Raw genomic sequence first — 72,089 nt, 5'->3', positions numbered from 1 at the left:
AAAGGACGAGGCCTACCTGCATTATTTCACTTACACAGCGCAGCGGCAGAAGCAACGACGCAAGGGGTGTGGCCACAATCCTACATTCTGCAGGTCGTCGCCAGGCTAATGGAGATTCTACACCTAGTGGATCAAGAAAGCCGCAAGAACGACCACGATCGGCCCCTATAGATAGCGGCGCGCACAACGTCAGCAAGCATCGGAGAAAAGGACGAGGCCTACCTGCGTTATTTCCACTTGCTCAGCGCAGCGGCGGAAGCAACAACGCAAGGGGTGTGGCCACAATCCTACCTTCTGCAGGTCTTCGCCAGGCTAATGGAGACTCTACACCTAGTGGACCAAGAAAACAGCAAGAAAAACCACGATCGGCCCGTCCAGAGAGCGGCGCGCACAACGACAGCCAGCATCGGAGAAAAGGACGAGGCCTACCTGCGTTATTTGCACTTGCTCAGAGCAGCGGCGGAAGCAACAACGCAAGGGGTGTGGCCACAATCCTACCTTCTGCAGGTCTTCGCCAGGCTAATGGCGACTCTACACCTAGTGGACCAAGAAAGCAGCAAGAAAGACCACGATCGGCCCCTCCTGAGAGCGGCGCGCTCAACGACAGCCAGCATCGGAGAAAAGGTCGAGGCCTACCTGTGTTATTTGCACTTGCTCAGCGCCGCGGCGGAAGCAGCAACGCAAGGGCTGTAGCGACAATCCTACCTTCTGCAGGTCTTCGCCAGGCTAATGGAGACTTCACACCTAGTGGAGCAAGAAATCAGCAAGAAAGACCACGATCGGCCCCTCCAGAGAGTGGCGCGCACAACGACAGCCAGCATCGGAGAAACGGACGATGCCTACCTGCGTTATGTGCACTCTCTCAGCGCAGCGGCAGAAGCAACAACGCGAGGGGTGTGGCCACAATCCTACCTTCTGCAGGTCGTCCCAAGGCTAATGGAGATTCTACACCTAGTGGATCAAGAAACCCGCAAGAACGACCACGATCGGCCCCTATAGATAGCGGCGCACACAACGTCAGCCAGCATCGGAGAAAAGGTCGAGGCCTACCTGTGTCATTTGCACTTGCTCAGCGCAGCGGCGGAAGCAACAACGCAAGGGGTTTTGCCACAATCCTAGCTTCTGCAGGTCTTCGCCCGGCTAATGGAGACTCTGCACCTAGTGGATAAAGAAAGCAGCAAGAAAGACCAGGATCGGCCCCTCCAGAGAGCGGCGCGCACGACAGCCAGCATCGGAGAAAAGGTCGAGGCCTACTTGTGTTATTTGCACTTGCTCAGCGCAGCGGCGGAAGCAACAACGCAAGCGGTGTGGCCACAATCCTAGCTTCTGCAGGTCATCGCCAGGCTAATGGAGACTCTACACCTAGTGGACCAAGAAAGCAGCATAAAGACCACGATCGGCCCCTCCAGAGAGCGGCGCGCACAACGACAGCCAGCATCGGAGAAAAGGTCGAGGCCTACTTGTGTTATTTGTACTTGCTCAGCGCAGCGGCGGAAGCAACAACGCAAGGGGTGTGGCCACAATCCTACCTTCTGCAGGTCTTCGCCAGGCTAATGGAGACTCTACCCCTAGTGGACCAAGAAAGCAGCATAAAGACCACGAACGGCCCCTCCAGAGAGCGGCGCGCACAACGACAGCCAGCATCGGAGAAAAGGACGAGGCCTACCTGCATTATTTCACTTACACAGCGCAGCGGCAGAAGCAACGACGCAAGGGGTGTGGCCACAATCCTACATTCTGCAGGTCGTCGCCAGGCTAATGGAGATTCTACACCTAGTGGATCAAGAAAGCCCCAAGAACGACCACGATCGGCCCCTATAGATAGCGGCGCGCACAACGTCAGCCAGCATCGGAGAAAAGGACGAGGCCTACCTGCGTTATTTCCACTTGCTCAGCGCAGCGGCGGAAGCAACAACGCAAGGGGTGTGGCCACAATCCTACCTTCTGCAGGTCTTCGCCAGGCTAATGGAGACTCTACACCTAGTGGTCCATGAAAGCAGCAAGAAAGACCACGATCGGCACTTCCAGAGAGCGGCGCGCACAACGTCAGCCAGCATCGAAGAAAAGGACGAGGCCTACCTGCGTTATTTGCACTTTCTCAGCGCAGCGGCGGAAGCAACAACGCAAGGGGTGTGGCCACAATCCTACTTTCTGCAGGTCTTCGCCAGGCTAATGGAGATTCTACACCTAGTGGACCAAGAAATCAGCAAGAAAGACCACGATCGGCCCATCCAGAGAGCGGCGCGCACAACGACAGCCAGCATCGGAGGAAAGGACGAGGCCTACCTGCGTTATTTGCACTTGCTCAGCGCAGCGGCGGAACAAACAACGCAAGGGGTGTGGCAACAAATCTACCTTCTGCAGGTCGTCGCCAGGCTAATGGAGACTCTACACCTAGTGGACCAAGAAAACAGCAAGAAAGACCACGATCGGCCCCTATAGATTGCGGCGCGCACAACGAAAGCCAGCATCGGAGAAAAGGTCCAGGCCTACCTGTGTTATTTGCACTCAGCGCCGCGGCGGAAGCAACAACGCAAGGGGTGTAGCCACAATCCTACCTTCTGCAGGTCTTCACCAGGCTAATGGAGACTTCACACCTAGTGGACCAAGAAATCAGCAAGAAAGACCACGATCGGCCCCTCCAGAGAGTGGCGCGCACAACGACAGCCAGCATCGGAGAAAAGGACGAGGCCTACCTGCATTATTTCTCTTGCTCAGCGCAGCGGCAGAAGCAACAACGCAAGGGTTGTGGCCACAATCCTACCTTCTGCAGGTCGTCACCAGACTAATGGAGATTCTACACCTAGTGGATCAAGAAAGCAGCAAGAACGACCATGATCGGCCTCTTAGATAGCGGCGCGCTCGTCAGCCAGCATCGGAGAAAAGGTCGAGGCCTACCTGTGTTATTTGCACTTGCTCAGCGCAGCGGCTGAAGCAACAACGCAAGGGGTGTTGCCATAATCCTACCTTCTGCAGGTTTTCGCCAGGATAATGGAGATTCTACACCTAGTGGACCAAGAAAGCAGCAAGAAAGACCACGATCGGCCCCTCCAGAAAGCGGCGCGCACAACGTCAGCCAGCATTGGAGAAAAGGCCGAGGCCTACCTGCGTTATTTGCACTTGCTCAGCGCAGCGGCAGAAGCAGCAACGCAAGGGGTGTGGCCACAATCCTACCTTCTGCAGGTCTTCGCCAGGCTAATGGAGATTCTACACCTAGTGGACCAAGAAAGCACCAAGAAAGACCACGATCGGCCCGTCCAGAGAGCGGCGCGCACAACGACAGCCAGCATCGGAGAAAAGGACGAGCCCTACCTGCGTTATTTGCACTTGTTCAGCGCAGCGGCGGAAGCAACAACGCAAGGGGTATGGCCACAATCCTACCTTCTGCAGGTCTTCGCCAGGTTAATGGAGACTCTACACCTAGTGGACCAAGAAAGCAGCAAGAAAGACCACGATCGGCCCACCCAGAGAGCGGCGCGCAAAACGACAGACAGCATCGGAGAAAAGGACGAGGCCTACCTGCGTTATTTGCACTTGCTCAGCGCAGCGGCGGAACCAACAACGCAAGGGGTGTGGCTACAAATCTACCTTCTGCAGGTCGTCGCCAGACTAATGGAGACTCTACACCTAGTGGACCAAGAAAGCAGCAAGAAAGACCACGATCGGCCCCTATAGATAGCGGCGCGCACAACGACAGCCAGCATCAGAGAAAAGGACGAGGCCTACCTGCGTTATTTTCACTTGCTCAGCGCAGTGGCGGAAGAAACAATGCAAGGGGTGTGGCCACAATCCTACCTTCTGCAGGTCGTCGCCAGGCTAATGGAGACTCTACACCTAGTGGATCAAGAAAGCAGCAAGAACGACCATGATCGGCCCCTATAGATAGCGGCGCGCACAACGTCAGCCAGCATCGGAGAAAATGTCTAGGCCTACCTGTGTTATTTGCACTTGCTCAGCGCAGCGGCGGAAGCAACAACGCAAGGGGTGTGGCCACAATCCTAGTTCCTGGAGGTCTTCGCCCGGCTAATGGAGACTCTGCACCTAGTGGATCAAGAAAGCAGCAAGAAAGACCACGATCGGCCCCTCCAGAGAGCGGCGCGAACAACGACAGCCAGCATCGGATAAAAGGTCGAGGCCTACTTGTGTTATTTGTACTTGCTCAGCGCAGCGGCGGAAGCAACAACGCAAGGGGTGTGGCCACAATCCTACCTTCTGCAGGTCTTCGCCAGGCTAATGGAGACTCTACCCCTAGTGGACCAAGAAAGCAGCATAAAGACCACGAACGGCCCCTCCAGAGAGCGGCGCGCACAACGACAGCCAGCATCGGAGAAAAGGACGAGGCCTACCTGCATTATTTCACTTACACAGCGCAGCGGCAGAAGCAACGACGCAAGGGGTGTGGCCACAATCCTACATTCTGCAGGTCGTCGCCAGGCTAATGGAGATTCTACACCTAGTGGATCAAGAAAGCCGCAAGAACGACCACGATCGGCCCCTATAGATAGCGGCGCGCACAACGTCAGCAAGCATCGGAGAAAAGGACGAGGCCTACCTGCGTTATTTCCACTTGCTCAGCGCAGCGGCGGAAGCAACAACGCAAGGGGTGTGGCCACAATCCTACCTTCTGCAGGTCTTCGCCAGGCTAATGGAGACTCTACACCTAGTGGACCAAGAAAACAGCAAGAAAAACCACGATCGGCCCGTCCAGAGAGCGGCGCGCACAACGACAGCCAGCATCGGAGAAAAGGACGAGGCCTACCTGCGTTATTTGCACTTGCTCAGAGCAGCGGCGGAAGCAACAACGCAAGGGGTGTGGCCACAATCCTACCTTCTGCAGGTCTTCGCCAGGCTAATGGCGACTCTACACCTAGTGGACCAAGAAAGCAGCAAGAAAGACCACGATCGGCCCCTCCTGAGAGCGGCGCGCTCAACGACAGCCAGCATCGGAGAAAAGGTCGAGGCCTACCTGTGTTATTTGCACTTGCTCAGCGCCGCGGCGGAAGCAGCAACGCAAGGGCTGTAGCGACAATCCTACCTTCTGCAGGTCTTCGCCAGGCTAATGGAGACTTCACACCTAGTGGAGCAAGAAATCAGCAAGAAAGACCACGATCGGCCCCTCCAGAGAGTGGCGCGCACAACGACAGCCAGCATCGGAGAAACGGACGATGCCTACCTGCGTTATGTGCACTCTCTCAGCGCAGCGGCAGAAGCAACAACGCGAGGGGTGTGGCCACAATCCTACCTTCTGCAGGTCGTCCCAAGGCTAATGGAGATTCTACACCTAGTGGATCAAGAAACCCGCAAGAACGACCACGATCGGCCCCTATAGATAGCGGCGCACACAACGTCAGCCAGCATCGGAGAAAAGGTCGAGGCCTACCTGTGTCATTTGCACTTGCTCAGCGCAGCGGCGGAAGCAACAACGCAAGGGGTTTTGCCACAATCCTAGCTTCTGCAGGTCTTCGCCCGGCTAATGGAGACTCTGCACCTAGTGGATAAAGAAAGCAGCAAGAAAGACCAGGATCGGCCCCTCCAGAGAGCGGCGCGCACGACAGCCAGCATCGGAGAAAAGGTCGAGGCCTACTTGTGTTATTTGCACTTGCTCAGCGCAGCGGCGGAAGCAACAACGCAAGCGGTGTGGCCACAATCCTAGCTTCTGCAGGTCATCGCCAGGCTAATGGAGACTCTACACCTAGTGGACCAAGAAAGCAGCATAAAGACCACGATCGGCCCCTCCAGAGAGCGGCGCGCACAACGACAGCCAGCATCGGAGAAAAGGTCGAGGCCTACTTGTGTTATTTGTACTTGCTCAGCGCAGCGGCGGAAGCAACAACGCAAGGGGTGTGGCCACAATCCTACCTTCTGCAGGTCTTCGCCAGGCTAATGGAGACTCTACCCCTAGTGGACCAAGAAAGCAGCATAAAGACCACGAACGGCCCCTCCAGAGAGCGGCGCGCACAACGACAGCCAGCATCGGAGAAAAGGACGAGGCCTACCTGCATTATTTCACTTACACAGCGCAGCGGCAGAAGCAACGACGCAAGGGGTGTGGCCACAATCCTACATTCTGCAGGTCGTCGCCAGGCTAATGGAGATTCTACACCTAGTGGATCAAGAAAGCCCCAAGAACGACCACGATCGGCCCCTATAGATAGCGGCGCGCACAACGTCAGCCAGCATCGGAGAAAAGGACGAGGCCTACCTGCGTTATTTCCACTTGCTCAGCGCAGCGGCGGAAGCAACAACGCAAGGGGTGTGGCCACAATCCTACCTTCTGCAGGTCTTCGCCAGGCTATTGGAGACTCTACACCTAGTGGACCAAGAAAGCAGCAAGAAAAACCACGATCGGCCCGTCCAGAGAGCGGCGCGCACAACGACAGCCAGCATCGGAGAAAAGGACGAGGCCTACCTGCGTTATTTGCACTTGCTCAGCGCAGCGGCGGAAGCAACAACGCAAGGGGTGTGGCCACAATCCTACCTTCTGCAGGTCTTCGCCAGGCTAATGGAGACTCTACACCTAGTGGACCAAGAAAGCAGCAAGAAAGACCACGATCGGACCCTCCTGAGAGCGGCGCGCTCAACGACAGCCAGCATCGGAGAAAAGGTCGAGGCCTACCTGTGTTATTTGCACTTGCTCAGCGCCGCGGCGGAAGCAGCAACGCAAGGGCTGTAGCCACAATCCTACCTTCTGCAGGTCTTCGCCAGGCTAATGGAGACTCTACACCTAGTGGACCAAGAAAGCAGCATAAAGACCACGATCGGCCCCTCCAGAGAGCGGCGCGCACAACGACAGCCAGCATCGGAGAAAAGGACGAGGCCTACCTGCATTATTTCACTTGCACAGCGCAGCGGCAGAAGCAACAACGCAAGGGGTGTGGCCACAATCCTACCTTCTGCAGGTCGTCGCCAGGCTAATGGAGATTCTACACCTAGTGGATCAAGAAAGCCGCAAGAACGACCACGATCGGCCCCTATAGATAGCGGCGCGCACAACGTCAGCCAGCATCGGAGAAAAGGTCGAGGCCTACCTGTGTTATTTGCACTTGCTCAGCGCAGCGGCGGAAGCAACAACGCAAGGGGTGTGGCCACAATCCTAGCTTCTGCAGGTCTTCGCCCGGCTAATGGAGACTCTGCACCTAGTGGATCAAGAAAGCAGCAAGAAAGACCAGGATCGGCCCCTCCAGAGAGGGCGCGCACGACAGCCAGCATCGGAGAAAAGGTCGAGGCCTACTTGTGTTATTTGCACTTGCTCAGCGCAGCGGCGGAAGCAACAACGCAAGCGGTGTGGCCACAATCCTACCTTCTGCAGGTCATCGCCAGGCTAATGGAGACTCTACACCTAGTGGACCAAGAAAGCAGCATAAAGACCACGATCGGCCCCTCCAGAGAGCGGCGCGCACAACGACAGCCAGCATCGGAGAAAAGGACGAGGCCTACCTGCATTATTTCACTTGCACAGCGCAGCGGCAGAAGCAACAACGCAAGGGGTGTGGCCACAATCCTACCTTCTGCAGGTCGTCGCCAGGCTAATGGAGATTCTACACCTAGTGGATCAAGAAAGCAGCAAGAACGACACGATCGCCCCAATAGATAGCGGCGCGCACAACGTCAGCCAGCATCGGAGAAAAGGACGAGGCCTACCTGCGTTATTTGCACTTGCTCAGCGCAGCGGCGGAAGCAACAACGCAAGGGGTGTGGCCAGAATCCTACCTTCTGCAGGTCTTCGCCAAGCTAATGGAGACTCTACACCTAGTGGACCAAGAAAGCAGCAAGAAAGACCACGATCGGCCCGTCCAGAGAGCGGCGCGCACAACGACAGCCAGCATCGGATAAAAGGACGAGGCCTACCTGCGTTATTTGCACTTGCTCAGCGCAGCGACGGAAGCAACAACGCAAGGGGTGTGGCCACAATCCTACCTTCTGCAGGTCGTCGTCAGGCTAATGGAGATTCTACACCTAGTGGATCAAGAAAGCAGCAAAAACGACCACGATCGGCCCCTATAGATAGCGGCGAGCACAACGTCAGCCAGCATCGGAGAAAAGGACGAGGCCTACCTGCGTTATTTGCACTTGCTCAGCGCAGCGGCGGAAGCAACAACGCAAGGGGTGTGGCCACAATCCTACCTTCTGCAGGTCGTCGCCAGGCTAATGGAGATTCTACACCTAGTGGATCAAGAAAGCAGCAAGAACGACCACGATCGGCCCCTATAGATAGCGGCGCTCACAACGTCAGCCAGCATCGGAGAAAAGGACGAGGCCTACCTGCGTTATTTGCACTTGCTCAGCGCAGTGGTGGAAGAAACAACGCAAGGGGTGTGGCCACAATCCTACCTTCTGCAGGTCTTTGCCAGGCTAATGGAGACTCTACACCTAGTGGTCCATGAAAGCAGCAAGAAAGACCACGATCGGCACTTCCAGAGAGCGGCGCGCACAACGTCAGCCAGCATCGAAGAAAAGGACGAGGCCTACCTGCGTTATTTGCACTTTCTCAGCGCAGCGGCGGAAGCAACAACGCAAGGGGTGTGGCCACAATCCTACTTTCTGCAGGTCTTCGCCAGGCTAATGGAGATTCTACACCTAGTGGACCAAGAAGTCAGCAAGAAAGACCACGATCGGCCCATCCAGAGAGCGGCGCGCACAACGACAGCCAGCATCGGAGGAAAGGACGAGGCCTATCTGCGTTATTTGCTCTTGCTCAGCGCAGCGGCGGAACCAACAACGCAAGGGGTGTGGCTACAAATCTACCTTCTGCAGGTCGTCGCCAGGCTAATGGAGACTCTACACCTAGTGGACCAAGAAAGCAGCAAGAAAGACCACGATCGGCCCCTATAGATAGCGGCGCGCACAACGACAGCCAGCATCGGAGAAAAGGACGAGGCCTACCTGCGTTATTTTCACTTGCTCAGCGCAGTGGCGGAAGAAACAACGCAAGGGGTGTGGCCACAATCCTACCTTCTGCAGGTCTTCCCCTAGCTAATGGAGACTCTACACCTAGTGGTCCAAGAAAGCAGCAAGAAAGACCACGATCGGCCCCTCCAGAGAGCGGCGCGCACAACGTCAGCCAGCATCGAAGAAAAGGACGAGGCCTACCTGCGTTATTTGCACTTTCTCAGCGCAGCGGCGGAAGCAACAACGCAAGGGGTGTGGCCACAATCCTACTTTCTGCAGGTCTTCGCCAGGCTAATGGAGATTCTTCACCTAGTGGACCAAGAAATCAGCAAGAAAGACCACGATCGGCCCCTCCAGAGAGCGGCGCGCACAACGTCAGCCAGAATCGAAGAAAAGGACGATGCCTACCTGCGTTATTTGCACTTGCTCAGCGCAACGGCGGAAGCAACAACGCAAGGGGTGTGGCCACAAATCTACCTCCTGCAGGTCGTCGCCAGGCTAATGGAGACTCTACACCTAGTGGTCCAAGAAAGCATCAAAAAAGACCACGATCGGCCCCTCCAGAGAGCGGCGCGCACAACGTCAGCCAGCTTCGAAGAAAAGGACGAGGCCTACCTGCGTTATTTGCCCTTGCTCAGCGAAGCGGCGGAAGCAACAACGCAAGGGGTGTGGCCACAATCCTACTTTCTGCAGGTCTTCGCCAGGCTAATGGAGACTCTACACCTAGTGGACCAAGAAAGCAGCAAGAAAGACCACGATCGGCCCCTCCAGTGAGCGGCGCGCACAACGACAGCCAGCATCGGAGAAAAGGACGAGGCCTACCTGCGGTATTTGCACTTGATCAGCGCAGCGGCGGAAGCAACAACGCAAGGGGTGTGGCCACAATCCTACCTTCTGCAGGTCTTCGCCAGGCTAATGGAGAATCTACACCTAGTGGACCAAGAAAGCAGCAAGAACGACCACGATCGGCCCCTCTAGAGAGCGGCGCGCACAACGACAGCCAGCATCGGAGAAAAGGACGAGGCCTACCTGCGTTATTTGCACTTGCTCAGCGCAGCGGCGGAAGCAACAACGCAACGGTTGCGGCCACAATCCTATCTTCTGCAGGTCTTCGCCAGGCTAATGGGGATTCTATACCTAGTGGACCAAGAAAGCAGCAAGCAAGACCACGATCGGCCCCTCCAGTAAGCGGCGCGCACAACGACAGCCAGCATCGGAGAAAAGGACGAGGCCTACCTGCGTAATCTGCACTTGCTCAGCGCAGCGGCGGAGGCAACAACGCAAGGGGTGTGGCCACAATCCTGCCTTCTGCAGGTCGTCGCCAGGCTAATGGAGATTCTACACCTAGTGGATCAAGAAAGCAGAAAGAACGACCACGATCGGCCCCTATAGATAGCGGCGCGCACAACGACAGCCAGCATCGGAGAAAAGGACGAGGCCTACCTGCGTTATTTGCACTTGCTCAGCACAGCGGCGGAAGCAACAACGCAAGGGGTGTGGCCACAATCCTACCTTCTGCAGGTCTTCGCCAGGCTAATGGAGACTCTACACCTAGAGGACCAAGAAAGCAGCAAGAAAGACCACGATCGGCCCATCCAGAGAGCGGCGCGCACAACGACAGCCAGCATTGGAGAAAAGGACGAGGCCTACCTGCGTTATTTGCACTTGCTCAGCGCAGCGGCGGAAGCAACAACGCAAGGGGTGTGGCCACAATCCTACCTTCTGCAGGTCCTCGCCAGCCTAATGGAGACTCTACACCTAGTGGTCCAAGAAAGCAGCAAAAAAGACCACGATCGGCCCCTCCAGAGAGCGGCGCGCACAACGTCAGCCAGCTTCGAAGAAAAGGACGAGGCCTACCTGCGTTATTTGCACTTGCTCAGCGAAGCGGCGGAAGCAACAACGCAAGGGGTGTGGCCACAATCCTACTTTCTGCAGGTCTTCGCCAGGCTAATGGAGATTCTACACCTAGTGGACCTAGAAATTAGCAAGAAAGACCACAATCGGCCCCTCCAGAGAGCGGCGCGCACAACGACAGCCAGCATCGGAGAAAAGGACGAGGCCAACCTGCGTTATTTGTACTTGCTCAGCGCAGCGGCGGAAGCAACAACGCAAGAGGTGTGGCCACAATCCTACCTTCTGCAGGTCTTCGCCAGGCTAATGGAGAATCTACGTCTAGTGGACCAAGAAAGCAGCAAGAACGACCACGATCGGCCCCTATAGATAGCGGCGCGCACGTCAGCCAGCATCGGAGAAAAGGTCGAGGCGTACCTGTGTTATTCGCACGTGCTCAGCGCAGCGGCGGAAGCAACAACGCAAGGGATGTGGCCACAATCCTACCTTCTGCAGGTCTTCGCCAGGCTAATGGAGACTCTACACCTAGTGGACCAAGAAAGCAGCAAGAAAGACCACGATCGGCCCCTCTAGAGAGCGGCGCGCACAACGACAGCCAGCATCGGAGAAAAGGACGAGGCCTACCTGCGTTATTTGCACTTGCTCAGCGCAGCGGCGGAAGCAACAACGCAACGGTTGCGGCCACAATCCTATCTTCTGCAGGTCTTCGCCAGGCTAATGGGGATTCTATACCTAGTGGACCAAGAAAGCAGCAAGCAAGACCACGATCGGCCCCTCCAGTAAGCGGCGCGCACAACGACAGCCAGCATCGGAGAAAAGGACGAGGCCTACCTGCGTAATCTGCACTTGCTCAGCGCAGCGGCGGAGGCAACAACGCAAGGGGTGTGGCCACAATCCTGCCTTCTGCAGGTCGTCGCCAGGCTAATGGAGATTCTACACCTAGTGGATCAAGAAAGCAGAAAGAACGACCACGATCGGCCCCTATAGATAGCGGCGCGCACAACGACAGCCAGCATCGGAGAAAAGGACGAGGCCTACCTGCGTTATTTGCACTTGCTCAGCACAGCGGCGGAAGCAACAACGCAAGGGGTGTGGCCACAATCCTAACTTCTGCAGGTCTTCGCCAGGATAATGGAGATTCTACACCTAGTGGACCAAGAAAGCAGCAAGAAAGACCACGATCGGCCCGTCCAGAGAGCGGCGCGCACAACGACAGCCAGCATCGGAGAAAAGTACGAGGCCTACTTGCGTTATTTGCACTTGCTCAGCGCAGCGGCTTAAGCAACAACGCAAGGGGTGTGGCCACAATCCTACCTTCTGCAGGTCTTCGCCAGGCCAATGGAGACTCTACACCTAGTGGACCAAGAAAGCTGTCGAAAGCTTTCGGGAAATCTAAAACTATACCTAAGACTAGTTTCTTTTCCTCAAAATTATCTAAAATGCATTCTTTTTGAGTGTGATGGGCGAGCTCCGAAAATCTGTTTTTCCTGAACCCGAATCGAGCGGAATTTGAAATATTGTGTTGGTCGATGAAGCATGTAAGACGCGTTAAAATTTATTTTTCAAATTCTTTTGAGAAGGCAGTTAAGATAGAAATTGCGCGATAGTCTGAAAGGTCATTTTTATCATCTTTTTAAAATAACACTGTGACCTTTGCAGACTGCATGTGGCGGGGAAATAGGTCTTCTAATGAACACAAGTCAAAAATATGGGTCAGAATATAGAATATATCATAAATAACATATTTCATTGGCCTTATCTGAACTCCCGGCTGTGCACAGAGCTGCTATTATTAAGGTTTTTGAAAGCAGCAACCACCTCGTCTTCGGTAACAGGATTTAAAAAAAATTGTAGAGCTATTACGAGAAAAACTGAGTGGAAAGTCCTCGCAAGAAGACGAAGATCCAGCTATAGAAATAAAAAAGTAAAATAATACGTTAGCTAGTTCAGGTCCCTCAAGTCTTATTCCATCAAGATTAATTTTGCTGATTGGTTCCGGCATACGTCCTATGACTGAGTTTAGTTTCTTTCAGGTTTTTTCAGAACTATCGCTGGAGGAGACAAAAAGATTCTGTAAGTAAAACTTTTTGGCCGCGCGAAGCTTCTTTGTGACTGTTTCTGAACAATTTGAACGCTTTCAATGCTTTCGGACTTCTGGTTTGCAAAAAGAGGTTAAATATGTGGTCACGCTTTTTATGCAACCAAGTAATTGGCTATTTAGCCACGGTTTGCGAGCTTGCCGTGGACGGCTGTGTACTATGTAAGGAAAGCACGTAAAATAAATTTGCCTAAATTTTGCAATAAATTTATCATAGGCTGCTTCAGGGTTTGCTTTTACTTAAAACTTCACTCCAATCCGCGCTTACTAAGTGCCCACGAAAGTTAAAGAGGGTATCATAATTAAGGTCCCTATAAGAAGATTGTTTTGGCCGCCTTTTAAGATTAATCATATATTTCACTGATAGAAAAATAGGTAGCTGATCGCTAATCTGCAGCGAGATTACACAGGATGTTAGATGGTCTGGATCATGATTTGTAATAAAAACATCTAATAATGTTTCTGATTCTTCTGTTACTCTCGTTGGCGCAATTACAGCATTCAAACAGGAGTGTAGATTAAGCATTGTGTCTAGTTCTCGCTTCGCAATTCTGTTTGATAAGATATTAATATTTAGGTCCCCACCGACTACAATATTGTACTTATATTGGTTCACAAATTCAAGAAGAGAATCTAGGAAAGAAATGAACACCCTCGTATCGCTAAAGGGAGGACGAAAGCACACAGTAAAAACATAGGAGCGGAATTTGAGCGTAAGTGCCTCGTAAGGGGCGTTAACACAACAAAAGTCGTCCAGCAGTTCACATTCCATATCTCGTAAGACCAACAGCGATACGCCACCCCCTCGTTTACCCTGACAGTTCAGGCAGTAACTCTTATATGTTGGATTGTTCAATCCATTGTCATCTGTGCAAAACGAGGTTTCTGAGAACATCACAACATGAATTGGCTGCTTCACTTCAGCAAGAAAACACTCTATATCATCCTGCTTCCTTCTGCCTGAGCGCAGATTAAAATGAACAAATTTTAAGCATTGCGGCGAATTGTTACAGAGAAAAGAAAGCTCGGAAGTGCAGACCGGGCTTTGCTGGAAATTAGACATTGAAGAAATAACAGATCAGAAAAATAACTGGACAAAATTCAAACAGGCGTTTGCATCACGAGTTCGCCAGTTTAGTGAGATCCTCTGGGCAACAAATGAAAACTGCACTCTCCCCCTGCGCTTTTCTAACAAACAGACGGCCACCGGCATGCCACGCGAACCGACAGCCGTTTTCTTCTGCCCACTCCCGGCTGAACTGCAGAAGGATTCTGTTGTACTTTGTCAGGTTTTCGGATATCGAAAAAGAAGAGTTCGCAGTTCTCAAGGCTTTGCGCCTCTCAACCCACTTGTCGCGAAGCGCCTGTCGCGATAAACGCACTATAATTGTGGGAACTTTCCCAGTTTTGGCAGGGAGTCGGTGAACAGTATCGATGTCAGTCGATTGCAGCTCTGGAAATTTGAGTGTCTCAGCCATTTTGTTCAAATTAGTTAACAAGTCCTCATCAGGGGAAACGAGAATACCATGCACTTCAATGTTGTGCTTCCTGCTGTATAGCTCCAGTCCATTTACCGACATTTTCAGCTGCCCGACGGCGTTGCTATAGCAAATTTGCCCTTCTAGCTGGTGGACGCGCTTTTTAAGGCTGCCTATTTCCTTGTCATGTTGTTCCTGCTTCTCCAAAACAGCATCATGTTTTGCTGACATCATTTTTATAGATGCCTTGACCTCGGCGACCTGAGATGGCAAGGCCGCAAGTGCGTCACACTTCTGAACAATAACTGCGAGAATTTCAGTGAAGTCTGCATCGACTGACACTTTACTTCCAAATTTTGCCTTCAAGTTGCGGCAAAGCACGCATCTCCACGATTTGCGACCAGCTTAGTCTTTAGATTTTAAGGTCGTCTCTGACCATCCCGTGCAAGTACCAAGATGATAGCTGCACTTACATTCGGCGCACCGAAGGAACTGGTCGTCAGCAGGTACGGCTTCGTCGCAGGATGGGCATATCTCAGACATATTGGACACAGTACACGAATGGGCGCAGGAAACAAACAAGCAGTTTGGCAGCAGCGGCGAAAGTGTAGAAGATAAAAGAAATAAACAGAGAAACGAGAAAACACCAACCTGGAAAACGAAGTAAGAGCAGATTAGGTGGTCGTCTTCGCTCTACCGCTGCTGCCGCAAAAGTGCCCCGCTTGCAATTACAGCCGCCAGGAGCACAGCACAAGCACGCAGATAAAGTGACGTCAATCTTCGGTCCGCATGAGGTTCTCACATTTTTTGGTTCAAAAGACATGATTTCTGGCCTGGGAGGGCGAAAGACAGAAACTCTGTTGGGTGGAAATGGCCCCGCAACGTCGATGTAACGGATACCCCAAGAAAATCAGCAGGGTTTGGGCACTGACCTGGAAAACAAAGTAAGAGCAGATTAGGTGGGCGTCCTCGCTCTACCGCCACTGCCGCCAAAATGCCCCGCTTGCGATTACAGCCACCAGGAGCACAGCACAAGCACGCAGATAAAGTGACGTCAATCTTCGGTCCGCATGAGGCTGGCGCAGTTCTTCGTTCAAAAGGCTTGATTTCTGGCCTGGAAAACGAAGTTAGAGCAGATTAGGTGGCCGTCCTTGCTCTACCGCCACTGCCGCCAAAAAGGACGAGGCCTGCCTGTGTTCTTCGCACTTGCTCAGCGGCGGCTGTGGAAGTAACAACGCAAGGTGTCCGGCCAAAATCCTACATTCTGCAGGTCTTCGGAAGGCTTATGGCTATTCTACAAATTGTGGACCAAGCAAGCGGCAAGAACGACCACGATCGGCCCCTCCAGACAGCTGCGAGTACAACGCCAGCAAGCATCGAATAAAAGGAGGTGACCAAACCTCTGTTCTTCGCACTTGCTCAGCGGCGGCGCCGGAAGCAACAACGCAAGAGGTGTGGCCAGAATGCTACATTCTGCAGGTCTTCGACAGGTATACCGCGAATCTACACCTGGTGGACCAAGCAAGCAGCAAAAACGACAACGATCGGCCCTTCCAGAGAGCGGCGCGCACAGCGCTATCCAGCATAAGCTAAAAGGACGAGGCCCAAACTATGTTCTTCGCACTCGCCCAGCGGCGGCGGAGGCAGCAACAAAACAAGGTTTGTGGCCACAATCCTACATTCTGCACGTCTTCGCCAGACTTATGGCCACAGTACAAGTTGTGGACCAAGCAAGCAGCAAGAACGAGCACTAAAGGCCCCCTCCAGGTAGCGGCGCACACAACGCCAGCCACCATTGAATAAAAGGACGAGGACCAACTTAATGTTCTTTGCACTTGCTCAGAGGCGGCGGTGGAACAAACAACGCAAGAGGAGTGGCAGCAATCCTACAATCTCCAGGTCTTCGAAAGGCTTACCGCGATCTTGCACCTTGTAGACCAAGCAAGCAAAAAAAACGACAGCGCTCGGCACCTCCAGATAGCGGCGCGCACAAAGGCAGCTAGCATCGAATAAAAGGACGAGGCGGAACCTGTGTTTTTCGCAATTGCTCAGCGGCGGCGGCGGAAGCAACAACGCAAGAGGTGTAGTCACAATCCCGCATTCGGCAGCTCTTCGCCAGGCTTAGCGCGATTCTACACCTGGTGACCCAAGCAAGCAGGAAGAACGACAACCTTCAGCCCCTCCAGATAGCGGCGCGCACTACGCCAGCCAGCATCGGATAAAAGGACGAGGCCCACCTGTGTTCTTCGCACTTGCTCACCGACGGCGGCGCAAGCAACGACGCAAGAGGTGTGGTCACAATCCCACATTCTGCAGGTCTTCGCCATGCTTAGCGCGATTCTGCACCTGGTGGACCAAGCAAGCAAAAAAAACGACAACGATCGGCCCCACCAGATAGCGGCGCGCACAACGCCAGCTAGCATCGAATAAAAGGACGAGGCCCAACCTGTGTTCTTCGCACTTGCTCAGCGGCGGCGGCGGAAGCAACAACGCAAGAGGTGTAGTCACAATCCCGCATTCGGCAGCTCTTCGCCAGGCGTAGCGCGATTCTACACCTGGTGAACCAAGCAAGCAGGAAGCACGACCACCTTCGGCCCCTCCAGATAGCGGCGCGCACTACGCCAGCCAGCATCGAATAAAAGGACAAGCCCACCTGTGTTCTTCGCACTTGCTCACCGACGGCGGCGGAAGCAACGACGCACATGCTCAGAGTCGGCGATGGAATCAACAACGCAAGGGCGGCGGCCACAAAACTACATTCTGCAGGTCTTCGACAGGCTTACAGCGATTCCACACATCGTGGACCAAGCAAACAGCAAGACCGACAACGATCGGCCTCTCCAGATAGCGGCGCGCACAACGCCAGCCAGCATCGGATAAAAAGACGAGGCCCACGTGTGCTCTTCGCACTTGCTCAGCGGCGTCGGCGGAAGCAACAACACAAGAGGTGTGGCCACAATCCTGCATTCTTCATATCTTCGCCAGGTTTACCGCGATTCTACTCGTGGTGGACCAAGCAAGCAGCAAGAACGACAACGACAACGATCAGGCCCTTCAGATAGCGGCGCGCACTATGCCAGCCAGCATCGGATAAAAGAACAAGGCGCAGCCTGTGTTTTTCGCACTTGCTCATCGGCGGCGGTGGAAGCAACAACCAAGATGTGTGGCCGCAATCCTACTTTCTGCAGGTCTTCGCAAGATTTATGGCTATTCTACACCTTGTAGAAGAAGCAAGCAGCAGAAATGACAACGATCGACCCCTCCAGATACCTCCGCGCACAACGCCAGCTAGCATCGAACAAAAGGACAAGGCCCAGCTTGTGTCCTTCGCGCATGCTCAGCGGCGGTGGTGGAAGAAGCAACGCAAGGGGTGTGGCCGCAATCCTACCTTCTGCAGGTCTTCGCCAGGCTTACCGCGATATTATACCTGGTGGACCAAGCAAGCAGCAAGAACGACAAGGATGGAACCCTCCAGATAGCGGCGCGAACTACGCCAGCTAGCATCAAATAAAAGGGCGAGGCCCAACCTATGTTCTTCGGACTTGCTCAGCGGCGGCGGCGGAAGCAACAGCGCAAGAGGTGTGGCCACATTGATTAATTCTGCAGGTCTTCGCCAGGCTTCCCTCGATTCTGCACCTAGTTGACCAAGCAATTAGCAAGAACGACCACGATCGGCCCCTCGAGATAGCGGCGCGCACAATGCCAGCCAGCATCGGATGAAAGGACGAGGCCTACCTGTGTTTTCGCACTTGCTCAGCGGTGGCGGCGGAAGCAACAACGCAAGAGGTGTGGCCGCAATCCTACTTTCTGCAGGTCTTCGCAAGATTTATGGCTATTCTACACATTGTGGACCAAGCAAGCAGCAGAAACGACAACGATCGGCCCCTCCAGATACCTCCGCGCACAACGCCAGCTAGCATCGAAGAAAAGGACGAGACCCAACCTGTGTTCTTCGCTCTTGCTCATCGGCGGCGCCGGAAGCAACCACGCAAGAGGTGCGGCCGCAATCCTACATTCTGCAGGACTTCGCCAGGCTTACCATGATTCTACACCTAGTGGACCAAGCAAGCAGCAAGAACGATAACGATCGGCCCCTCCAGATAGCGGTGCGCACAGCGCGAGCCAGCATCGGATAAAAGGACGAGGCCCAGCCTGTGTTCTTCGCACATGCTCAGCGGCGGTGGTGAAAGAAGCAACGCAAGGGGTGCGGCCGCAATCCTACTTTCTGCAGGTCTTCACCAGGCTTACCGAAATTTTACAACTGCTTCACCAAGCCAGTAGCAGAACGACCACGATCGGCCCCTCGAGATAGCTGCGCGCACAACGCCAGCCAGCATTGGATAAAAGGACGAGGCCCACCTGTGTTCTTCGCACTTCCTCAGCTGCAGCTGCGGAAGCAACAACGCAAGGGGTGCAGCCACAATCCTGAATTCTTCATATCTTCGCCGTGCTTATGGAGATACGGCACCTGGTGGAGCAATCATGCAGCAAGAATGACAACAATCGGCCCCTCCAGATAGCGGCGCGCACAACGCCAGCCAGCATCGAATAAAATGACGATGCCCAACCTGTGTTCTTCGCACTTGCTCAGCGGCGGCGGAGGAAGCAAGGAAGCAACAACACAAGAGGTGTGGCCACAATCCCAAATTCTGCAGGTCTTCGCCAGGCTTACCGCGATTCTACACATAGTGGACAACGCAAGCAGCAAGATCGACCACGATCGGCACCTCCAGATAGCGGCGCGCACAACGCCAGCCAGCATCGGATAAAAAGACGAGGCACACCTGAGTTCTTCGCACTCGCTCAGCGGCGTCGGCGGAAGCAAGAACGCAAGAGCTCTGCACTTACTCCTACACTCTGCTGGTCTTCGCCAGGCTTACCGCAATTCTACACATGGTGGACCAAGCAAACAGCAAGAACGACAACGATCAGCGCCTCCAGAAAGCGGCGCGCACAACGCCAGCTAGCACTGAATAAAAGGGCGAGGCCCAAATTGTGTTCTTCGCTCTCGCTTAGCGGCGGCAGCGGAAGCAACAACTCAAGAGGTGTGGCCACAATCCTACATTCTGCAGGTCTTCGTCAGGCTTACCGCGATTTTACACATGGTGGACCAAGCAAACAGCAGAAAGGGCAACGATCAACACCTCCGGATACCTGCGCGCACAACGCCAGCTAACATCGAATAAAAGGGCGAGGCCCAACCTGTGTTCGCACTTGCTCAGCGGCGGCGGCGGAAGCAACAGCGCAAGAGGTGTGGCCACCTTCATTCATTCTGCAGGTCTTCGCCAGGCTTACCTCGATCCAGCGCCTGGTGGACCATGCAAGCAGCAAGAACGACAACGATCGACGCCTCGAGACAGCGGCGCACACAACGCCAGCCAGCGTCGGATAAAACGACGAGGCCCAGCCTTTGTTCTCTGCACTTGCACAGTGGCGGCGATGGAACAAACAAAGCAAGGTGTGTGGCAGCAATCCTACTTTGTGCAGGTTTTTGCCAGGCTTAAGGCGATTTTACACATGGTGGACCAAGCAAGCAGAAAGAATGAAAACGATCGGAAACTCCATAATAGCGGCGCGCACAACGCCCGCCAACATCAGATAAACGGACGAGGCCCAACCTGTGTTCTTAGAACTTGCACAGTGGCGGCGCCGGCAGCAACAGCACATGGGATGTGGCCGAAACCGTATATTCTGCAGGTTTTTGCCAGGCTTATGGCTATTCAACAAATTGTGAACCAACCAAGCAGCAAAAATGGCCACAACCGGCCCCTCCAGTTAGCGGTGCGAACAACGCCAGCAAGCATCGAATAAAAGGACAAGCCCCAACCAATGTTCTTCGCACTTGCTCTGCGGTGGCGGCGGAAGAGACAACGCTAGAGGTGTGGCCAACTTATTTTATTCTGCAGGTTTTCGCCAGACTTACTGCGATTCTGCACCTGGTGGACCAAGCAAGCAGCAAGAACGACAATGACCGGCCCCTCCAGATAGCGGCGCGCACTATGCCAGCCAGCAACGGATAAAAGAACAAGACCCAGCCTGTGTTCTTCACACTTGCTCAGCGACGGCGACGGAAGCAACAACCCAAGGGGTGTGGCCACAATCCTTGATTCTTCATATCTTCGCCATGCTTATCGCGATTCGACACCTCGTGGGTCAAGCAAGCAGAAAAGACGACACTGATCAGCCCATCCAGATAGCGGCGCGCACAACCCCAGCCAGCATTGAATAAAACGACGAGACCCAACCTCTGTTCTTCGCAACTGCTCAGTGACTACGGCGGAAGCAACAGCGCAAGAGGTGTGGCCACAATCCTATATTCTGCAGGTCTTCGCCAGGCTTACCGTCATTCTACACGTAGTGTACCAAGCAAGCAGCAAGAACAATAACGATCGGCCCCTCCAGACCGGGCCGCGCACAACGCGAGCTAACTTCGGATAAAAGGACGAGGCCCAGCCTGTGTTCTTCGCAATTGCTGTGCAGCGGCTGTGGAAGAGACAACGCTAAGGGTGTGGCGTCAATTCTACCTTCTGTAGACCGTCGCCAGGCTTACCGCGATTTTACACCTGGTGGATCAAGCATGCAGCAAGTACGACAACGATCGGCACTTCAGATAGCAGCACACACAGCTCCAGCTAGCATCGAATAAAAGGACGAGGCCCAAACTGCGTTCTTCGCTCTTGCTCAGCGGCGGCGGCGGAAGCAGCAACGCAAGAGGTGTGGCCACCATCCTACACTCTGCAGGTTTTCGCCAGGCTTACCGCAATTCTACACATGGTGGACCAACAAACAGCAAGAACGACAACGATCAGGCCCTCCAGATAGCGGCGCGCACTATGCCAGCCAGCATCGGATAAAAGTACAAGGCGCAGCCTGTGTTTTTCGCACTTGCTCATCGGCAGCGGTGGGAGCAACAACGCAAGGTGTGTGGCCACAGTCCCACATTCTGCAGGACTTCGCCAGGCTTACCGCGATTCTACACCTGGTGGACCAAGCAAGCAGCAAGCTCCACCATGATCGCCGCCTCCTGAGAGCGGCGCGCACTATGCCAGACAGCATCGGATAAAAGGACGAGACCCAGCCTGTGTTCTCTGCACTCGCTCAGTGGCGGCGGTGGAACAAACAACGCAAGGGGAGTGGCAGCAATCCTACTTTCTGCAGCTCTTTGCCAGGCTTACCGCGATTTCACACCTAGCGGACCAAGCAAGCAGGAAGAATGACAACGATCGGAAACTCCAGATAGCGGCACGCACAACGCAAGCCAGCATCAGATAAACGAACGAGGCCCAACCTTTGTTCTTAGCACTTGCACAGCGGCGGCGCCGGCAGCAAGAACACAAGGGGTGTGGCCGAAATCCTACATTCTTATCATCCCCATGCTTATGGCTATTCGACACCTGGGCTGCGTTCCAATATTCTATACAAGACGTCTAGTGTGACGTCTAGGAAGCAGTCTACATGTCCATGTATTGGAACTTGTCTACTGCTCACGCCGCCTCGCGGCATAATAATGTAACTAAAGCTATTTTTCACAAACTGAGCAATAACGATAATTAAAACCGTGTTTTCAACAAGTTTACACATTTCTTCTGCAACGACTTTGCGCGTAAACCGGACTGGTAGATGTGCCTATCGGTCAGTCTACTTGTAGCAGACGGGACCGCTCCCCGAAGACGACGCTAAAGAGATATGAGATTATTCTTTTATTATTGATGCTAAGCTGTACATGCTCCTCGAACGTGCTCGAACAGACGGTCCTGTAAACATAAGAAAGAATACGAAAGACTGTAATCAATTTGCGCGAAATGCGATACGGCTAATATACACTGCAACAGGAAAACACATACGTGACATTAAACCTGCTGTCTGCCGCACGTGGCACTCGGAGACAGCGAGAGACCTAAATACAGCAGCGATCTTTAATCCTGCAAAGACTAAAATCAATTCGCAACATGCCGGTGTATTTGTTCTGAGAGTGTAGAGATAAAAAAGAATGCACGCGAAAGAGTTGATGCAACGAATACAGCAACAGAAGAACACATTTGTTAACCGTCACGCCAGCCGTCTTAACGCCCGTCGAGGAAACCAACGACAGCGACGAGTATTCTCTAAAATCAGTGCTAATTAAGATCCGGCATAGTCAGATGCCGGATCACGTATACAGACCTACAGCGTCCGCTGCTGTAGCAAAGCTCTCAACTGCACGATTTTCTCCTGCGTGATTCACTGCTAGGAATCACACGTCCACGAAGATTAATTAGCCACTAGTTTGCGTTCCAAATAACATAATGAAATGACTCACATTTTTACTTTCGTATACTTCGTGTGCACTCCGACGCCCGCAAGAGTACGACTCGCTCATCCGCGTACATCAGCTCCGCCATCTTTAGACAGCAAGTTAGCCTGCATCGATGTGGACTTCGGCGAAGCAGTCTCATGAGACTGCTTCGCCGAGAAATGGAACGCGTCCCAAGAAGGCGGCTGTCCGGCTAGACGTCTAAGTAGCCGTCTACTTGGGACTATTGGAACGCAGCCGTGGTGTGTTAAGCAAGCACAAAAAACTTCAACGATCGGCCCCTACATATAGCGGCGCGCACAACGCCAGCCAGCATCGAATGAAAGGACGAGACCCAACCTGTGTTCTCCGCACTTGCCCAGTGACGGCGGCGGAAGCAACAACGCAAGAGGTGCGGCCACAATCCTACACTGTGCAGGTCTTCGCCAGGCTTACCGTGATTCTACACCTAGTGGACCAAGCAACCATCAAGAACGATAACGATCGGCCCCTCCAGATAGCGGGGCGCACAGCGCCAGCCAGCATCGGATAAAAGGACGAGGCCCAGCCTGTGTTCTCTGCACTTGCTCAGTGGCGGCGGTGGAACAAACAACGCAAGGGGTGTGGCAGCAATCCCACTTTCGGCAGGTCTTTGCCAGGCTTACCGCGATTTTATACCTGGCGGACCAAGCAAGCAGCAAGAACAACAAGGATCGGACCCTCTAGATAAAGGCGCGCACAACGCCAGCCAGCATCTTATAAACTAACGAGGCCCAACCTGTGTTCTTCGCTCTTGCTCAGTGGCGGGGGCGGAAGCAACAGCGCAAGACGTGTGGCCACATTCATTCATTCTGCAGGTTTTCGCTAGGCTTACCTCGATCCAGCGCCTTGTGGACCAAGCAAGTAGCAGAACGACCACAATCGACCCCTCGAGATAGCGGCGCACACAACGCCAGCCAGTGTCCGATACAACGACGAGGCACAGCCTGTGTTCTCTGCACTTGCTCAGTGGCGGTGGTGGAAGAAGCAACGAAAGGGGTGTGGCCGCAATCCTACTTTCTGCAGGTCTCCACCAGGCTGACCGCGATTTTACACCTGGCGGGCCAAGCAAGCAGGAAAGATAACAACGATCGGAAACTCAAGATAGCGGCGTGCACAACGCCAGCTAACTTCAAATAAAAGGACGAGGCCCAGCCTGTGTTCATCGCACTTGCTGTGCGGCGGCTGTGGAAGCAATAACGCAAGAGGTGTGGCCACAATCCAACATTCTGCAGGACTTCGCCAGGCTTACCACGATTATACCCCTGGTGGACCAAGCAACCATCAAGAACGAAAACGATCGGCCCCTCCTGATAGCGGAGCGCACAACGCCAGCAAGCATCGGATAAAAGGACGAGGGTCATCTGTATTCTTCGCACTTGCTCAGTGGCAGCTGCGGATGCAACAACGCAAGAGCTTTGCCCTTATTCCTACACTCTGCAGGTTTTCGCCAGGCTTACCGCAATTCTACACATGGTGGACCAAGGAAGCAGCAAGAACGACAACGATCAGCGCCTAGAGATAACGGCGCTCACAACGCCAGCTAGCATTGAATAAAAGGACGAGGCCAAACTTGAGTTTTCGCTCGTTCTCAGTGGCGGCAGCGGAAGCAACAACGCAAGAGATGTGGCCACAATCCTACATTCTGAAGGTCTTCGCCAGGCTTACCGCTGTTCTACACATGGTGGACCAAGCAAGCAGCAAGAACGACACCGATCGGCCCCTCCAGGTAAGCGGTTCGCACTATGCCAGCCAGCATCGGATAAAGAACAAGGCCCAGCCTGCGCTCTTCGCACTTGCTCAGCGGCGGCGGTGGAAGCAACAACGCAAGAGGTGTGGCCACAATCCTGCATTCTGCAGGTCTTCGGCAGGCTTACCGCGATTTTACACCTGGCGTAACAAGCAAGCATCAAGAATGACAACGATCGGCCCCTTTAGATAGCGGCGCGCACAACGGCCGCCAGCATCGGATAGAAGGACGAGGCCCAATCCGTGTTCTTCGCACTTGCTCAGGGGTGCGGCGGCTGCAACAACGGGATGTATGTGGCCGCAATCCTACATTCTGCAGTTTTTCCCAAGGCTAATGGCGATTCTACACATTGTGGACAAAGCAAGGTGCAAGAACGATCACGATGGGCCCCTCCAGATAGCGGCGCGTACAACGCCAGCCAGCATCGGATAAAAGGACGAGACCCAACCTGTGTTTTTCACACTTGCTCAGCGGGGGCAACGGTGGAAGCAACCACGCAAGAAGTGTGGCCACAATCCGACATTCTGCAGGTCTTCGCCACGCTTATTGCTATTCTACACCTGGCGTACCAAGCAAGCAACAAGCATAACGATCGGCCCCTCCAGATAGCGGCGCCCGCAACGCCAGCCAGCATCGGATAAAAGGACGAGGGTCACCTGTATTCTTCGCACTTGCTCAGCGGCGGTGGCGGAAGCAACAACGCAAGGGCTGTGCCCTCAATCCCACATTCTGCAGGCCTTCGCCAGGCTTACCGCGATTCTACACCTGGTGGACCATGCAACCAGCAAGAGCGACATGGATCGGCTTCACCAGATAGCTGCGCGCACAACGCCAGCGAGCACCAAATAAAAGGACGAGGCCCAACCTGCGTTCTAAGCTCTTGCTCAGCGGCGGCGCCGGAAGCAACAACGCAAGAGGTGTGGCCACAATCCTACATTCTGCAGGTCTTGGCCAGGCTTAGCGCAATTCTACACCTGGTGGACCAAGCAACCAGCAAGAACGAAAACGATCGGCCCCTCCAGATAGCGGCGCGCACAACGCCTGCCAGCGTCGGATAAAAGGTCGATGGTCACTGTACTCTTCTCACTTGCTCAGCGGCGGCGGTGGAAGCGACAACGCAAGAGGTGTGGCCGCAGTCTTTTTAATTCCGCGATCTTTTAATGGCCGCGATCTTTTAATTCTCCTTTTTACCTTGGTATTCTCTTTACAAAATGCTATGCTTTTTGTTATCGTTCCCATGTTTTATCCTTGCCATGTACTGTGTTTCAATGCCCTTTCGACTTTGTTAGTCTTGTAGCAAATTGCTGGTGCTTTGTCTTATCGTTCCCATGTTTCATCCTCCGCCCTGTATTGCTTTGTTGCTCTGTTCCTAGCAGTTTCCTTTGTGCGCCGGTGCAGACTTTTCTTGTCGTCATTTTATCTTATCCCGCGTAGCAATTTCAGCAGTGGCGTCACTATGCTTTCTCGCCCAATTTAGGTATAAATGGCGCCCTTTTCTGCAATAAAAAACCAGTTGAAGTCAGCGCTGTGGTGTCTTGTCTTTCTTCGTCCTTGTCTCTGTTAGCGCTGTATCGCATAATGAATTACCAGCCAGCCCGATCTGCCACTCTTGCATGTGATTTATACTCAAACCGATAAAACTCCCCACCCTTCAAAATTGGCTCCCAACTCCTTAACGAACTAGGTCGGCAAGCTCTTCAAGCATTTCATTCTCATCCGCCTGCAATCGTTCCAACAAACAAACAGGCTTTCTCCACAACGTTATGTTTGGCTTCCGTCCAAACATTTCGGCACAAGACGTACTATTCGCCCTTAAACAGTCTCGCTTTTACACTTAGCACTGTACAGCCGCGGCGCGAACCATACGTGTCCTGGATATTCGTAAGGCTTTCTACACAATTCACCGTGACCATATCCTGATGACATTAGCCACCACGGGCTGCGGCACCCGCATATGGCGACATTTCGCCGGAAAAAGTACAGCGCAGAAAGACGGGACTAAAGGAGTGGACAGACACAGGCGCTGATTACGACTGATTATTTTATTGCTGTGATAGCGCAATAAATATGAGCCGCTAGGCACAATCAACGTGTGGCATTGCAACACTGAGTACTTCAACAAAACAGAAGGACAGGAATAAAGAGGTAAAACAAGCACTAGTCACTCAGCTGCTGAGATTATATATTTCTTTTTGAGTGATAGCTAGAGATGGCTTTCTCACCCACTTTTCTTGTTTTCATGAATCAGGAACGCTTCAACTATTTCCCGCGTGCGCTAGTCTCTATGCCTGTACAGAATTGTTACCGTACTGAAAGCTGGGATGTATTTGCACTCAAGCCAATGTAAGGCAAGATTAGTTTTCGGGGGTGGTGCAAGGAGCGTTTATATTCTGTTAAGCGTTCATTCACGCATCTTCCGGTTTATACGATGTACCATAGTCCACAAGGTAGATCAATTCTATACACTACATTTTTTCGGCACGGCACATAACGGTTTTTATCGCCTTCTCCCAACCGGCAGGTGGCCGTCTTTCACAGTTGACTTCCTTGCAAAGACGCAGCAATTTGTAAGGACCAGAAAAACGACGCGCACACCGGCTTACCTGGCTATCTTTTTCAAGTTATGCGATACCTTATGTACATAAGGTATTATCGCAAAGACACGGCTGTGCACATCTTTACGGGGGGCACTTTTTCTTCTTGGTTGGAAGTCGGCAGGCATCTTTTCCGCCAATGTCAAATGATGTATTCCGGAAAACCAGCGATTCCCAGCCTCATTATATGGCTTTTCTTGCTGGCTTGCATTTGATGGCAGCATTATCTAGATATATCTTTTTTAAAGGCGTCTGTCACAATGCAACGTTTAACTAGATTTGAGTGCGAGGATTAGTAGGGTAAAGATCCTTTTGTGTTCCCATGTCTCTCCAATTAACCCTGTCCTTTGCCGGCTGCATCCACCCTTTGCCTGCAAACTTCTTAATCTCATCCGTCCACCTAACTTTCTGCCGCCCCCTGCTACGCCTATTTTCTCTTGGAATCCACTCCGTCACCCTTTACGACCAGCGGTTATCTTGCCTTCCCATTACAAGCCCTGCCCAAGCTCATTTCTTCCTCTTGATTTCGACTAGGATGTCCTTAACCCGCGTTATTTCACTCAACCACTCTGCCCGCTTCCGGTTTCTTAACGTTACACCTATCATTTTTCTTTCCATTGGTCACTGCGTTGTTCTTAACTTAAGCTGAACTCTTTTCCTTAGCCTCCACGTTTCTGCCCCGTAGGTGAGTACCGGTAATATGCAGCTGTTGTAGACTTTTCTCTTGAGGGAAATTGGTAAACTTCCACTCATGATCTGAGAGAACCTGTCATATGCGCTCCACCCCATTCTTATCCTTCTAGTTATTCCCTCTCATGATCTGGATCAGCTGCCACTACCTGCCCAAGTAGACGTATTCCTTCTCAACTTCCAGGCTCTCGCTGCCAATTGTGAACTGCTGTTCTCTTGCTAGACTGGTGAACATTACCTTGGTTTTCTCCGTGTTTATTTTAGACCCAGCGTTCTGCTCTGCCTGTCTAACTCATTTATCATGATTTGCAGTTCACCACCTGAGTGACTCAGCAAGGCAATGTCATCAGGGAATCGCAGATTATTTAAGTATTCTCCATTTTTCTTATTCCCAGCTATTCCAATTCATGCCTTGGAATACCTCCTGTAAACAGGCGGTGAATAGCATTAGCGAGATCGTGTCTCCTTACCTGACGCCCTTCCTTATTGAAATTTTATTGCTGGCTTTATGGAGGGCTAAAATAGCTGTGCAGTTGCGATATGTACCTTCTAGTATTTTGACATAAGGCTCTTCTACCACCTAATTACGCAATGCCTGTATGACTGCTGAGGTTTCCACTGAGTCGAACGCTTTCTGATAATCAATGAAGGCTATACAGAGAGGTTGGTTATACACCGCGCATTTCTCTGTCACCTGACTGATAGTGCGAATATGATCTATGATCTATTGTGGAATATCCTTTACGAAAGCCTCACTGATCATTTGGTTGATTAAAGTCTAAGGTTACCCTGACTCTATTAGGGATTACCTTTGTAAATGCTTTGTAGGCAACGGTTAGTAAGCTGATCGGTCTCTAATTTTTCAAGTCCTTGGCGTCTCCCTTCTTATGAATTAAGATAATGTTTGCATTCTTCCAAGCTTCTGGTACAGTCGAGATCATAAGGCATTGCGTATACAGGGTGGCTGGTTTTTCTAGCACGAAGTCCCCTTCATCCTTCAACAAATCAGCTGTTACCTGACCCTCCCCAGCTGCTTTTCCCCTTTCCATTGCTCCTAAGGCTTTCTTTACTTCCTCTTTCGTTACTGGCGGGATGACGCATTGCTCTGCACTACTGCCTTTCTCATTAACTCTCTGACTACATTGGCTACTATACAGATTTTTGTAGAACTCTTCGGCTACGTTAACTCTCTTATCCATATTGCTAATGACATTGCCCTCCTTGTCTCTAAACGCATACAGCTGGTGTTTGCCTATGCCTAGTTTCCTCTTCGCCGCTTTTAGGCTACCTTCGTTCTTTAGAGCGTGCTCGATTCTCTCCATATTAAACTCCTTATGTCGGCTACCTTGCACTTATTCATTATCTTCGATAGCTCTGTCAGATCTATTCCGTCGGCAGGGTTAGACGCTCTCATGCTTTGGCGTTTCTTAATGAGATCTTTCGTCACCTGAGATAGCTTTCCGGGATCCTGTCGAACTGTTCTACCGCCTACTTCTGCTGCGCACTCCGTAATGATGGCTGTCCGATTATCGTTCATTGCATGAACATCAAGATCGTCTTCCTCCGTTAAACCCGAGCATCTGTTCTGCAACGCTATCTTAAAGTCCTGCACTTTCCCTCTTACGGCTAACTCGTTAATGGACTTCCTCTTCACTAGCTTCTTCCGTTCTCTCTTCAAGTCTACGCTAATTCGAGACCTTGCCATTCTGTGGCCCAATCATTTCGCAGAAATTGGAGTGCGTTTTTTTTCAGCCATCATCATCATCATCAGCCTCCCTACGCCCACCGCAGGGCAAAGGCCTCTCCCATGTCTCTCCAATCAACCCTGTCCTTTGCCAGCTGCGGCCACCGTATCCCTACAAACTTCTTATTCTCATCCGGTCAGATAACCTTCTACAGTTTCCTGCTACGCTAGTATTCTGTTGTAATCCGCTCCGTTACCCTTAAAGACAAGCGGCTTTCTTGACTTCGCAACACATGCATCCGATAGTTTCAGGGATAATGCTCAGTCACTCCTTCAAATTGATCGCGATGAGGTTTACGCACATCCATTTTTCGTATACTTGCTTCAGGTTGCCGCTGAACTTCATGACGGCCTAGTGGCAGTGTCAACAACAGGTGAAATCAAGAGGGCGTTAGACTCCATGAAACGAGGCTCAGCGCCTGGGCTACATGGCCTTCCTGTCCAGCTCCATTCACAATTCTGGCATAATGCATTACGCATTTTCTCGGATGTGTTCTTTTTAATGTGCTTCACTCAGTGTGTGTTTTCCTGAATCTCTCAAAAGACGCTGCATTGCCCTTACTCCTAAAAAGTCTGACTCCTCGACAAGTCCGGCAGATTGGCGCCCTTTCACCCTTTTAAATTCTGGTTACAAAGTATAAGCTAAATTACTCTCGTCGTAATTCGGCTCTCTTCCCGTCTATCATTTCCTGCCACCAGGCCTGCTTCATCCCAGGTCGCGAATACATGATTTATCTCCCGTAACGCGAGATATCCTAGAGTATATCCGGCGGTGCGCTCAGGTCTTGTTTGCTACGATAAAGGGAACATGCTCGCCTATTTTAGAGCAAGCGTATATTTACGGTACTCTCGATGCTTTCGGCTTCCCACCTCCTTTTGTCCTTCTCGTTTAAAGAATGTACAGGGATATTTCAAGCACTCTGTTCCTCGATGGCCGAGATGTACCGCATTTGGTGTTTCCGCGGCGTCCGTCAAGGATGTTCGATTACCCCACTTATTGATACGTAAGCACCGGAAGTCTATGTTGATGCCGGCAGTTGGTCCACTGTGACGTCACTTGGGTTTGCGTTCCCCAATTTTAATGGCGGCAGTGATATTTGGTAACAGCGATGATGATAATGATACCGATGATGGTGAAAGCAATAGGGATAGTCGGTCAGAGCGTGGTCGGGGTTAATGGTGATGATAGTAATGATGACGATAGCGATCGCAGAAAAGGCCCTGCATTGAAACCCCGTAAAGGTCCTGACTTCGAAAATGGCGAAAGTCGTGGGTTCGAGTCCCGCAAAAGTAAGACATGTGAAGTCACGAGTGTGTGATGTGATAAGTGGATGGCGTCATAAGGTGTGACGTTATAAGCATGTGACTTCATAGGTCGATGGCGATACAACACAAGACATCATGAGCATGTGAGGCCATAAGTCGACGCCACAAGGTAGATGACGTCACGTGTGATGTCATGAGAGCCGATGTGGTCACACGGTATGGACGTCATGACTATATTGTCACGAATCTATGATTCACAAGGTAAGATAGGAACGGAAAAGGCTTTCGGATTTCCACTGTTAGCAGACTGAAGTGCAATCCTGCAATTTTTTGTCCTAGCATTGGAGCATTTCCCCTCGGCAGACAGGCGCCACATCCAGGTGGTACGCGTTACCACTTACGCAGATGATATCACTCGCTACTTTGCTGGCAAATGCGGCCTCCTTGAAGCTTCAAATGTTTTTGGAGAATACGCCTCCATGTCTGGGGCTGCTCTTAAATACTCAAAGTGTGACTACATTTTGGTGGGGTCTCACCAAATTCGTATCACATATTCGCCACCTTTGTAGTGGTGCGCGCAGGTGCACATTTCAAGCGTGACCTACGACTATGCTAGAACATTGTATGGTGCGTTCTCTTCAGTTGTAGAGGGAAATAAAGCTCGTGTGCGAAGGGCGCTGAGATTTGACCGGCCTCTGCTTCATAGGCACTATCTCGTTCACTCCGCCATGCAGGGGGCGTTCTGCTACCTACGTCATTGTTAAACCGCCCCTCCTTGTCATAAGCCGTGTGAAAAGCAAAAAAAATTAAAACATATTTTTTGAGGAAAGGAAGTGGCACTGTAACTGTCTCACATATTTCGCTCGACATCCAAACCGCGCCGTAAATGAAACGATAAAGAAGGGAATCATAAAAAGAAAGAAAGAGGTGCCGTAGTGGAGGGCTCCGGAATAATTTCGACCACCTAGGGAGAGAGAGATAAAGCTGTCATTTAGCCCAGGCCAAGCACGGCCTTACTGCACTAGATGCCCGACAGTCCATGTCACTCCAGCACATCCGAGGCCTGCGTGGTGGCGCTCTTCTGCCGGTGCGGTTGCGTCGCGCGCAGGGGCCTCCCTTTTCTCACAGGTGGAGACCTCCCAGCCCGGCAGGGAAGAATCAGCCGAACACTCCATGAGTACGTATATGTGTTAGGGTACCAATGGGATGGGAGCCCAAGGTACAGAATGGTGTGAAGGCACCCGGGTGCATGCGGGGTAGTAGAGAGGGGTTGGGGAGAGTTCGGATCTGCAGACTCGGGATGTTCAACGTGCACTGACCGTGCTGGCACACGGACGCATTTTGCATTTCGCCTCCATCGAAACGCGGCCGCCGTGATAAGGTTCGAAGCCGGGCACTCCGGCTCACTAGACGAACGCCTTAACCACTGAGCCAGTAGTTTTTTTCTTTTCATTGTCAGGCGCATCCCACATTTTTATACAACCACTAGAACGAGGAGCATTTGCCTTCAAAAATTTTTTTGTCGCGCCCTCGCTGTTAGCTTTGAAGGGTATTTTGCGTATCTTGCTGGGGGAATCCTCACCGGAGCGTAACCTGAAGCTGTATTTTTGAGCCCATTGCGATTTTGATCTCGCGGCACCATCTTGATAATGGAACTCAAACAGAGCAGCCTACAGCTTTCTATTTATTTATTTATTTATTTATTTACCCTAAAGACCCAGAAGAGGGCATTACATAGGGGGGAATGATGAAAAGAAAGCACACATAACAAATCAACTCATAACAAATGATGGTAAATATACAGGGGGCAGAGTTGGGGTAACGTTTGGTTAAGCGCAGTATAACATAATGAAACCACAAAATTCAACACGTTCAAACAAGTGAGTAATAATTAGGGCAAAATAAGTAACTAAAAATACAATAGCACATAAAAGAGGCTCCGGAGCTGTTCAGCACACAAGAAATGGCAAAGCAAAAAAGGACCGCCAAAAAGTCACGGACACGGTAAATCATTCAGCACTCATGACGCATTTTCCGTGTTCAGAAATGTTAGTAAAGCTGTTTGAAAAGATGATAATTCAGTATGGCCGGCAATGCTGGGAGGCAATGAGTTCCATTCATTTATTGACAAAACCAGCGGTGACCTGATATTTTAGTGTGCGAGCGAAAATCGGACGTACCTTATGCGCATGATCCAGGCGAGCTGAACAATGAGGTGCAGGAACGATATGATTTCGGGAGAATGGCGTTTCGCTATAGTATAAGGTGTGAAATAATGACAACCGGGCGAACTTTCTACGTGTAGCAAGAGGTTGAAGATTCATGGCTCGCTTCATTGCTGATACGCTTTGATGACGTGAGTAGGATGACAGTATGAATCTGACGGCTTTATATTGTACTGCTTCTAGAGCATTTGTAAGAATCGCGTGGGAGGGGCTCCATATAACAGAAGCGTATTCAACAGATGATCTCATAAGCGTTGTATAAGCGCTGTGCCGTGTTTCAGCGTTCGCAAAGGGTAAACGGCGTTTCAAGAGACCAATTTTTAAAGGCTTTATTAGTTATGTATTCAATGTGAGCATCCCAGGTTAAGTTCTGACTGAAAAACACTCCCAGATATTTTATACACGACACGGAGTCAATTCCACTATTATTTAACCGATAATTATTCTGTGATGTTTCTGCTACGCTAGAGAATCTTACATGCTTAGTTTCACTGACATTAATATCCATCTGCCACGTTGAACACCATTCAGTTAGTTCTGTTAGATCTGATTGGAGAGCTAGTGCATCAGTCGGGGGGGTTATCTGCCTGTATATTACGCAGTCGTCTGCGAAAAGCCGTATTGATGAAGTAATATAAGAGGCTATGTCGTTTATATAAATTAGAAAAAGTAATGGCCCTAATACTGAGCCCTGTGGGACACCGGATAATACGCGAGTGGGTTTAGAAATGAGGTTCTCAATTTTGACCGACTGGTAACGATCGGTTAGGAATTGCTCGATCCATGTAGTTGTTTTGTCGTCGAGCTGTAAATTTCGGGTCTTTAGCAGTAAGCGTTTGTGGGCAACATGGTCAAAAGCTTTTGTAAAGTCAATGAAAATGGCGTTTGTGAGATGAGGCATGTGTAGGGATTGGTGAAGGTCAGTCACAAGCTCAAAGAATTGCGACTGGCATGATCGGTTTTGCCGGAATCCGTGCTGGTTCTCGAGAAGTAAGTTATTTAGGTTCAGATGGTTCATGATGTGGGAAAAGAAGATATGCTCTAGTAGTTTGCAGCAGATACAAGTAAGTGAGATAGGCCTGAAGTTGTTTGGATCGGTGTTACTTCCTGATTTGTGTACGGGAATGATGTGTGCTTGTTTCCAGTCGTCCGGGAGCTGTCCTGTATCCAGAGATTGTTGAAATATCAGCGCCAGCAAACCAGATGATTCGTGACATGTTAGTTCCAGAATCTTTGTACTGATCCCATCGGGTCCTGGGGCCTTTTTTAGTTCTAGCTTGTAGATTGCGCGGGCGACGCCATTTGTTGTGATAGTAATAGGTGCAAATTGAAACCGTATGTACGTTGGAGAAATGGGCGGTAAATTATCTGTGGGGAGTTCATTTGTGAACATGTCACTAAAAGATTTGTTGAAGATTTCGGCGCACTCATCTAACGGTAAGGGCGAGCCCTCTCCTGTAGTTAGTGCTGGTAAAATGTTGCTGCTTTTAGGATTTACAGTGCGCCAAAACTTTTTGGGATTACTTTTTAATAGTTTCGGAAGTGTGTCGTTATAGTATTTTTGTTTCTTTTCTTCGAGTTTTCTTTCAGTAAGCGCAGCAATTTCCTTATATTTCATCCAGTCGAGTGGTGCATTGGTTCTTGAAGCTCTTCTGTATACCCTCTTTTTTCTGTTTAAGTACCTCTTGCATTCGTTAGTGAACCAGGGATCATTTATTCGGTTTGAGATTGTGAATTTGGGAACGCATATCTTCTCAAGTTCTTTTATTTATCACAAAATAAGCACCAGTTTTCATTCGTAGTACGTTTAGTGAAGTCGTGGCGGAAATCAGCTGCTAAGCTTGTTAGAATGCTATTCATTTTAGGTATATCTGCCCGTGCGTAATCCAGTATCTCTTTGCTGATCCTTGCGTTATCAGGGCGAGGCAAGCTGAAGCGGCAATGAATAATCTTGTGGTCGCTGATTTCCTCCAGCACAGAAGCAGACGCATGGTCAGGATGGTTGGTGAAAACTAGATCTAAGGTATCATCGCCGCGTGTGGGTTCACGAACCAGCTGAGTTAGTTTGATAAAGTTGCAACAGATTGAGAAAGCAAATACATTCGGCTCGGTTATTATGATGGCTGACAGAATAATCCAACCAGTTGATAGAAGGATAGTTGAAATCTCCGCACAGGACAAGAATAGATTTGGGATGTTTAAGTGTTATCTGCTCTAAGGCTTCATTCAGGGAATCAGTAAAATCAGATGCCGAGTCAGGAGGTCTGTAAAGAACTCCTAAGATAATTTTTCTAGTTCCAACATGTGCCGAGACCCAAATCATTTCCAGTCCTGTGTCAAGATGTACAACGGTCGGGCGGAATTCCTTTTTTATTGTTATGATTACTCCTCCCCCTCGAGAACCGATCCTATCTTTACGAAAAATTTGAAACGAAGGCGGAAATGACAATTCAGAGTCGGGGATGTCGTCCGAAAGCCAGGTTTCACTGCCGACAATGACATCCGCGGAACATGTGTAGATGAATGAATTGAGAGCATGAAGCTTCGGTAGTATACTGCGGAAGTTTGCCAAGAGAACCTTCAGTGGCCCTTTTCCGGCATGTAAGAGCGGTATATAGCCTCTGACGTCAACGTCGTCGCAGACCATGTGGTGGGCATTATTTATTTATTTATTTATTTATTTATTTATTTATTTATTTATTTATTTATTTATTTATTTATTTATTTATTTATTTATTACTGCGGAGTAGCTGGACTCCAAGCAGGGGTGAGCACAGACGGAAGTAAAAAATAAACCAGATATCGACGAGCGTAATGCAAATGCAAATCGACGATGCAAAAAAAGGAAGCAAAATCAAGAGTTTCACATACAAAGGGCTCTGAAATTATAAACAAACGTTTGTACATTCAGGCTATTCACTACTGATATGCTTGGGTATCGGGACCAAGGTCTTCACCGCATGACGATGAACTCTGCAGACGATGGAGAGAAGCCTTCAGGAGGGTTGGTAAACTTGAAGGTTTATTTACATATTTACAAGAGAAGCAGGGAGACCAAAAGTCAGAGATGAAGCTACATATTTACAACAGAACCAGGGAGACCCAAAAGTCAGAGAGGGAGTGCCGCGAAACCAGCCAAATCGCGGCTTAAATACAGTGGATATTCCCTAGGCACCTAGCTAGGGAAACCGGTGGCTGATCAAGCGTCCAATGGGCAGACACACTCTTCATAGTCTCTTCCCTAACCCCCTGACCGCTCCGCCCCCACAAACACGTGCACAGGCGATAAGGAATCCTGGCGCCTTGAGTTCCTGGAATCCTGTTTCCGCCCGGTTAAGCAGGTGCACAAGGTCGTTGGCTTAGCAGGCGGTGATCCTCTCCGTGTAAAGATGCGTCCTGACGCCCCCGGGCATTCCAGAGGGTAAGATGAATCAGCCGTGTCCGCCTCCGCTTTGTCTGGCCGCACGTGCAAGCGAGCGAGGCGGGTTCGGCGCCTTTGTTCGCGTCTTTCTGCCGGTCCACGTGAGGGCGCAGTTTGGGAGCAATGCCGCATTCCATACTCCGGACGACCGGATGAGAGGCCTTTCGTCACAGCTCACAGTCGCCAGGAGCCGTTCCTAATCCTCTTCTCAGTACGACAGCACTTTTGGGTCAAATATAGTTCGATGGCGCCTGCCGGGCTCGTCTGTTCCCGCTGTCGGGGCCTCCGATCACAACAATCCGTCCGCCGCCAAGAAGACGCCACGAAGTGGTTGCAGCTGGTCGGTGCACCACGAATGGGCGTCAGAGTCCCAGTCGGCCTCGTAGTAATCAGTCCACTTGACCTGCACAGCTGGCAAGGGTCCTCAACGGAGCATTAGCGATCCGATCTGAGCTCAGCCCCTACCTCCGGCTAGGCAGCACGCGGCCAGCCTCAGAACATTGCCAGGTCTTTAATACAGAGCCATATGGCTGCAAATTTTGGATGACTTAACCCTCGCCAACAGCTCACGCCCGGAAGTCTGCTGAACCAGAACTAGTTCCGCTTTGTCTTTCCTTTTTTCGCAAGAGACATGCGTCTGAAATTTGGTAAGAAACTTTTTTTCGGCAATGAGGTAGGTACGGAGAAGCAAGAAAAAAAAACAAAAACCAAAATTGATACGGTAGCTTTTCTCGAGCATTAGGGCATTTTACGCCAGATTATGCAGGAAAGCTACGACTGAGACCGTCGGCATTCCCGTTTTCCCGCCCTTTTCGGTAGCGGTAGCCCGACTGAGTCACTGGTAGAGGACCGACTACGTCCCCCACCAAACGACAGAAGGGTTCTCTAATCACGGGCACTAGCTTCATCGGAGCCTTCCTTAAATCCCCTGGCTTTCCGACACGCTGACAGGTGTCGCAGGACTTTACAAACTGCTTGACATCCCTGACGCAGCCAGGCCCATAAAACTCCTGTAGAAGCCTAGCTTTAATTTTCTTAACTCCAAGGTGGCAAGACCAACCCCCACCATGCCACAAATTAAGGATGCCTGCGCGGTATTTCTGCGGCACCACGAGCTGATCGAACTGGACCCCCTTTGAGTCCTTGTACTCGGCGTCGCATCTGTTCCTGCCGCGAGCCTCTCCGCTCGTCTCAGAAGCATCGCCTCCTGGGTTTGTCCCTGCCCGACCCGTCGTGGGAGAGCCTTCGTTCTTCCTACGATTTACTTCAGCTGCAATCTCGAGAGCCTTCGCGCGAGTGAGCGCTTGGACGGTTCGATCGCCGAAACTACGACCCTCTTCTTGAAGCATCTGCTCCGACCGATTTGAAAAAAGGTACGGAAATTTTTCCGGTAGATTCGGTGATACCGCTGCCTCCGTTTCCAGAACGCCAAACGGGCCCTCTATTCTAACTCGTGCGATCGGCAAGCAGGAGCTATTCTCTTCGGCCACCTGCCTAATCCCTGCACATTCCCCAGTAAAATCAGCTGCGTTCACGTACGTGGGGTGGATAAGGTCCATGGTGGCCGCGGAGTCCCTCAGAACCCGGCACGGTTTTCCATTAACCTGCATGTCTTTCAGGTAGGGCTCTAGCAGGCGCATGTTCTCATCGCCCGCCTCCACTAAGGAGAGAACGATTTCCTGCTTCCTGCAAGCGTGGGCGAAGTGACCGGGCTCGTGACAACGGAAACACACTGGTTTCTTTCTGGCTTCAAAAGCCTTATCCCTCTCTTTTTCTGTCGCCCCCTTTGGGGGGTTAGATATATTGATTCTGCTTTTTGGCCCTCGTTCCGCTCCCAGTTGCGGCTTGCTGCCCCTCCTGTCTGGATCCGTGCAAATTTCTTTTCTACTTTGGGGCTTACGGGGGCACGCGCACCCTCTGCTACGCTCTTGGCATAGAACTCTTCGGCCAGCTCTGCTGCACTTTCTAGGGTTTTATTTCCCGGCCTGTCCTGCACCCACACGCGCATTTCTTCCCTCAAAGAGCCAAAAAACTGCTCCAGGCAGATCACCTCTATTACTTTATCGTGAGTTCCGTAAGCCTGTTCTCCCTTTAGCCATTCCTTCAGGTCTGCCTTAAGGTTATACGCAAAATCCGGGAATGACTGGTTAGGCTGTGTTCTGGCTTCCCTGAAGCGGCGCCGAAAGGCCTCTGCGGACAGGCGATACTTTTTTAGGAGTGCTGCCTTTACTTTACCAGAGTCTGCCGCCTCTTCTTTTGCCAGACGAGCGAGTACTTGGGCCGCCTCACATGGAAGAATGGTCAGAAGTTTCTGCGGCCAAGACTCGGTCGGGAACTCGCAACTTTCACATGCCCGCTCAAAGTTCACGAGAAAGCGCCTATGTCCTCTCCAAGTTTGTACGCTTGCAAGAGGTCCTTTATTTTTATTTTTGATGCTGCCTGGCTTGCCTCTGTGTTCGGCACCTCTAGCCTAGTGCGTTCTGCCTGTGCAGCCTGACCTATCTGTAGATCGAGCCGTTTTTTCTCAATCTCTCTTTCATGCTCTCTTTCCCGCTCTTCGCGCTTCCTTTCGTGCTCTTCGCGCTTCCTTTTTTCTTCATCATCTCGCTTGTTTTGTTCCCTTTCCTTCTCCAACTCCTCCTTAATTAGCTCCCAACATTCTACTATCTCCTCCTCGTCCGCACCGGAATCCTCAATTGCCCTAATCAATTCAGGTTTTCTACGGATCGACCCACAATCAATGCCCAATTCCCCGCATACGAGAACAAGGTCTGGTTTGCGCAGCTTCTTCCAGTCCATGACTATTTAAGCAACGGCAAGTCTCTACTCACGTGGTCAGAGGACCCCCGGCTGCCTCTTATACCAACCTTCGATTACCTAGGCTAACAATCTTCCAAAGTTGTAAAACCAGGCAATGCTCCAAGAGAAAGACCGCGCACTTTCCATACCAGAGTCAGGACCAGGCGCAGACCATCCCCCGCTGCCAACCAGTTGATATGCTTGGGGTATCGGGACCGAGGTCTTCACCGCATGACGATCAACTCTGCAGACGACGGAGGGAAGCCTTCAGGAGGGTTGGTAAACTTGAAGGTTTATTTACATATTTACAAGAGAAGCAAGGAGACCAAAAGTCAGAGATGAAGCTACATATTTACAACAGAACCAGGGAGACCCAAAAGTCAGAGAGGGAGTGCCGCGAAACCAGCCAAATCGCGGCTTAAATACAGTGGATATTCCCTAGGCACCTAGCTAGGGAAACCGGTGGCTGATCAAGCGTCCAATGGGCAGACACACTCTTCATAGTCTCTTCCCTAACCCCGTGACCGCTCCGCCCCCACAAACACGTGCACAGGCGATAAGCAATCCTGGCGCCTTGAGTTCCTGGAATCCTGTTTCCGACCGGTTGAGCAGGTGCACAAGGTCGTTGGCTTAGCAGGCGGTGATCCTCTCCGTGTAAAGATGCGTCCTGACGCCCCCGGGCATTCCAGAGGGTAAGATGAATCAGCCGTGTCCGCCTCCGCTTTGTCTGGCCGCACGTGCAAGCGAGCGAGGCGGGTTCGGCGCCTTTGTTCGCGTCTTTCTGCCGGTCCACGTGAGGGCGCAGTTTGGGAGCAATGCCGCATTCCATACTCCGGACGACCGGATGAGAGGCCTTTCGTCACAGCTCACAGTCGCCAGGAGCCGTTCCTAATCCTCTTCTCAGTACGACATCACCTTTGGGTCAAATATAGTTCGATGGCGCCTGCCGGGCTCGTCTGTTCCCGCTGTCGGGGCCTCCGATCACAACACTACACACTTCGGCAATTTATTCCACTCTCTAATCGATTTTGCAAAAAATGAGTGTTTAATTATATTTTAATATGCACGAAATTCTTTTACCTTTTTTCTATGGTTATAACGCGTCCTTGCTCCCGAAACAGGAGTAATATACTCATTAGTGTTTATTTTAATCAGATTATTATACATTAGGTACAGAAATTTCAACTTAGCTTCAGTCCGCCTTGTCTACACAGATTCTAGGCAAATAGAATTGATCATTGCTCTTGCACTACCTGTTGGTTTGTATCTGTTGCAAATGAACCGGGATGCGATCCCTTGCACTCTCTCTTGTTTGGAAATATTTTTGGCTGTAAATGGGTCTCATAAACAACAGGCATATTCTAGACGAGGCCGCACCAAACCCTTACACGCTGCCAGTGCCGCGTGTTTTGGGGCCTTTGGCAGTTTACGCCTCAAACACCATACACTCTTCAGAGCTTTCCCGAAAGTAATATTGATGTGGCCATCCGAGTTGAGGCGATTAGTTATCTGAACTCCAAGGTATTTTACAGACGAGGATTCTGGAAATGGTACTCCAGCTATACAATATGAATGAGCCAAAACAGTTTTCTTCTTACAAATTCTAAGTACCAAACATTTATTAACGTTAAGAATAATACCCCATTGGTATGTGGTATTATGACCTCACTATGTTACCTTTCGTGCTGGCGGATCAGCGCTCGACTATGCTCCGCGTTCAGTAGGCTCGCTTTGCATCGACAACTCTCCCAGGCCATCTAAAGCGACATTGTAAACTGGGTTGGGCAGCGCCGCCTACTTTTTGAAGCTTAGATTGATGCGATGTGTTACGTTCCACTACCTGTCCGAACTGCCCACTCTCGGAATCTAATCGTCACGCTGCCGTCACCCGCGTCATAGCGCGTGTCTTGCGGTCCATGCGGTTCATGTGGGAGAATACCGTGGGCAGAGCATTTCGTGCTTCGGCTTCCGCGGCCACTTACCTAGTGACCCTTTTGCATACCTGCTAATTGCTGCAGATCTTATTAGTTTATGGCGCAGTCGATGCGCCGCAGTCGCTGGTGGCTTCCGACGCCGGGCGTTGTGGCCAAACTCAGCCATCTTAGAAAGGAGCCGATGAGTTTTTTGTCGGAGGAACCCCTTTGCTTGGGGAAGAAAAGTTTTTCCGAGAATGATCCTGTTCGTTTATCTCTGCACGCATTACTAATAATAATTTGTTTTCGGGAAAAGAAAGGGTGTGCTATCCGTCTCTTATATCGTCGGACAGCTGAAGCGCGCCGTAAGGGAAGGGATAACGGAGGGAGTGAAAGAGGAAAGCAAGAAAGAGGTGCCGTACTGGAGGGCTCCGGAATAATTTCGACCACCTAGGGATCTTTAACCTGCACTGACATCGCACAGCAGACGAGCGTCTTTTGCGTTCCGCCTCCATCGAAACGCGGCCGCCACGGTCGGATTCGAACCAGGGTACTCCGGCTCAGTAGACGAGCGCCTTAACCACTGAGCTACCACTGAGAATAAGCCAAATTGAAAAAGAAATTGTTTTTTGGGGCAAAGGAAATGGCGCAATGTAAGCAAGGCCTCATTTCCGTTTCTTAAAGCCAGCAGTCATTTTCCTTCGCTTAAGGCGCGGTTCGAGTCGATCTCCATCGAGATATATGGGACAGGCGTCATTTGCTATCTTTAAAACCAGCTTTATTTTACTTTCCTTTCCTTATGGTGCGATTCGGGAGTCCACCGAGATATGTGAGACAGGCGTCATTGACTTGTTTGACCTCTACCTACATTCACGGTCAAACTTCCGGCCCTGCTCACAGCTCGAAATGCTGGTGAAATTAAGCTTTCCGCTTCAAAACTCCGCCAACGCTCAAGGACCGCCTCAAGAGTATGACGTGACTGCTTCAGTGGGTCCCGTCGGCGGCTTGGCGTTCCTCTTTCCGTATCACTTCGCATAATCGGACAGTGTTAGTTCTTCAATTGCGTTTTTATTTGTGTTCATTTTTCAATATTACAATCAGTTTATTTTTCGCTTTCTAAATTATTGCCTAATTTATTTTGTTTCTGACAAAATAATTATTCCTTATAACAATCTCAATTCAACACAATATACAAAAGGTCTTCCTTTATCCAGGTCCATTAAACTTTCCTCGATGGCCCTAGTATGGCGTGTTTGAATCCCGACCCAACGGCCCCGGTTCAATCCCCATCTCACTCCAAATTTCATTTCACCGCAGTAAATTAATAGAACATTCTTACATGTAAAAATTAAATTGGAAATTCGATTTTCGGGAAAGGAAATTGCGCAGTATCTGTCTCACATCTCGGCCGACACCTGAACCAAGTCGAAAGGGAAGAGAGAAAGCAGAGTGTGAAAGAAGAAAGGAAGAGATATAGTAATGAAGGGCTCCGGAATAATTTCGAGCACCTGGAGATCTTTAACGTGCACTGACCAGTCCAGTGTCTGATATCTGATTTAATATCTGCTACGGGTCCCATTTGGACCCAAGATATTCAACTTAATTTTGGAAACATGGCGGAGTGCTGGAAGCATGCTTCACCTCCGCCACAGGTTGGCCCGGTATTGCACTGCCTCCGGGATCGTCCTTGGACATTACAGCGCACCTTTTGCGTCTTTTCCTTTAATCTTTGCTCTCTTATCTTATCTTTCAACTCTCCTACTTTCAGCACGGGGTGCCTGGATCCCCGCACGGCCCCACTGCGCTATACGTTCATGAGCTCATGAAGTTCCATGACGTGGGCAGCCCGGTCAGTGGCGATCTTTTTTCTGCCTGGCGTAGTCCGTCGAGCGCAGTAGGAGTCCCACATAGTGGCCCACAGACAAGCACAATACCTTCGTTTAGCTCAATCTATCACAGGACATCGCATACTTGACACACTCAAATTTCGCATACAAGCAGCCGACCCCACACTACCGCCACTTCCCCACCCCATATACACACGCAGCTCCTTGTAGAACCCCTCCCTCGGAGCACCCACGCCACTTGCCACTCGACCCGCCGCCCAGCCCGTGTAATAGCTCTACACAAATACCATGGTTCGGAAGCCGACGCCGTATGGGAGGACGCAGTCTGCGCGGGCGAAGACGCGGCAAATGCATTCGTTCAACACACACCCCACTCTCCACATTACTGCCCCATCCACCCCGGAATCCTCGGAAGAGGCGGCAATAGCGCTTGCCCTTACACTAATGCTCGGTACATCGTACAAACTTGTTTCTCGACCCAGACAGCAACAACACTAAGCGCGATATCGGTTTGGTTTAGTTTATAGGAGTTTAACGTCCCAAAGCAACTCAGGCTATGAGAGACGCCGTAGTGAAGGGCTCCGGAAATTTCGACCACCTGGGGTTCTTTAACGTGCACTGACATTGCACAGTACACGGGCCTCTAGAATTTCGCCTCCATCGAAATTCGACCGCCGCGGCCGGGATCGAACCCGCGTCTTCCGGGCCGGCAGCCGAGCGCCATAACCACTCAGCCACCGCGGCGGCTTAAGAGCGATATCGATACGCAGACATAAGCCGCCCACCAGAGACTTGAAAATCCAGCAGTCTGAGAACAGCGTAGCGAAGCCGTCCGCCAAAATTTGTCATTTATTTGTCTATGTATGCAGAACAATATCAGTGCATAGGCATAACACAGATTCATTTCATCCCCGATGCATTTCATTCTATCAGCACATGTCGGGCTATAATCGTTACCACATGACATCTAGCCCATGTATTTCCGCTTTGCCCCTAGCGTAATAGTTTTTTGTTAAGTTTCTCTACCGCTGCTACAAGCCCGCCTTTCATCGTTTATTTCCGTCACGTGCAACAAATAATGCCCGGATACCGAAAAAATACACGGGGCGCTGCGTTTCGATGGAGACGAAACGCTAAGGCGCCCGTGTACTATGCGATGTCGGTGCACCTTAAAGATCACCAGGTGGTCGAAATTATTGTTGTTGTTGTTGTTGTTGCCTTGGTGATATGGCACACACCCACGACGGGGGATTGGCCAAGGGTCAGTGGGGAGACCCCATATAATAGAGCAAACTGGTGTGAAGCTAATGATTGTGCCTTGGGTGAAATTTCAGAGTAATTTAAAAGAAAAGGAGAAAACAAAATATCGAGACAGAATATCTGAGATTTAAATAAATAAATATATGAAAATACCCAAACGCTCTTTTGAATGCGGAAATTTTGGAAGCAATTAGCAAGAAAATCAGCCAGTAGCTGTTACATAATTGTGAAGGTACTCGCAAACTTGATGCAATGCAAAACCCCTGGCACTCGCGCAGAAAGAGAGGAAGAGGGGAACCGACAGTTAGACCCAACTTCATAATGGGAATTTCTAGGTGTGCTCTCCTCTGATCTGCAAACCTCCGGCAAGCGAGTAAGAATTGCTCCAAAGTTGCGACCTCCCCACCAGCCGCACAAGTTTGTGGAACTGAACTGGCATCTACATAAGTAAAGAATTAAATGGGGAATCCTGCACCGCATGAGTGTCATCGCTACCTCACACAACCGGGTTTTACACGCACGAGCTTTTCCATGGGTACATAAGATGTTGGTAGTCAACCGTAAAGAGTAAGGGATCGTTGCACGTGGTGGTTATAAACTGAAAACGCTGGAATTTAGTCATACCGAAAAGAACAAGATTAGGGATGCTACAGGCAACTGGTGCATTTAGAGCTGATTTTGCCAAAAAGTCTGCTGCTTCATTTTGTAAAATACCGCACTGGCCTGGTATCCAAACGAAGCGCACCTCTTTCACCCATCCAGGAATACAAAACTTTAGTGAGCGTCTCAAGAAAGCGTTTCGTGTGGACTCCAGCGCCAACAAAACAGAGAGAAAATCCAATAGGATTATCACCTGAGAAACAGTTGTAGAAATTTTCAAAGCGGCCAACCCAAGAGCGATAAACTCTCCTAGAAATAGGGTTGTGTAATCCGGGACTCTAACTGAAAAGCTCTGCTAGAGAGACTCTGAAAAAATACCAAAACCTGCCTTCCGGCCGGCCCCAGACGCATCTGTAGCAATCACAGTATGTTTCAGGTACTGGGCAAGGTGATCAAACAGGATTCCAGTTAATGTCCTTGAAGGCAGATACTTCGCATTAGGTGGGATATATAATCAAAAGTAATATCCACAGGGCATGCTGCCCAACCAACTCTGCATACAAAATTGAGGTCCACACTAAAGTTGGATAAATGGCTCTGAGTAAATACAACTTGAGGGAGGTGGAACAAGCTTGGCCAATGAGGAGTGAGAAAAAGGACTGGGTGCGAGATGAAAATAGGTGTAGCCACACCAGGAGCCGACTCAAATGAGCGCAAAAAAGTCCAGACAGTTAAAAGGTGAAAACGGGAGTTAAGGTCGGGAATACGAGCCTCCAAGTGCAGAACTACGGTGGAAACTGATTGAGGGAGACCTAGGCGGAGACGCAGTGCGCGCCTTTCTAACAGCAGCAACGGATGAAGCTTATATTTAGAGGAGCCAGAAAAAAGCCAAATTCCAAAATGGGTCTGCCATAGGCTTTGTAGAGAAGTACAAGCGTGTCCCGGCGCATGCCAAATTTCCTATTACTTTCTCGCAGTAGCCTACCTAGTCCATGCTCACCTTTCTCAACGTTAGTTTTGATGTGGGGCCGCCAATCCAAATTGGCATCATAAATGACGCCCAGATATCTCAGCGATTCTACCTTAGGTATGCTGTCCGAGCGATAGTTTAGCGATATATAAAGAGGCATGGTGGTTTTAAAAACCAGCACACTGCTTTTGTGCACATTTATTACCAAATTTAATGTATCCAGCCAAACCTCTAAAGCAATAAAGTAATCCTGGAGAGAACGATATAGGGCATGAATGTCTGCTGCAGAAGCAAAGAAGGCTATGTCGTCTGCGTAAACATATACTGTAACATCAGGGTGCACTAGAATGTCGCACATCAGCAGATTGAATAGAAGCGGCGAAAGTAAAGAACCTTGTGGCACGCCTCTGGTTTGGGCATAGGTGTCTGAGGTGAAGGAACCGTCAGAGCAAAAGAACTACCGTCCTGTTAAAAATTTGCTGATCCATGCATAAATGTAGTACGGCGGGTGTAATAATGCCAATTTAGAGAGAAGGATCGAATATTCAACACTCTCGTATGCATTAGCAATGTAAAGCGTCAAAAATGCTGATACTTCTGTCTTGCGCATAGCAAGGCGGACTCTGCTCTACAAATCGACATGGGCAGACCAAATGGAGCATCCCCGGCGAAAGCCAATATGGACAGAGCTCAATGCGTTCACTACGGAAACATGCGCGGTTAGGGAGCTCTGCACAATTCTTTCTATGAGCATCACGAAATTGGACGTTAGAGCTATCGGCCGAATGTTATCAATATGGAAGCCTTCTTTGAATCTTTTAAGAGCAATATTATTTAGCCACCTTCCAGGAGTGCGGTAACCATGCAGTTTCCAATGATGTATTGACAAGATCGAGGAGGTCCTGAGTGAAGTCTTGCGCTAAACATTTCAACATACCGACCGTAACACCACCTCACCCGGAGCAGAGGATTTCATCAAAGAAACTGCAGTTGTTAACTCTGATTTTTCAACCACAACATAGTCTAAGCAAAGGTAGGGGCGAACAGAGAGACTCTACGCTGCTCCTGAAAACGTGAAGCAAGCCATTGAGCAATTCGCTCTAACTCATCTTTCGCCTCATGTGGAGACAGCACCACCGAGCAGGTTAATTGCATGGCTGAGGAGTTCACATTCCGTTCCATAAAACGTTACAAAGCCTTCCTATTTTTTGTGTTTGAAAAACATGGGTTCAAATTTTGATAGTAGTCATCCTTTGCCTTTGCTATGGTTGTTTTAAACGAGGCCGAGAAAAATTTGTAGTTGTTCCAATTTGCCGGGCTGTGATTATGCGAAAGGGTCCTCCACACTGCTTTCCTACGAAGGAAAGCTGTCTCACATGCGTCGCTCCACCATGGGGATGGTGATTTATTGCAAATAGCGGAACGCACAGTGAACTGGGAGCAGTCGGTAGCCTTCAAAATTGAATAAAACACTGGCTGAGCCCGGTCGGTCCTACATGAACAAGGATCAGATGTAAGGGAGGCGCGCAAAGATGATTTGTAGGCTGCAAGATTAACTAATTTTCGGGCAGAACCGTGACCTCGGAAGGGCCTCACCAACATGGTGAAAGTAATTGGCAGGTAGTGACTAGATGTGCCACAGTCAATTGTGGACCATGCCCCTATACCTACTCCTCTTGCTGCCAAGCACAAATCGAGTACTGAGCTCGAGTGTCTGCGGATGAAGATTACGGCCCGAGAATTGCAACACCGCACACCATTTGCAGACATCCATGCCCATTACAAATGTCCATGCGAATCAGTATAGGAACCCCAGACGACGTGATGTGAGTTGAGGTCCCCAGCAATGATTACCCGGCTAGAGTTTGCAAGTAAGCTGTCTTGGTGGTCTTTTCTGCATACTTTATTTGGAAAATATACGTTTGCGACTGTGACAGCACAGCAGTGCGGCAAAATGAGATCTATAGCTAGAAGCTCGCTATCAGGATCCATTACTTTTTTCAGTTATTAAAGCCTGGTGACACAATTTTGATGAAATCAGGGTCACCAACCCGCCGCCCCTACCATTTATGCGGTCCGCACGGAAAACACGAAACCTGTTTAAAGAAAATGACTTAACAGGGGAGAGCCAAGTTTCTTGCAAGAGCACAATATCTGGGTTATGAGAAGATAGAATTTTTAAATCAGGAAGAGAAGATACAATTGAGCGGCAATTCCATTGGAGGCCCTTTACACCCGCCATGATGCCTATTCGAGAATAGAGGCTGAAACAGCCTCTTGTAGTATATCTGGCTTGGAAGACACACTAGAAGGCCCTTTTTTGGTCTTGAGCTGGGGAACGGAGGACTTAGAAGGAGAGGTTGAAGCACGACGCTTCTGCCTAGGATAAGACATTTCTACATCATTAGTGCAAACAGTGTTGCGAGAAAGACTTACAGGGGAGCTGTCGAGAGGCGGCACGTGAGACGGCACCTTGGGTGATGGCGTGGCAAGGAAACTTTGAGCACAAGCTTGCTGTGATGTTGATGCTGGTGGAACTACAAGCTGAGGTTGAGAAATAGCCTGATTTGCAACAATATCAGACAACGCCTGCATGAAGCTGCTGAGCATGCGCTCGACCACAACCCAGAGTGCTTTTTCGACGGTTGACACTATTGTGGCCGATAATGTGGCCTCGTGGTCAGGAGAAGAGGAACGCACAACGCTGGCATATGAATATTTTCTGCGGTTAAGCAGTGCATAAGCGTCTGCCCGTGAGCAGAGATTCTGCTCAATTCATTCCAATAAACTTTGCTCCTACGACCTACTTTCACAAGTGGCATCATCGGCGCTGTGACTGTTACTGCATAGACAACAGCTTGGTTGTTCAGCGGTGCAGCTGTCTGAAGAGTGACCTTCGCCAAACACCCGGCATCTGGTCGCCGACTAACAGGCTCTACCACTATGTCCAAATCTCCAACAGTTGGTACATTGCAGGGGTCGAGGATGCAGCGGGTCCAAGCGGTAGACAATTGGCCAAATTTTCAACTCCGAGGGGCATGTGCAACCAGCAAAAGTTATGACTGACTCCGTTGCAACACGTACTCCAGCCATCTCGCGAGAGCAGCGGTATACAGAAATAATCCCCGTCCCGGCTTCCTGGAACTCCTCCAAATTTTTTGAATTGCAGCTGATGGGTCCACTCCACGTACAATGACCATAGAGCACGCATGGTTCTCAGGAATGAAGGCTTTAACCGGCAGAGAAGTGAAGGTACTAAACCGGAGCAGATCCGACACACACTCAATGTTTGCTGATTTAGAAGTAATGCCACGCCTTCCAAAAGATCGCACTTCAGAGATGCCGAGATAGTGACTGGTTAGACTTTTCTGTTGTTCCTGTATTGTTTTCGGATTCTTCATTTTGAGAATGCCATCTCCAGTCGGTACGAGCGCCACGGGAATTTAATCAACACCATTCTTTAGAAATGAATTCAAAGGCAAGCTTTCGGCCGGCAGGCTGGCGAACCGTACTGCCGAGCCTCCTCCCTGGGAAGTGAAAGTTGCCTACACACAATTCACCGGCAACCTTACATCACCCCAGTCAGCACAGCCACCCTGAATCCTGGCAAAAACCCCATGAACGTGCAACGGCCTCACCAAAAGAAACACCCGGCACCACCAAGAAACGAAGCAGGCAGGCGGTGACGAAGCAGCAGCAGCCACGACTGATGTCTTCCGGAGCCATCCATTGCGGCACTTCTTCTTTTCTTCTTTCACTCCTACATTTATCCCTTTCCTTACGGTGCTATTCAGATGTCCGCCGATATGTTCGACAGATACTGCATCATTTCCTACCCAGAAGACCAATTTTCATAATTTGCCAATTTATACATCCTTTATTTTGTAATAAAATAGTAATATCTGTGGTTTAACGCGGCAAAGCTACACTGGGGCTATCAGGGATAGCGTAGTGGAGGACTCAAGATAAACGTTGACATGCTGGGGTTCCTCAATGTGCGCTCACATCGCACAGTACACGCTTGTTTTTGCAGTTCACCGCCATCGAAAGGCGGCCTCCGCGACCGGGACCGTACCTCCACCTTGGGATCAGCAGCCGGTCGCCACCGCCACTGAGACATCATGAGGGGTCTTATTCAGCATCTGCTGTCAGAGATAACGAATGCCTCAGGATGTAAATGCTGCACAACGTGGTTGGGCCGTTGCGTGTGTGTTTCATAGATTTAAGGTACATGACGCAAAGTTAGGCTATCTTGGCTAGGTGGTTTAAGAGTTATATCAATGCTAACAATTTGATTAAAACCCTAAGCAAACTTGTAAAAGGTGGAAACTCTTAACGAACGTAGGATTTCACATCAATTCGGAGTATAATACTTTAGTATTCCCGAAAGCCAATTACAGAAGTGCCAATAAGTTTAATCTTAGACACCAAAGTTCCTTCAGTTTTGTTGTCGCATAGAATAGATGTCGTTTTCGAACTGGCTAATGCAAACAGCTTTCACTGGATAAATCTACGCGCGAGTACGTCTCGGTTTTTGTTAAAAAGAATAAAAAGTATGCCGGCTCGCAAAAAAAGTGGGGCTGGAGAGAGCCCCGAACCGCTTTCGGAACGATTCCTTATCATCGTTCGGTTCGGATTCAGTTCCAAAATTACGAAAAAGATATGGGTTCGGTTCGGTTCAGAGGCAAAAATATAGTTCGGCTACGGTTTCGGGTTCAAGTGCTGTTCCGGTCCGACACCCTGGTTTCATCCGAGATCTGAACCCAAAAGCTCTACCCCGAGCATCCTGCCCTCTCGTATCCTAGGTGTAAATCGCCCGCTTACTTATCAAAAGGTAGACGAAATCCAAGCAGTGGAGATTAGTAGCGACGCGCGGCTAGAAGCGGCCGCACCTGGCGTAGACGATGCGAGGTGCAAGCCTGCGTAGACCGGTTATGTAGAAAACTGGCCACATGACCAAGCGCAGCCAATGGGCGTGGGGCACTGGACGTGGTACTGTCGCAATCCTAAAGATGGCGCTAGCAGCTCTTTGAGATTAGTGTTCCTGTATATGCTCCCGCAGAGAGCAGATTTGCGCGAAGGTCCGCCATCATGTTCCAATCTGTGCGGGAAAGCCACCGCTCGTGAATACAGGGGCTGCGTACATGGGTTCGCTGTATAGAGCGCTTGGGCTTGTTATTTTATTTCCCTACAATTTGCGCTCCATCGCAATTTCTTTAACGTATAACGCCAAAAACTAATTGTGATTTTCAGAGGGTGTGCATAGAGCGGGAAAGAAAATCGCCAAAGCTTACCAGCAAATTGTAGTCATGACAAATTGACGAAAAATACTAGAAACGGCCCGCGAGTTTTTTTTTTTTGGAACGAGTAATTTCAGATGAGCAAGCAGTCCCGTTCCGGATGGGGCGACGTCTGTACCGTACTGTCTCCCTCTGTGCGGGTCTTGAGAAAAAAAAAAGAGTACTGCGATGAATTGCTTTTTTTCACCACTAGCACCGCTGCGTGTTCTGTGCTAGTTATGCACGGAAAATATAAAAACGCATCTCTCTGTGACCGCATTACAATGATTTTGCAGCTTGTTACAGGCAAGCAGACTACAGCAACACCAATGCGTTGAACCGGCGAGTCTGACTTAACGAAAAAATTTCAAACTCAATTGTTTGCGTAAAACATTTTACAAAATGTACCCCGTTGCTAAATGCAGATAAATAACAAATCTATAAAGGACCTTGAAAGTACTCTTCCTCGTTGATATTATTAGCTTGCCTAATTTTTATTAAAAAGCATTATCTTTTCATCTGAGTTTTTAAGGTATATTTCGTCGCGCTTAACGCGGCCCATTCTTAAAAGCCACTTTAATCGCCGACGCACTTCGGCCCCTGAACGTCCTAATGGCAGTCCGTAAAACGCTTTGCCGTTTCCAGTGCGATTGCTGCTGTTTGGCGCACTGCACGCAGTCATAGCTGATGACTGTGTGGCTCACTTCCACAGCAGGGCACCAAACCTCACGCCACAGGTGTGCAGGGGAAATGTGTGGAATGTAGCCGACAGCGTGGGCTCACGTGTGGCATCGACCTGGCGAGGGGTCGCTCGGCACGGCGCCTGTCAAGTCAGCTTCCCCGCGGAAAATTGAACAACTGACGTCACGAAAATCATGTGACCGCCTATCAGCGAATGTTCTAAGCGTAGATCAAGTTTTTCTACGCTTAATCCTTCTCCAAGCAGTTCTGCAAGGACCTGAAAGGATAAAAAACGTACTGGATTACTGAATTGCTCTTTACTGAAAATTTTTCTATCAAAGCAAGAAAACCGCGTATGTGAAGTTGTTCTCGGCTGTTTGGTGATCATCGAAATGTATACTTACCCGTAAAAATAGTTTGACGCCTGCCGACTTATCGCATTTCCATAACCACATCGGAATTGGACAGATTTAAAAGGTGTGAACTATCGGTTAAGGACCCAGGGGAAGAGAGAGGCGCCAGTGCGCATGCTCAGGACCATTACCATTGCATTTGCCCGTCCCTTCTGCACGCAAGGAATCAGCAGTGTTTCGTTGATGAGTTAAGTGACGTTTAGCGCAGGGGTCTCTATAGCATATCCCCTTGCGCAAGAAAAGGAAACCCGAGTACAGCCGCGCGGCGCTGCGCCCGTACCATCGTGGGGTAACTCTCCGCGTGGGCTACTCGCGGTCAACGCTTCATGCAAACCTCAACACACAAATGAGACCAGAATTGCCGCAGAGTAATGAATTTAAAATCGGAAGTAGAAGCACTCACCTCAAGTTTCCTTCTTTTAGCAAATGCACTTCTTGGCGGTGGTGGCATGCTTCTTTTGTGCAAAAATAGTGAAGGAACCGCGTCATGGTTCAGCCATGCCCCTTCTACAGAAACCTCTAGCGATCGCATTAGGGACAAGCTCTGCACGTAGTCGCTGTCACGAAACTGCTCTGAGCAGAGTACACTTGCTTTGGTCAGCTTGAAATTCTCCCTCTTCACAGCGACGACCCACTGCGCTGTGAGCTTTTGATCTTTCGGGAAAGTGTGGAAGACGACATCGTCGCGGCCGTAGGTGCTCATACACCCGAACGCACAGCAGTACCTCATGTTAGATCGGCTGCACGTGGTCGGATGCTCAAAACTTGGCTGAAACACTTTGGGACGACCACAACGCAGGCAACACGAGGAACAACGCGCGCTGAAAGCACGTTCAGGTGACTCGGAGGGTCTCCGGCTCCTCATAATGACGTCACGCGGGCCGACAAAGAGGAGGTTTTCCTCTCTGCTGTTCTCCTCTCCTGCGCTCTCTCGGGACACGGGAGATTTGAACTGCGCGCATTCAATCTGTGATTGTGGCGGTGCTTTTGCAACAATTGAAAAAATAACTTCACAAGCATGATCAACAATGTGTCTACTTCAAAAGCCTAGAAGGTTAGCAGATTTGAAAACCAACTGTCTCCCTTTAAGCTGAACCTTTTTCGTTAGCCTACACGTTTCTGCCCCTTAGGTGAGTACCGGTAAGATAAAGCTGCTGTACCCTTTTCTCGTGCGGGGTGTTGGTAACCTGCTATTCAAGATCTGAGAGAACCAGCCATATGCACTCCACCCCATTCTTATCCTTCTGGTTATTTCCCTGTCATGTTTCGGATCAGCTGTCACACTCTGCCCTAAATAAAAGTATTCCTTTACCACATCCAGCACCTCGTTGTCAATTGTGAACTGCGGTTCCCTTGCTAGACTGTTGACCATTACTTTGGTTTTCTGCATGTTAACTTTCAGACCCACCGTACTGCTCTGTCTGTCTAACTCATTGATCATGATTTGCAGTTCATCTCTTGAGTGACTCAGCAAGGCAATGTCATCAGCGAATCGCAGATTGTTTAGGTATTCTTCATTAACTCTTATCCCCAACTGTTCCCAATTCAGGCCTCGGAATACCTCCTATAAACATGCGACTATTGGTTTCCTTAATATATATATATATATATATATATATATATATATATATATATATATATATATATATATATATATATATATATATATATATAGCACTATTTTGACTTTAAGGCTCATCTACAGGCTGATTCCGCAATGCCTGTATAACTGCTGAGGTTTCCACTGAGTCGAATGCTTTCTCATAATCAATGATGGTTATATATAGGGGTTTGTTATATTCTACGCATTTCTCTATCATCTGATTGATATTGTGAATACGGTATATTGTGGAATATTCTCTATGAAAGCCTGCCTGATCATTTGGTTGATTAAAGTCTAAACTTGCCCTATTAGCGATTACCTTAGTAAATACCTTCTAGGCAACGGAGAGTAAGCTGATCGGTCTGTTTTTTTTTCAAGTCCTTGGCGACTACTTTCTTATGAACTGATATTGTATTTGCGTTCTTCCAAGCTTTTGGTACAGTCGAGATCATAAGGCATTGCGTATACAGAGTGGCTGGTTTGTCTAGCAGAATCTCCCCTCCGTGTTTCAACAGATCTGCTGTTACCTGATCCTCCCCAGCTAGATTTCCCCTTTGCATTGCTCCTGAGGCTTTCTTTATTTCCTCTTTCGTTACTGGCGGGATGACGCATTGCTGTGCGCTGCTGTCTGTATCATTAACGTTCTAGTTACATTGGCTACTCTAAAGATTTGTGTAGAACTCTTCGGCTATGCTAACTATCTTATCCATATTGCTAATAACATTGCCCTCCTTGTCTCTTAACTCATTCATCTGGTTTCTACCTATGCATAGTTTCCTCTTCACCGCTTTTATAAGGCTACCTCCATTCATTAGAGCATGCTCGATTCTCTCCTTATTAAACTTTCTTATGTCGGCCATCTTGCGCTTACATATTAACTTCGATAGCAGAGTTCTATTCTGTCTGTAGTGTTAGACGCCCTCACGTTTTGACGTTTCTTAATCAGATCTTTCGTCTCCTGAGATAGCTTCCGGGTATCCTGTCGAACCATCCTACCGCCTATTTCTATTGCGCACTCCGTAATGATATGTGTCAAATTATGGTTCATTTTATCAACATGAAGATTATCTTCCTCAGTTAAAGGTGAATATCTGTTCTGCAGCAATATCCTGAATTCCTCTAAATGTTTAAGGCCTGAAATTTGGTGTCGTTGCCTCTGTATTGTCTAGGTAAATCCCTGCCTGGAGCTATTGTACACGCACTACATACTTTCAGCGAGCGGAAGGCCGTGCAGCTGTGCCACAACTGAGAAGCAGCAGGCAGTCTTGAAGATGCACCAAGGCACGCAAACGGTGATGGAAACAAGCATATTTGCAGACATAAAGTTCATAACCGAATAATGTGATTGTTCTTTTGTTGTCCTGGCACCTGGGAATTTTGTATTATTACGAAAACATTACGAGCATCATTAAGAAAACTAATGTCTTAATGTGTTTCCGTGTGTGTGTCTGTCCATGTGCGTGTTTATACTAAGAAATGGTACAAAAAATACTTGCGAACAACCTCGGCTCCAACAGTCCCTCGGAAAAAGCCGCCTGCCAGGGCAGTAGTGGATTACTTTACCAGTGCGCTAGCAATTTGGTTGCGGCACTCTGTAACCGGTGTCTGCATATACGCCAGTGCCATGACTGTGTGCTAATGCTTTCGCATTCATACACATAAGTAGCGTGAAGTGTATCTGCCAATTTTTTTAGTTCCTCATCTCAGCTGCTGTAGAGTGAGCCTCTTCATGACGCACACATTTGGTTCTTGCGCGCCATTGCCGCAGATTTAACTAAACATTTTCAGCTAAAAAATAGCGATGCCAGTATTAACAATCAAAAAGAGAGTACAGAAGCATGGAGAACATATCAGCGGCTTACCTACGATTTGCTGTTCCTGAAAGCAGCAGACTTTATAAGGCAGTTGCAGAGCATATGCTGTCAATACCTAGAGAATATGTGTATTGTGGTGTGCACCCTGCAGTCACTAAGAAAAGTGTTAAATTCATTTTAACCGGTAGTTCGAGAGTTGAAGCATGATGCTTGGCCTTTGGCATTGTGCCATAAATCCAGTGGGTGCACAGTGCTACTACCTTGTGATGATGCATTAATAAAGTTCGGTAATGTGACTAGCATTTGTAATCATCTGGTTAAAACTGGGCTGTAAAAGATATATGTTTATGCTTGCTGACTCGTTTCAAGCCATGTACACAGTTATTGACATCTTAGATATGTAAAAAAAGCAATGCAGTATTTGACATCTACGTCCATTGAAGTGCATTGATACCCTGCTCAAATTCTAGGAAGCGGCGTGCAGTCTTCATCAATGCATCCATGAGGACACCGTTGAACACTTGAAGCGCAAAGTAGATTTGCTACAGAAGCATATCAGGGAGCTGAAAACACAGCTGGAAGGTGTTGTTGGTGAGCATCTCATTTTAAACTCGATTTAGATCTTGTTCCGCGTGAGGCACTGAACGTATTAACGTGCTTGTAGAGCAGGTAGGAGGGATGTAAATACAGTGCACAGTGATGCAATTTCCTCGAGTCCTTTTGGAGCAAGAAAATGAGATTTCGTAGCGGTCAGAAAGTTTAATCTGGAGCAGAAAAACAGGCATTTGCACCATCGGGACACACACTTTGGAGGGGTAAACTGTGCTTCAGCGAAGCAGCATAGCCTAGGATCACTAAATAGTCTTTATTTAGTGACTTTAGTACAACCGATGCAAACTCAAAACACGATTCCTGAAAAAGAGGAAAATCCATTGACAAAATAGTGCATGTTATGCTTAAATAACAATTTGTTAACGCTCCTTATCAATGTACAAAGTTCGAGGCCAACCGCATCAAATTGTATCATATAATTGGCGTGTGGGAACAAGCTCTCAGAGCTAGTGCCCCCACTTTAGGAGGGCTATCTTCATAACAATCGATGCTTGGCTGCATTTTTTCGAGACAACACGAACTGGACAACCAAGTGGAGAGACGGCCGTTGCGCTCGTGTCGTCTGTCCTAAAGTCAGTAAATTTTTTTTTTATTTAGTGACTATAGTTTGTCCTTTATATTTTAATTTTGTGTTGTATTTCTTGCGTAAGGTTTTCAGACTTGTTTTTTTAATGAATGCATGCATATGATGCAAGGGCACACTAAATCAATCATTGTTTGGCAGGTTAGCTTTGCTTCTATAAATAGTAAAAAGCAAAGTTACATGCCAGTTAGGTCTAGATTATTTAACATAGCTGGATGTAGTAGCATTTGCCTTTTGGTGCGATTGGCATAGCGATCACATCACTGTGAGTATGAGCCTGAAGGCATTAAAGCTTACTGTGGTCTAAACAAGAGGAAAAATTATGTATACTAGTAGTAAAATGCCATCTCTTTGCATACGTTTTCAGCTGCACAAACATTTGATGGCATGAAGCCAAAATATCAATGTTTGTGTTAAGTTTTTATGTCTGTATTTTTCTCACTTTTTTTTCTTCTACTAATTGTTTGTCAATTTAGGCAGAACTGACTTAATGACATGCAGTTTAAAATGTTTGGAAATCATTCCCAGAAAGAATTAAAAATAATGCTGTTTTTTGAGTACTTCACTAGATGCCTTGTTGCTCCTTGGGTGGCGATGGTCTTGCATCACTAACGCACATTTACAGTTCATCTGTTCTCAGTGACAAAAAAAACTAAGTGCGTGGCGTGGTTGTTTTACTTATTTTTGTTTTTCAGGCAACAAGCTTGCGCACCTTGCCCCCGACCAAGTCCAGAATGTTGCTAACTGTGATCTGCGCGGCAATAGGTGGACTAACAAAATTGTCCAGAAAGCCCTGCAAATGCGCTTGGCATGTGGTAACAGGGGCTCCAGCCCTCAGAAGGAGGACGTTATTCCTTTACCGTCAGAACACACTCTGCAGAGGCGTATCGAGGAAGTAAAGTTTGAAGCAGGTGTGTATGAAAACTTCACTGGCTCATGTTGCCTCTAGGGACTTATTAGGCAGCAGTGTAAGCACTACATACTTCACTTCCCTTTATTTTTAAGGAATCCTTGAGGAATTGCTGCCTCCACTCAAGGCCAAGCTCGACACAATGAGGCCAGAGGAGAAGCATTGCGCAATCTTGGTTGATGAGATGCAGCTCACTGCTGGAATCGACTTTGACCCCACTGTCAAGAAACCAATTGGCCTTGCAACGACTCCACTCTCCGATCCAGTGCCTGAGGGCGAGCTGACCTATGTGACACATGGTCTAGTCATCTTGCTTACTGGACTGTCGTCTCGCTGGAAGCAAGTTGTTGCCTACCACCTGACAGGGGCGTCCAATCATATTTTCGGCCCTTTTAAGCCTATGCGTTCATGCATTTTGTGTCGCTGCAACCGAGCGAGCAATCTGTTGTTACATGGAAGGATGAAAGAGAGCGAACGCGGAGTGCAGCAGAGGGTGAATGAAAGTTTTTTTGAAGAGAGTGAGAGTAAGAAATCGGAGGAAGGTAGAACAGAAGCATGCGGAGGAAGTGAAGGATGAGGGTACCAAACTAGAAAACAAAGCAGCATGAGGGAAGGTCTGTCGGGAATGGGTAAGAGAGGTCTCTCGTACCCTCCTTCCAGCTCTTCCTATGCCAGAGCTGATCGCTTGAAGAAGGCTGTAACGAGGAGAGTGTGCACTGCAGTGGGAGGCCGGGAGGGGTTCGCTGGTGTGATAACACAGAGTGTGAAAGCGACCCAGCATGCCACAAAGGAATCGTCAGTGTGGTATGCTAGCAGTTGAGCGCCATAGATTCAGTCACCCTGACGGGAAGGTGTCGAGGTGAAGGAGTTTATTTTCGTAGGGCATTTCAGAACAAGTTACTCGACAGCCTGTTCTAATTTGCATTGTGTTATCGTTTTGCCTTCAGGTTGATTCCAAAGCATAATTGTCGCAGTAAGAGATGATATCACTGCAAAGAAGAATATCTCAACAGCTGAGCTCGTAATTTGCACTACAAAAAGTGTAATTACCAACCAATTTTTTTAATATTCCTCTATGTGCACAGTGGAAAGCCAAAGTAATCGAGCGTGATGTTGGCATTTGTGCCTGTTATGATGCCATTGAGCTTTTTTGAACTAAGAGGTTTACTGAAAGAGAAACCCCGAAACTGCCTGAGAAGTACACATTTTTTAAAAAGTTTGGTGGGTTTATTGGGTTTAATGTCCCAAATCTACTCAGTCTGTGAGGGATGCTTTTTCTTAAAGTAAAAGAATTTTCACAGTATTCATCATGTATGAAAAAATTTCTCTTATCATTTAATTAGGACTTGTGTCACAAAGTAGCTGCCGAAGCACTCTAGGACTTTCAGGACGCAATAAAGATTGCAGCACTTTCATTAAGCTCAGGGAAAACAGCATGTGAGGGCCCGTGGTGGCTGAATATTGTTTTTCCTGTGAATTCTTCTTCCGTGGAGAACTGTGCCATGCCAGATATTTGTAGTGCGGTTGTTCTTTCTTAATGCTGCTTTGTTTTAACACTTTTGTATCGCCTTTCAGTCATCAGCTTCTCTGCCCACTTCTCTTTCCATTACCAACTGAAAACGTGACTGCAGCCTTGTGTACAATCTATATCAGCATAAACCTCATCTTAGTACATTTTTTTAGTAAATCAACATCAACCCATTTCACATTTTTTTTTTGTTTTCATTCTGTTGCAGGGGTCTCCATTGATGGCACTTTTTTGAAAGATTTCTTGTTTTCTGTGACAGAAAAGTGTGAAGCGGCTGGGTGTCACGTGGATGCATTGATTACTGACATGGGACCGAGCAAAAAGGCACTGTGGAAGATTTGTGGGATCTCTGCAACTCGCTCAGTCAAGCCCGTGGTGTCGTGCAGGCATCCGTGTGCGGCCAACAGTGTTCGACAGCAGTACTTCTTGGCTGATGCTCCACATGTTCTAAAAAAGATAAGAGGTCACCTAGTGAGGGGCCAGTCATTCTTTCTGCCATCGTGACCAAGTAAGAGCTTCCAACTGACGAGGTGGGTGCAAGCACAGATTCTATACATTCTATCCACATACGGTCAGGGTAATCAAGCTAGCACTCTGTATTGAGGAACCTAATTCTGTAATGATGGATTTAGTGGGCATGATTGAATGCCACATTAACTTGCATTTTACTTCAAAATTCAGTTTTGTTGAAAATCATATTTAACTGTGCAGTATAACAGGGATATTGTGACATTGCTGGAGCTGAGGTCTTTTAAAATACGGCAAGGTTTAAACCATTTTCAAATCTGCTTTGTGCTTCTCGCAGGTGTCTGTGAAGCACATCAGGGAACGTTCTGTAATCGACGCAGAACGGGACCTTAAGTTGACCCCTCACCTGAAGCCTTCATACCTGGACCCTGAAAGTTTTGCCAAAATGAATGTGGCATCTGCGGTTGCAGTTCTGAACCACAGTTTTGGTGCTGCTATGCGTACCCTAGTGAGTCTTCGACTCCTGCAATCTGAGGGTTTCACCACAGCTTGGTTTGTAGAACGTGTGTTCGGGTAGTTTACACTAATGACATCACGGTATATCGGCACTGCAATGACCCTTTTCAAGCAGGATGCGCATGATGAGGCAGTGGCTTTTCGCAAGGAATTCATGGAGATTTTCGCACACGTTTCCATAAAATCCTTCAACGCGAAAAAAATGTGCAAGCCTGTCCAAGTTGGTGTGCTCATCACAACGTCTAGTGCACTCCACATTCAACACTAGCTTCTAAGTGTGCACAAGTTCAAGTTTGTGTTATGCAGGCTGACACAGGACGCCCTGGAGAACTTCTGCTGCATTCGCTCGAGACACCCAGTGCCGAGGCCACTAGAGTTTAAACTGATGCTGAGGCTCATAATGTTGAGCCAGTTCTTTAAACCAAGCACTAAGGGCAACTATGACATCGGTGGCTCAGTAGACCTTATTGAGTTTGTTGAAATAAAAAAGCAGCTTTGAAGAACGGTGTGAAGGCAGCAGAAGATGGGCTCTGGACGACAGCCTTCTCGACGATGATGCTCCCCCTTGATGAGGTGCAAATGGAGTCGCTTGTCTATGTGTCCGGGTACATCACCCATATCGTGACCAAGAAGTACAAGCTATGCAACACATGCAAGGAAAGTCTTAAAGCAGAGCCTGTAGAGCAACACGACCAGCTTTTAAAGCTGAAGTCGTATCGGTCGCATTCACAACCGAGCCCCCTCACTCGTCCTTCACGTCACGTTGTGAGCCTGTTGCAGCGTGCCGATAAGGTCTTCCGTGACCACAAGCATTAGACATTAGCTGTTTCCCTCTCCTCGCTTACGAATGCTACCTTGGACACGTGCAAACTTTCATACAGCTTTCCACATTGCCATGATCTGCAAAGGCGCCTAGCCCAAGGTTTCCTCATGCTGCGGCTAAGAATTGCACTACGGAAGCTCAGCAGCAAATCAATGACCGCAAAGGCGAGATGTCGATCCAAAAGTGTCGGGATGAGAGCGGCTTTGTCTCAGATTCGTTAAAAGGTTAGTTGACTGCAGTGCACAAAAGTGAGAGCAAACAAAAGGCATTCCAAAATGAACGACTTGGGGTTAATTTAGGTCACCTTGAGACGTTTAACATATGCCGAAAATTCGTCCACGTGGGTGCTTATGTTTCTTGCCTCCATCAGAATGTGAGCGTGAGCTGGTGCCCTGAAGCAAAGCTCATGCAGAAGAGAGCGATGAAGAAGTACACGTAGCATCGGATAAAGATTGTTCTAGGCTTCATTTTGTCGGCCTCACATCTAAAAATGGCACAGCCATCTAGGAACGCGGAACGAAGCCCCGTTATCACCTCCGGAACAAAATAAAGGACATCAGGGTGCAGTTGCACACGTTACTGCAGGCATTAAACGTGAGCAACGATCACGGACGAGATCAACAAGCCGATGAAGCACTACATGTCCCACGACTACTGCTTCAAGAGTCCGGCAAGACAACAAGCGGCGACTACGGCCCTAGCTGTACACATAAGCCATGAATCCACCCATGTAGAGACGAAGACAGCGGAACACGTCCCTATTCTTCAACTGACATCCTCCGTGTGATTGCAGAAATGCTATGCCAACTCGCCCAAGCTCTGCTACGGAACACACATCCACTTCAAATGCATTCGTCTGGAGACACGGCAACAGCAATTCGCACCTTTGAAGGTACCATGTGAGAGAGCCTGACAGGGTGGCTTGAAGAGGCCGAACGCGTCGCCTCCCTCATGAACTGGATGGAACGCCTCACGATGCTGAACGCCATCACGTGACATCGCGATGCAGCGGTTGACTGTCACAAGTCCTACAGAACTCATATACATGATTGGAGCACCTAGATACAAGCAATTGCTAAGCGATTCAAGCGCAAGATGACCTAGTGACGCAAGGTGACATAGTGGATGTTATTGAAAAGGCCGTATTTGTGAGGCTGTTTGCCGAGGACTGTTTTTCAAAGAGGAAGTAAGCAACCATGACCTTTTGTGACAACAAAAATCTGTGGCAGCAGTTGCGGACTCGTGTGAGCGCTGGAGTATGGACATTGGGCAAGAGAAAACTGTATTCTTACAAATAACAAACAAAGAGCCCAGGATTCGTAGTTATACACTTCGCAACTGTCCTATTTTTTTACTTCGAGAGTTATAAATACCTCGTATTAACCCTCACGAACAAAGTTACTTGGTCCTTTCATATAGATGACATCAGCTCATCAGCATGAAGAAAATTATGGTTTATTAAAAGCTTTGAAACCCTCCCATCAGCATCAAAATCACTGCGTACCTGACTTGTGTGAGGTCTCGACAAAAACTTACAGAAGACACTTTGTCGAGACTTAAGTGTGAAACGGCGGAAGCCTGACACCATTGCCAATGGCAATTTGTTGCGTCGGAAACACCACGGAGGCACACAACTCGGACGCGCCTCGCCACCCTGATGCATGCGACTGTACACGCTCAGCCTCTCTTGAGCGCTGCTTTCGTTCAGCGATTGCCGCACGTCACGTGTTGGGAGACACTGGTTTGGCGACACGAGGAATCCTTCCCGCACGATACCGCAAAGTAAACTGCCGCCGCCGCCACACCCAAGCAGACGGTCGCCATGCGTGCCTCGCGACAGTTACGTCTGGCCACACAGTGCCCAATCGGGAGGCCACCTCAACCAGTGACGTCACGACACAGAGGAGACCAATCAGGAGGCCGAAAAGCTGTGACAGTTTCTGCTAACAATAAATAACCTTGACAATGAACCATTAGAGGCTTCCGCCTTAATATGCGACAGCAGTGTGGGATGCGCATAATAAACAGGACATCGCACAAGTGGAGTGCACACAGCAAAAAAATATTGGACAAATTCTCCAAGTGCATTAACAAAAAAAGAGTAATTTACAGCCTCTAGCAATAAGAAGAAAAGTTAGCTGTCTCGTACTGCTTCACAGTTACTTCTCTAGCAATTTAAAGCAGATATTCCGAATTGTATCGATTTGGCCTGTATTAGAAAAACACATGTACGCGAGCATTCATTAGCCCCAATTTTTGCTTGAGTCAATGGGTTTAAGTTCAGTTATTTTCTGGAACTGTCACGGAGTGGAATAGTCTTTCTTCAGGTTTATGCTGGTCTGAATATCTTGTGAAAAAATTGGAGGATTCATTATGCGCCACCTAGAATTGTTCTGATGACCGTTGACCTAATCTATATTATGACTTGCGGCTGTTGTGCCTGATCGTTTTTATGAATTTTACATTTTAGTTGAATGACCCTCTTTTTTGTTGCAGTCATATTCTTGAAAGGCCTGTTTTCCTATATCAGCAGCATGATGTGACTTCAGCCATGTGTTTACATATTTTCAAGTGTAACATGGCCTTTTTTATGTGTATATGTGCCCGCACAAAATTTTTCTATGTGTTACCTTGGCAGTGTATGTACTGATATGCTCCCAAACGCCTGGTCACTTTGTGTGCGTGTACACGCACACAAGTCATACCGCAATGATGTCCTTGCTTTAGTCTTAAGTTCAGCAGTGGAATAAAAAGGCAGCAGTTGCCTGTTCTTAGGGCAATCATTTTTTTTCTTTGTCATCAAAAGTATAAAATTGCTTTTTTCTTTCCATGCAGAAGTTTTGCTTCATCTGATGCCATTTTGGTTCCTGCTGTCTCGAAGCATATGAAGCATTTCTGGTGTAGCAGCTGCAGTGTTCTTTAAAGGCTTGCACTTAGAGTTGTTGTCATTTGTCCATATTGTTTTTAACATGGTTTCGTCTGCCGCCATTTTACTTCCTCTTATCTCGAGGCATATGAAGCATTGGCTGTGTAGCAGCTTCAGTGTTCTCAAAAGGCTTGCACTTTGTTCATGTTGTCATTTGTCCACATTTTTATTTACACTGACTGAATTTCTATTTTATATAAAGTGGTATCTCGTGAATAAAAGTGTTCTGTTGGGATGTGGACTTGGTAGCACTGCTTTCACGCGCTAAGAGCTTTCGGCTCCTGATAGTGGTTATTTTTTATAGAGTCGAGTCTCAGTAAATCAAAACTGCTTAATGACATTGCAGAGAACAGTGTCTTGATTTTTTGGTCATGTCCACTGCGTTACAAACCAGAAAAAGTATTCAAGCTAGACTCAAACTAAATAGCACATCATCATTGTTATTATGAAATAGTATAGCGGCCTTTATTTTCAGTATTCCTAAGTGAGGTACTCAGGCACAAGATGTTACGGTTTCCCATAATTTTCTTGCGGTTCTTTTAAACAACGTGGAATGAAATGCGTGTATGGATACTGCTCAGAACCACTATCAGTGAAGTATGCACTTTACAATTCTGTGTCTCTCCCGAAAAATAAAATCCAAAGCATATGGCTGGTCTAGCACGTGCTGAGCTGTGTTCCTTCCCGTGTTTTCAATAAGCAATTTTTCCCCAAAATTGAAAGCATTTGCGGTCGGGTGGCAAGGTTTTTTTTTTCAAGGTATGACTTGCAGAAGCGGCTGTGTGCTTCCAGAAAATCAGCCGGCGAGCAGCTGCGTGTACGAAAACCGACGCTGAAAATTGAATTCCCGCGTTAGTGTATCGCACGATTATCCCATTCCCTGTAAACAGCCCACAAAGTTTCACGGAATTATAGTGATTACTGTACTCCGGAAGCGTGCTGACCATCGAGTTACAGCGGCTACAAGTTGCGGATACGAGTGCAGACCGCACGCTACCGCTCGCTTCCAGATTAAGCCGCTGTTTGAAGCAGTCGCCAGTGCGCTCAGCGTTATTTTACCTCCAGCGGGTTTACCCTTGCCTTAATCACCGTGAATTGCGCAGCCGGAGCGCTCGTATATTTCTGCTGTAAAAGTTTGGAGTAACCGCGAAGATACACGTAGTAGCATTGTACTCGACCACCGCCTAAATTGAGCCATTAGCAATACTCCCGCGGTGTTGACACATTAGCTCCTAAAAAATAAAAGCAAGTTTAAAAGGCAACGCATGAAGTGTTATGCAACAGCCTCTACTGTGGAGGCGATCGCCTATCGCAACATACAATAAAGCATACGAACAGCGCAACGCCGATTGTGCAGAGTAAAGAATAATACGCCCAGAATAATCAAAAATAGCCTGGAATATTAAAGTTCATAATGCAAGGAGTGTCTCCCCACGACGAAAGAACAAACTGATGGTAACGGCTATACCCTTTGCATCTGAGCGGTTCCAAGCCGCACGATTCCCGCCGCAGCGTAAGGGTGGCTAGTGGCCTTGTTTACGAAATGGTCGGGCCAAAGATAGCGGCAAGGTCGCAGAAGCGGCGACCTGACAACAATGATAAAAACCAAAACGGCCGTCCCTGCTTACCGCCGTGCTACAGTGTCGGTACTCTAAGTTTTATTCAGTGACTCTATACCCATCCAGAGATCGTCCATGTTATACGCATGAAGCCGTGTTTTGCGGGGTGACACCCCCCCCCTAATTCTTCGAACCTCTCTTGTCTGCTTGTGTGTGCTTGAGTGCACTTCTGTTCGCGCGCTCTTCTGCGCGCGGTTTTTAAATTGCTTTAGCTCTTACCCATCTCGTTTCAAGATTTCGTGGGGTCTGCTACGACCCTTGATGAAAGCGCCATCTGTGGCAGCAACTACTCATCACGTTTCAAGATTTTGTGACGTCTGCGAGCACCTTCAGATCAAAGCGCCATCTGCGGCTGCAACTAGAAAACAGCGCATCTCGCATTGACACTTGTAGCGCCATCTACAATGGCATTGTAGAAACAACCACCAGCCGCGTGCCAATGATGACGTCACGGTCCAATAAGGTGGATAGAGGTGGAACTATGGGAGTATGACGTCAGGGGAAGAAATGGCGGCATAGTTTCTGTTTCTCGAATCTAAGATGGCGGTCATTAAAATTGGTTGTGCCCTCTCATCCCTATTACCCGTCCCCCTCACCAAAAAATATCCTAAAACGGGTAGGAAAACTGTCCCATTACGGGACCGCCATACATGTATATGTCCGCTGCTGCAGCTGCTGCTGCTGCTGGTGCTGATACGAAGAACGAAAAGGAAAGTGCACAGGCCTGCCTACTGGCTCAAGCCGAACCACGCTCGCTGCCGCGTGCTGAAAGAAGGAGAGTTAAAGGATAGGAGAGCAAGGATAGAAAGAAAAGGCGCGCGCTATTATGCTCCGGGACGATCCTGGACGCAGTGCAATACCGGACCGACCCGTGCCAGAGTGCTTCAAGCCCTGCGGCATATTCTAAAAATAAGTTTAATATCTTGGGTCCAAGGACTCGCAGCAGATAGTATAAAAGGACTCAGGTATCTCCGGTATCAGGTATATTCGTACGTATTCGTTCCGCTATATATATATATATATATATATATATATATATATATATATATATATATATATATATATATATATATATATATATATATATATATATATATATATATTCCGACAACAACGGGCACCCATCCGGGGACAGTTGTATACCGAATCTGGTAGGCAAATAGAGCCCTATGGCTTGTGATATAGACATAAAACCGCTATTACATAACAGGTAAACATTGTATACATGCAATTACTAATTGGAGCGTTACCATATCACACCACAAGCAGAATTCTAGGCCCACCTTGACCCCCCAAACGAAGCAAATTCCTTTTGGGACTATCTTGAGGGAGTGAAACTCTACAATGGGCAGACGTGAATCGTAATTTCGCTTATATATGGCGCCAGACGGCGATCGTTCCGCTAGGCGGCGTGCGGGCACACGTAGCTGAGCATGGTGGCAATCCACCCCGTTTCAAAAGGTATTACATTCCGTTTGTTGTTGTTGTTGCCTTGGTCACATGGCACATACCCACGACGGGGGATTGGCCAGGGTTCAGTGGGAATACCCCATAAAATAAGAAAAACTGGAGTCAAGCTAGATTGAACCTTGGGTGAAATTTCAGAGTAATTTAAAAGAAAAAGAAGGAAGAAAATATCGGGAGAGAATATTTGAGAATTAAATGAAGAATGATATGAAAATACCCAACTGAAAATACCCAAATTAAAATGCCGAAATGGCGCGTTCTTCTTCGCTTTCTTCATCCAGTAAACCAAACAGCTAACGCTCGTTACTTCAACTTCTTCCAGACGGTGGCGGCCGTTTTTTTTTTAAGAGGAGTGTATTGCCACGCAGCGCTCAGGAAAAAAGGACGTTTACACTGGTCGCGCTCGGACTGAAGGACGTTGAAGTGCCCCGTCTCCCCTCCTGAAGGACTTGTTGTTGGGATAAAGAAGAAGCCAACCGGCCTAGGACTAGCCCAGCCACATACCACAGGCGGGCGTGGTCTCACTGGGCGGTGACTGTTCGTATCACTAGCTTCTGTTTGCTTGATTGTCTTTCGCTTTTGCAGGGCGCTTGCAGGTCGCTAGGGGCGCATGTCGACGTCCTTTCCTGGCCAGGGGAACCCCCCTGGTCGGCCAGCCTCCCCCCCTAACCAACTCCCCCTGGACGCCTTCTTTCGGGGTGGCGTCGGCACTATTCCCGTGGCCTTGGTTCCATCGGATGGTGGCGCCATTCGACTCAATAACCCGGATGCGGTTCAGACTGCGCTACAGGCGATTACGCCTCACTTCTTAAAAACCTGTGGTGTCTGGCAGTACGGCAGAGGAGGCGTGGTGTGCAGGTCGGCCGACCAGGCCTGCATCATGGATTTGTTAACGTGCACAGCTTTTGGAAGCCAGTCGGTAAGCGCATTTATACCGCCGCACTTGGCGTGCTCTAAAGGTCTGGTGCGAGGGGTTGACCCACGCCTTAGCCCTAAGGAAACCCTAGAGAAACTCTCCTCCGCAGGGGTGATTTCTGTACATCGGTGCACTCGGGTCGTCGAGGAAACAAAACTTCCAACTGAAACGGTAACTGCCACTTTTGCGGGTCTCTCCTGTCCATCTGAGTTGAAGGTGTGGCCCCTGGTTTTCAGGGTCGATCCGTATTCTTCAAGGCCACTTCAATGCCGCAACTGCTGGAGGTTTGGCCACAGCGCGAACGCCTGCAAGTCGAGCTCAAGGTGCAGTGTGTGTGGTGGTAATCATGACCGTGAAGGAAGGTGTTCAAAAGATGAGATGTGTTGCTTGTGCAGCGGTAGTCACTCCGCCACATATTCTAATTGTCCTGCAAGGGCTGAGGAGGTTAAGGTGCTGGAAATGTTAGAAAAGCGCCGGTGCTCAAGGCGCGAGGCTATGGCTATTGTTAAGGAAAGGACGTACGGGTACTCAAGTGTGGCAGCACGGCAGACGACTGCGGTCGTGGATTTAAGCCTGTCAGATGCGATTGCTACAGCGGTTGAAAAGGCAATGGCTAAAGTCATGGATCGGCTAGTGAATTCAGTAACAGAGTGTATATCGCAAGTCATGGTAGCGCAAATGACCTCTTCAATAATGACCTCCAATGCTGCGTTGAAGTCATCCGGGGATCCTGCAATACCTACTGAACTCAGTGCGGAGACGCCTTCTCTTGTTTCAATGCAGCCGCAAAAAGAGCGCACGCCTCCAACCCATGTACCTGAAGTCACGACCGGAGCAATTGATGGGTGTGTTGAGCTGATGGAGCTCGATGCTCGAGCTCAGAAACGTAGCCGGTCTCCTTTGGCCGTTGCTGGTCCGTCTAGCTCCCCTCAATCCAAAACAAAAAAGAGTAATTCAGGAAAAACTGGTCACCACAGCATTTTGGAAAAGGCAGTTGCTGCTGCAGATCTCTCGGCAGAATAGGGTCTCTGAGAGTGCTGCAGTGGAACTGCCGTTCCATTCAATCAGCCTTCACTGATTTAGTAACTCTTTCAAATCTATTTTCTCCTCATGTCATTGCGCTTCAAGAAACCTGGTTGTCGAAAGAGTTTTCATTTCAAATGGAACATTATCGAATTTTTAGAATGGACCGCTCATCAGGGGGGGGGGGGGGGGGGCGGTTTGCTTCTGCTGGTTTCATCCAGATTCTGTCACAAGGCACGATTGGTGTTTCAGCGTGTGGACGCTCATTGCGAAATTCAGGCAGCGGATCTTTCAGTTCCTGGTTTCCATCCCATTACTGTCGCAAATGTATATTTTCCATCTGGGGTTCATGACACACGGCCACTAGATTCCTTACTCTCTGTCAGCAGATCACATGTGTTGCTTGTTGGGGATTTCAATTCGCATCACTTGACTCGGGGTTATCGAACTGACCAGTGCGGTTTGCGTTTATGGGATTGGGCTTGTGTGAATAACCTAAACTGTCATAACTCGGGTTTTCCGACCTTTCTCCGTGGGCACTCCCGATCAGCATTGGATTTAACGTTTTCAACCCCAGGGGTAGCAGTTTCCTCCTGGACTCCGGTTGACTCTGCAACAAACAGTGACCATTTCCCACTCACTTTTGACATTGTGTGTCTGATGACTTCTATCGGCGGATTCAGTTGCACCCTAGTCGATTGCAACAAGTTCAAAAGTTCACTCAGTTCAGAACTACACTCTTTGCCGAATTTGTCTCAGGAGAGCAGGGTGTTAGGCTTATGCTCGATTTTAGATCGGGTACGGAGGCAATCAGAGTTTACACTGTGCGAAAGCATAGGCACTTCTCTGAGCCCTTGGTGGAATGCAGAATGTTCAAAGGATTATAGGCGGCGCAAGGCAGCCTGGAAGAAACTTATCCATAATCAATGTCCCCGGAATTGGATCGATTATAAGTTTCTTGCAGCTACCTTCAAGCGCACAGTCGCTAGGGCAAAAGAAAAATATGATGAAGAAAATTATGACCATCTATCAAAATCTAATAACAGACAAACCTTGTTTCGCTTTCTGAGGTCAAGGAACAGGCTGCCACCGCCTCACAACATTCCCTCTAATGTGCTGACTCCAGTAGAGCTTGCCAGGTCATTAGAAGAAATTGGCAAAGGCTTGGAACACCGTTTTTCGGCTGCGCTCTCTCGCCCACAACTGCTTGGGAATCACTATGATGATTTCCTTAATGTCTCGGTTTCTGAGCTCTCCCAGGTGATAAACCGGTTACCTTCTGCAGCTCCTGGTCCTGACCGTGTCACCTCTGCGATGATTAAAATACTGTTCGACGAATCCCCCAATGCTATATTGTAGCTGGTAAATTACTCTATTAGAACCCCATGGATCCCGGATGTATGGCGTGTTTCCAAAATTATCCCTGTGCTTAAAATGCCAGGCGAAGGGTTGGTCTTAGACAACATTCGACCAATTTCATTGACATCGAATCTGGTGAAATTGGTTGAACGCGTGCTGTATGGACGAAGCATGCCCATTATTACTGAAAAGGGACTACTTAACCCCTGTCAGATTGGTTTCAAGCCTGGGTGCTCTATATGGTGTGCGCATACTGACCTCGAAAGCCGTGTCCGACTAGCGCGCCGGCGTCGACAGTATGCTGCGCTGGTAACTCTAGACATCTCGAAAGCATATGACAGTGTCGAACATGGGCCTCTGATGTACAGACTACGGGCTCTGGGCTTGCCAAGTTATTTTGTGGAATGCGTGTCAGCTTTCCTGGCTGACAGAGAATTTTATTGTTGTCAACGCGGAGTTTCTACAAGGAAATTTCCTCAATCTAGAGGTGTGCCTCAAGGTGCAGTTCTCTCCCCTGTTCTATTCAACCTCTTACTCAGTTCGATTCCGACTTCCCCTGACGTGACTACGTACGTGTATGCAGACGATATAGCTTTCTTTGCTGCTGCGAGTGATTTACATTCTGTGTATATGGTTTTACGGTCATATTTAAATTCCCTTGACCGATGGTTATCTGAATTACACTTAAGTCTTAATGTAAACAAGTGCGCTTTGTTACCTTTTCCGGTTACTCAACAGGCACACATTTCATTGTCTTATTATCATCATGTCATTCCTCAGGTATGTTCCCTAAAGTATCTCGGGGTAACTTATGACTCCTCTCTCTCTTGGCGGTCACATATAGATCAGGTTGCCGCGAAAGGAATTCGGGCGGTAGGCCTTCTGCGAAGGATGAGTAGCCCTCGCTGCGGTATGCGCAGACATGCTCTTCTGCTGATTTACAAAATGAACGAATTGGGCGCATCAGTGCTTACTTCCTTGGACGACTTCCAGCACCTACTGTTCCCTTGGAGAAGCTCAGTCTGGCGATCGCGCAATCTTGAAGTTTCCTTCACGAGGCTTCGTTGCCGGGTGCCGCAACTAAAGTTTTACCTCTACAGGCCTGGTCTGGCGATCTCCCCATTGTGTCCGTATTGTGCGGAGCCGGAAACAATAGAGCACTTTCTTCTTTTTTGCCGTCGCTACTCATCGATTAGGAGGCGTCTATTAGAAGTTCCAATACAGAATCTCAGTTTGCGCCTGTCTTCTGCGGTTGTTCTGTCTCTTGGCGCTTCTATGCTTGGTCATACCAATGGGAATGTTTGCTCTGCCGTTCAAAATTATCTCCTAGAATCAAAACGTCTACCATCATGAGCTTTCTTCCTGCCCATCCCATTATCAGCTTCTGTATTTCGGTTTTTACAACCACTTATAGTAATCCCTACCCCTTCTTTGCCTAAATTTTAGTTTGTATGACCCCCCTAACCTCCTGCAACCACCTCGGCTACGGAAACTGTGCGATCCAAATTTTGGTAGGTCATTCCATGCTTGCCACAAGCAACTGATCATTTAAATAGTCACCGCCTGGTTATGGCCAATCACCCTTGTGGGTATGTGCCATTGTGTGAGGTCAACAACAACAACAACAAGGACTTGCTGCCAAGCTGCTTGTCTTGTCACCAACACTGTGACAATATAACTATGGAATACATGCGCCCCATTCTTCAACATTATTTAGCTACAAAAGAAAAAACAATCTGCGCTACAATAAAACTACGCTGCAAACAAATGGAATTAGTAATAGTAGTATTTGGAATAAGCGTTTTACATGAGAGGTCCCGATGACAAAACAACGCGCTCACTC

General features: G+C 49.1%; 1 long non-coding RNA gene, 1 other non-coding gene and 1 pseudogene across 2 annotated transcripts; all 3 read left to right on the top strand.

Annotated features, from left to right (window-relative positions):
• Positions 1–42,523: 42,523 nt before the first annotated feature.
• Positions 42,524–42,724, top strand: LOC144116632 (U2 spliceosomal RNA). The gene has a single exon (XR_013311941.1). It is a non-coding gene; the product is annotated as a U2 spliceosomal RNA (small nuclear RNA).
• Positions 42,643–61,157, top strand: LOC144127550 (uncharacterized; annotated as a pseudogene).
• Positions 61,158–67,794: 6,637 nt separating this feature from the next.
• Positions 67,795–68,309, top strand: LOC144105183 (uncharacterized). The gene is made up of 3 exons (XR_013308717.1): positions 67,795–67,867; positions 67,974–68,035; positions 68,101–68,309. It is a non-coding gene; the product is annotated as an uncharacterized LOC144105183 (long non-coding RNA).
• The last annotated feature ends 3,780 nt before the right edge of the window (positions 68,310–72,089 follow it).

The sequence above is a fragment of the Amblyomma americanum genome, chromosome 1 (assembly GCF_052857255.1).
Source record: "Amblyomma americanum isolate KBUSLIRL-KWMA chromosome 1, ASM5285725v1, whole genome shotgun sequence".
Taxonomy (NCBI): domain Eukaryota; kingdom Metazoa; phylum Arthropoda; class Arachnida; order Ixodida; family Ixodidae; genus Amblyomma; species Amblyomma americanum.
The sequence above is the reverse complement of the archived record's forward strand: the minus strand, read 5'-3'. Positions and strand labels throughout refer to the sequence as shown.